This window comes from Meleagris gallopavo, chromosome 1, assembly GCF_905368555.1.
Source record: "Meleagris gallopavo chromosome 1, MGAL_WU_HG_1.1, whole genome shotgun sequence".
Taxonomy (NCBI): Eukaryota; Metazoa; Chordata; class Aves; order Galliformes; family Phasianidae; genus Meleagris; species Meleagris gallopavo.
Window position 1 is genome coordinate 151,106,235 of NC_139404.1, and position 71,436 is coordinate 151,177,670.

Genomic DNA, 71,436 nt, shown 5'->3' on the forward strand with positions numbered 1-71,436 from the left:
TTTTTAATTTAGGCACCACAATCCCAAGCTTAAATCCCTTCTTTACTCTTGCTTTTGGGAAACTTCACTCTACAATCCCCTAAATCAGATAAAATCACCTGAGTAGTCCTTCTTAAGAGCTAAGGATCCAACTTTGTTTCTTGAACAGCAAACTCTAGAAATTTCAAACTCTAGCAGACTTCACTGTTGCAGAAGAAGATACTGAGAGTGGATATTCTGGCTTGGCACGACCTGGCAGCTTCTGGAAATTTCTACATTTCACAAAGTCACACATCCAAAGATACATCCTAATAATTTATCAGAACCGGTACAGATGCACAAGTTACCTCTTGTTTACCATTCGAGGTAATCAACTGAGACCACACATCCTCAGTTGGGTTCCTAGCTATCTCTGCTCAACATGCTGGTGGAAAACATACACTGAGCTAAAATATAGGTAACTCACACACTTTAAGCCAAAAATACAATGGTTTTATTCAGCTTCATGTGTCAAAAAAATACATAAATGAGTCTCAAGTTGAGAAGAGTTGAGAAGAGTTAGTGACCTCAGTTTAGTACTCTGACCTGTTTATCTTGTTCAAAGTTAGTTTCCTCAAAGTTCTCATCATAAAACTTTTCTGTGATAAGTAATGTCTTATATTTTTGCCATTTGTAGTCCCAAGGTTTCTGAGATTTCTGGAGCACATGGATAAGCTATTTCACAAAGAAAGCCTGGAGATCACTAGTGGTTAGGATCTTGGCTTTTAACCTGCCCTCTTCCATCCTCTCTGTGCAGATTTATTAGCAGCGGTGTCCAGATACCGATCTCCTACCCATGTGTTTGATCCTTATGCCCAAGTGCCCCAGCAGACATACCAGATATCCCAGGAAGATTTTTATCTTTTGTATTCTATTTCCAACTCTGCTGCAAAAGCACTGTCCTCACCATGATGCACATAACTGTGTTATGTGGCTTGGACCCTTTACATGTTTGTCACCTCCTGTAGTCACGTTACATTTCTCAGCTCCCCTTAGCTGCAGCAGATCTTTACTCCTCCAGCTCCCGTCTTCTCGCTCTCTGTGGTCTCTCTCAGTACTACAGAAGTATTTTCCATGCCCCTAAAGAGTTGGTAACATCATCCCATAAATTTCAACTAAACCTCAGGCACTACTAGATCACAAACAATTTCTGAAGTATTTGTTCACTGAGTAGGCATCCAACTTCAGCAGAAATCTGCTAAACAAATAAGTTTAACATCCTTAAACAGAAAATATATTCCTTTTAGCAGCTTATTCAGAGAAATAAGCTCCTTTATGAGCTATTTTTGGTTAGGAGAAAATATATACATTTCAATAGATCTTGTCCTCTAACAGGTCACTTGCTAGTTACATAGAATGTTTTGAAGCAGTGGAAGATATGCAGTTGAAAAGTTTCCTGCTTCATTCCAGATTCATTTTAAAGGGTTTTTGTATGTCAGCTATGTTTCCTTGTGTTTCCTCATTTTTTATTTCTCTTTTATGTATTTACCCTTTCTGCTTTTCAAAGTTTCAATTTCAATAAAAATCAATATGTAGATAAAACTAAGTAAGACAAATAACAGGTTCAGTGCCTCCCATATGTTTTGCTTGCTGCACGATAAATTCACCAAATGTATGTCATATTCCAGTGGTGCTCTTTAAAGCTCAAAAGCCAGTGATTTTAGATTTCGCTTGTAAAAATCCTCAGAGTGCTTTCTCATCTTATCAACAGGTAGATCATTCCAGGTCTAAAAGCGTGTCCTCACAGCTGATGTCCCCTCACTCCAGCCTAAAAAAAATCACAGTATACCTTCCGTGTCATTAATTAGTCCTTTCTCTAACTGACAACAAGTCACTTTTCTCTGATACTTACTAAAAAGTGATGTGTTTTAGCACGTGAATATTCAATTATTATCAAGCACACTTTATTCTGAACTGTTCTTTCCCACCCAGGAATATGTTACCATCAAAGCTGCTGAGTGCCATCAGCACTGCTATGTCAGTACGGATTAGTTTGCTCACTTTATTTGCAGTTACTCACCTATATCAAATTGAAATGCACCCGTACAACTCAGCTGTGTCAGTCTAAGATACTTTCCTTGTTAATCATTGCATCCACAACTTTATGCTTGTTTGAATTAGCTGCTCAGCATTCCCAGCATTTATCATGTGGTGCAATGTTAAATCACTCAGGTCTGTAATTTTCAGCATGCTGTGGCACGTTTACAAGAAACTACAGGGATCCCGGGACTGAGGTCAAGCTAACAGACTCCTATGAGTCCTGTCCCACCAGCACTGCTGTCAGCAGTCTGCATAGCACAAATCCTGCATTTGGAGATGTGCTGGTGGAAGCAAGGCAGCATACAAGTTTACACCCATGGTTTTGTTTCCATGGATGACAGCAGGAGCCTCCACTGGGCTTCATTAGGCAAATGTTGCTGCACTTGCAGGGCTTTCAGTCACAATTTCCCTTTTGCCCTCACAGCTGTATGGGCTGTGAAAATCCCACCAACAGGCAACACCTTGAGACAAAGAGCAAAGGTTTTGGCTTGTGGGAGCTGCCAGCCAATGCTAGGCATGAAGACCCTTAGAGCACGGGGGGAAATGGCCACCACCAGCCAGTGCTTTGGGTGGTGGGGAAAGTGGTTTACAACCTGGGGAATTCTTGGCGATGTCAGAAGGGTGACTAGCAAAACTGCTATCTTGAACTTCAAGAGGGCGGACTTTGACCTGTTCAGGACACTTGTTGCAGGGGTCCCTTGGGAGTTGCTGCTAAAAGGATAAAGGAGTCCAGGAAGCCTGGACACTCCTCAAGATGGAAATCTGGAAATCTCAAAGGTGCAAGAACAGGCTGTTCCTGAATGCTGTAAGGACAGCCATAGGGGAAGAAGATCGTTGTGGATGAACTGGGAACTATTGTTGAGACTCCGGAAGAAAAAGAGCCCTCTGAAAGCTGGGATGGGCTACTTGGGGAGATTACAAGGAAGTCGCTGAGGTATGCAGGGAGGAAGTTAGGAGGGCAAAAGCCCAACTTGAACTCAGACTGGCCACTGCAGTAAAAGAGAATAAGAAATCCTTTTCTAAATATGTATCAACGGTAAGAGAAGAACCAGGGACAATTTCCATCCTTTACTTGATGCAGCAGAGAATGTGACCACTGAGGATAAGGAGAACGTTGAGGTCCTCAACACTTTCCTTACATCTGTCTTTAATAGGCAGATCAGTTAACCTCAGGGCACTTTATGCCCTAATCTGGAAGTCTGAGATGCTACACAGAATACACTGCCGGTGATTCAGGTGGAGACGGTTAGAGAGCTTCTCCTCCATCGGGGCTGTCACAAGACCATGGGACCAGACGGGCTTCATCCTAGGGTGCTGAGGGAGCTGTCGGGGGTGATTCCCGAGCCCCTCTCTGCCATCTACCAGCACTCCTGGTTATCTGGAGAGGTCCCAGAGGATTGGAGGCTTTCTGATGTGACTCTCATCTACAAGAAGGGCCATAAGGAGGAATTGGAGATCTATAAGCCTGTCAGCCTGACCTCAGTACCAGGGAAAGTTAAGGAGCAAATAATTTTGGGTAAGATCACACAACATGTGCGTGGCATCCAGGAGATCAGGCCCAGCCAGCACAAGTTCATGAAAGGCAGGTCATGCTTGACCAACCTCATCTCCTTCTACAACTGGGTGACCATCCTGATAGATGAGGGTAAGGCTGTTGATGTAGTCTATCTAGACTTCAGCAAAGCCTTTGACACAGTCTCTCACAGTATTCTTCTGGGGAAACTGACTGCCCTTGGCCTGGACAGGTATACCCTTCTTTGGGTAAGGAACTGGCTAGAGGGCCGTGCCCAACGGGTAGTGGTTAATGGAGCTAAGTCCAGCTGGCGACCTGGTACAAGTGGTGTCCCCCAGGAGTCGGTTCTGGGGCCCATCTTGTTTAATATCTTGATTGATAACCTAAGTGAGGGGATTGAGTGTACCCTCAGTAAGTTTGCAGATGACACCAAGTTGGGAGATAGTGTCCATCTGCCTAAGGGTAGGGAGGTCCTTCAGAAGGATCTAGATAAGCTGGATCACTGGGCTGAAGTGAATGGGATGAGGTTCAGCAAGGCCAAGTGCCAGGTCCTGCACTTTGGCCACAATAACCCCATGCAGCACTATAGGCTTGGGGCTGAGTGGCTGGATGATTGTGAAGAGGAAAGGGACTTGGGGGTGTTGGTTGATGCTTGGCTGAACATGAGCCAACAGTGTGCCCAGGTGGCCAAGGGCATCCCGGTCTGCATTAGAAATAGTGTGGCCAGCAGGAGCAGGGAGCTCCTGGTGTAGCACTGGTGAGGCTGCACCTCAAGTACTGTGTTCAGTTTTGGGCTCCTCACTACAAGACAGACATCGAGGCCCTGGAACGTGTCCAGAGAAGGGCAATGAAACTGGTGAGGGGTCTGGAGCAGAAGTCTTATGAGGAGCAGCTGAGGGAGCTGGGATTGTTTAGTCCGGAAAAGAGGAGGCTCAGAGGAGACTTTATTGCACTCTATAACTTCCTGAAGGGAGGTTGAGGTGAGGAGGAATTTGGCCTCTTCTCCCAGGCAACAAAAAGGACCCGAGGAAATGGTCTCAAGTTACATTAGAGGAGATTTAGGTTAGACATAAGGAAGAACTTTTTCTCTCAGAGAGTGATCAGACACTGGAACAGCCTGCCCAGGAAGGTGGTGGAGTAGCCATCCCTGGCAGTGTTTAAGAGGTGTCTGGATGAGGAGCTATAAGATATGGTTTAGAGGCTTGTGGTAGCAATGTTTATGGAAGGATGGTTGGACTAGATGATCTTGCAGGTCGTTTCCAACCTTGTGATTCTGTGATTCTATAATTCTATGATTCTATGATTCTATTAATTTAGTATCATTGAATTGTTTAGGTTGGAAAAGACCTTCCAGATTAACAAGTCCAACCATCAACTTGATCTGCCAAGTCTCATCACTAAACCACATCCCTTAGTGCCATACTCACATGTCTCTTAAAAACCTTGAGGGATGGGGATTCCACCACCCTTGGCAGTCCATTCCAATGCTTGATTACCCTTTCCATGTTGGTCAGCAGTCAGCTCAACATGAGCCAGCAGTGTGCGCAGGTGGCCAAGAAGGCCATCGAATCCTGGCTTGTACCAGAAATAGTGTGGCCAGCAGGAGCAGGGAGGCAGTTGTCTCCCTGTACTCAGCTATGGTGATGCCACACCTCAAGCAGTGTGTTCAATTTTGGGCCCCTCACTACAAGAAGGATATTGTGATGTTAGAGCACTTGGAGAGAAGAGCGATGATGCTGGTGAAGGACCTGGACACAAGGGTTGTGAAGAACAGCTGAGGCTGTTCATTCTGGAGAAAAGAAGGCTGAGGAGAGACATTAATGCTCTCTACAAATACCTGGAAGAGGTTCTGGCGAGGTGGGGGTCAGTTTCTTCTCTCAGGTGACAAGTGATAGGACACAAGCAAACTGTCTCAATTCTGACAGAGGAGTTTCAGATTGGACATTAAGAAGAATTTTCTGATGGAAAAAGTCATGCACTAGAATGGCTGCTCGGAGGAGTGGTGGAGTCCCCAGCCCTGGAGCTGTTGTCCACACAGAATCATAGAATCACCAAGGTTGGAAAAGCCTCCAAGATCATCCAGTCCAACCATCCACCTACCAGCAATATTTCCCACTAAACCATGTCCCTTGATACAACATCTACACATTTCTTGAGCACCTCCAGGGTTGATGACTCCACCACTTCCTTAGGCAGCCCGTTCCAGAGCTTGATCACTTGTGGGGAAGTTTTTCCTAATGTCCAACCTGAACCTCCACATTGTGGACTTGGCGTTAAAGGGCCATGGTTTAGTGATAGGACTCAGTAGGTCAGGCTGATGGTCGGACATGATATTCTGCAAGGTCTTTTCCAGCCTAGATGATTCCATGATTCAAACCTCTTTGGTCACCAGTGCTGAGTACAGAGGGACGATCACTTTCTTGTTCCTGCTGGCCACACTATTTCTGACACAAACCAGGATGCCATTGGTCTTCTTGTCCACCTGGGCACACTGCTGGCTCATGTTCAGCATGTATCAGCTGACATCTCCCATTTAATCTACATTGCAGTCTCATTTGTGATGTTTTTGAAGAGAAGTTGGAAAAAACACAGGCAGGCCGAGCGAGTCTCGGCCCTGCCTCGGGGTACGGCCTCGGGGAGCCAAGGGGGGCCACGAGGGCAGCCGTTATGGCGGCGTTAGGGCTTCCCGCTGCTCCTGCCCGCCCCCCAGGGGAGCGCTTCAAAAGCGCGCGCGCCGCGCTCCACTCCCCTTCCCCAGCGCCGGGCGGCACTTGGCCTCGCTGGCTTGCCGTAGCGGGGCCGCCGGCGCGCTGCCTCCCGCTCGCTCTTCCGTGACTTCCGTGCAGGCGGCGCGGCGATGGCGCAGCACGGCCCGAGCGTCACGCTGTCCCTCACGCTGCCCATCACCTGCCACATCTGCCTGGGGAAGGTAACGGCCCCGTGGCGGCCGCTGCCCGGCCCTCTTCGCCTGCACGCTTCTGGGGTGGGGGGAGGAAGGCGGCCGGCTGCGCCTGCTCGGAGGTTTCGCCGTGCCCTCTGCGAACAGAGGGGCGATCCCGTCTGGAGGTGGGAAGTATCGTGGCCGAGGGGCTGCTGGCACCGAGCGGGTGGGGGGAAATCCCGCAGGACGTCTCTGGGAGCCGTGAGGGCCGCGAGCCACGAGACGCCGTCGGTCCGTCCCCGTCCCGTTCCCCCCCGCACACACACACTCGAAACTCGGACTGCGGGCGTAGTGCTTTCGGAGTGAAGATTTTGAGGTTTTTGTCTTATAGTTGTGGGAGGTGGAGCAGCTTAGCATGCACGGCAGGTTTGTGTCTGAGGGCGGTGTGAGGCCAGGTGGAACAAAGAAGAGGTGTAGAACCCGATTTGGTGAAAGCATTCAGCAGAATTACAGACTTCAGAGAAAATGTTGTGATTTTCTGGCCTGAGAGGGTCTCCGTCACATTTTCATCTCTTTTGGGTGGCAGAGAGCTGTTTGGCTCTGAAAGCCCCCAGAGCCAGCTGCCATCACTGCCTGCTTTGCGTGTTCCTTTCTCGCTCCCCATTTCTCTTTCATGTTTTCTTGCATCCCAGAGCAAACCTCTTAAAACACATCAGCGATCACAAGTGAAGAAATATCCTTTATGTTTGTACTGTGGTATTTACCATTTACCACCCGCTTTCTTCCTGCCCCATGTTGGCGTGCCTCTGAGGCCTGTTCTGCTTGCCCAGTAACCAAAGAAGAGGTGCATTTCGTGCATGCAGCAGGTATGGCACTGGTAGTGGCAGTAGTTGGACACCTTCCTTTATTCAGCTGTCCTACCTCCACAGTGCTGCTTCTGTCAACCACGTGTACTGATTTCTTGGCTTTTCATTGGCGGCCAAGCAAGGCAGGAATGGAGTCTTCTTATCTCTCCTTTTGTGTTTTTAATATAGAGGGAGGAGAACATAAGTTTGCTGTGTATGTAATGCAGAGTGGATGCTCTTTGGAAAGGATTTTAAGTTTGTGGTGATTGTGCTGATTTCCAACATAATCTAAACATGGATGTCCCATCCCTGGAGGCATTCAAGGCCAGGCTGGATGTGGCTCTGTGCAGCCTGGTCTGGTGGCTGCATATAGCCCCCTGCATATAGCAGGGGGGTTGAAAATATGATCATTATGGTCTTTTTCAACCCAGGCCATTCTATATTCATTATGTTCTGGTATAAGCCTGCTTGCTCTTTTTAAACAATTGCTTCATTCTTCCTCATTACTTCTGGAATTAGCCGGGAATGGAGGTAGCTGAGTTTGTACTGGAAGAGATTTCCATGTTTTTCTTTCTTGATATCTTGCACTGAAATAATGTATTAAAATTATGTAAGTGAAACCAGTGAGTACATCTGTATAGAAGACTTTCAGATGCTTCCTTTATCAGATGCATTAGATTTTGCCAAAGTTGTCTACTGTGGCTGTTCTTTTAATATAAATCTTTATCTCCAGCTTGAAACGTGATGGAAAAACATCAGAAAAAACTCTTTTCAGGAGTATTTTTAGGGGGGAATAAAGGACTATTAGCACAAATAAGAGGCAAATCTTACTCATTTTATAGAGTAGAGTAGAGCAGAAGGCAGTGCTGGGGGTTGACAGGTTCTAGTACTTCTGTATTTTGTAACATGGGCTTCAGATGGGATGGTGGTAAAGCCCACCCTGCAGTCAGAACGTACCTATTGCAGAACTTGTAGGGGATTAGTGGCAAAACAGGGATTTCATTGTACATTGTGATAAGTGTATAAAAAGAGAAGTTAAGTAGAAACTCCTTCAGTATTGTCATCCAGTGTTGTATTTAAGGAAGCTGAGTTCTTTGCAGGGTGAGAACATTAGAGGATTTTATTAACGCAGAGTATATTTGCAAGATGAGTGAATAAACATAGCAAGAACTAACTGCTCTTTTGTGATCAATGTTCTTTTAAGGTAGTCTGGGCTAACTTCTAATATTCGTAATTGGCGAGTTGATCAGAAGCTGCATGAGGTCTTCAGGCGTACTTGTTGCAGATTGACTGAAGGTCTCATCGGATTGATTTCAGCAGTAATTTGCTTGGGCTCAGGCATGAGGTTCTGTGTGTACTGAAATCTCTGCTGATGTCCAGGGCTTCATTCTCTGATATCAGTATGCTTGTTTTCCATATGCCTGCTCCTCAGTTCATACTGCTTGCAGGTCCAGTAGAGCCTTCAGCATGGTGTAAATGTAATTACGGGATTTGATTTTGATCCATGGAAGAATCACATTGCGTGGGGAAGGAAAACTAGGACGATGCTCAAATTTTCCTTAGCTAATCAAGCCTTTGCAAATAAGGTCTAGCCTCTCCAGTCACTGTGTTCAATTAAGGAACTGAAACTGTGCTGTAATTCAAGTAAAATGCTTTTTAGTAACATGTGTTGTGATCCCCCACCCCCAGGCTTGTCACAGGCTCAGGGACTTGGTGAAGGGAAGTGACGCCCCCAGCCTTTGTGTTTCCTGATGACACTTCAGCAGCAGCTCCTTCTGCTGTTGCATGAATTGCTTTGTGTTAGTTCTGAGCTAACACAAGTATAAACCTCAGCCCTGAAATGAAACATGTGAATGTATAAATCAGGAGCAGTGTCCTCTAGAGAGTAATAATTGTGACTTACAGTTGTAGAGTCAACATTCACTTGCAAGAAGAATACATCCATGTCATGTTTGGGGTAACTGAGGGTCTCTTGCTCCCCTGGGTGAAGACCTACACTCTTGAAATGTGTTCTCCTGTTTGGGCTACTGTATGTTATTCTTCTGCGTATCAGAACCATTCGTGTAACTATGCTCATATAATGGCTGCTTCTGGATGAAAAAGAAGAGCAACCAGAAAAAAAGGTTTTTGTTTTTGTTTTTTTTTTCTTCTAGCTGCAGGGGGAAAGCTGCAGAAAGCTCTTTATCTGGTAAAGAAAGCAGTAAATAACAAGAGTGTATTTTTTATGTATCTATATTATTGAAATATTTAAATGTTTACAAAGCATTGCTATGCTAATGCTTGCATTAATCACAAAAAAAGTCTCCTTAATTAGAGGTGAAAATGTGCAGATGCTTGCAGAAATAATTTAGTCTCTCTATTTACACCTTCCATTACTTGACATTCTGCTTGTGTATGGACAGTCCTGAGGTTCCTAGGCTGTCATATCAGAAGTTTTTAAACTACTAGTAATCCTATAATGTGTTAGAGGCATAGAAAGCAAATTGGAGAAGGAGCCGACAGATCTGGCTCTTAATTCAGATCTGTTGTATGTGAGTGGTAAAACAGTTAGTTTATAGCTTGTGCAACACTGATTGTGAAGGTATGATTACTTCATGACATTTCTTTCCTGTTTTCCAAAGTGGTTATTAGCTGCGCTTTCCACTTCCTTGATTTTCCCTGCCAACATTTCATTTCTCCATCTTAGCTGGACAGCTTTTCTAGTAGAACGAATGAGGAAAACTTTGAGGCTGATGAAGACTTCCTTTGCAACTGAAAGAATTCTCCTGAACTTGGGCTTCTAAGTGCTTAACAGATGCAGTGCAAGCAGATGGAAGTAGTAGGCGCTGCTACCTCTGTGTATCAGAAGATGTTTATTGGGCAAAGATAGAGATGAAGTAATAGCAAATATTTCTTTTACAGAAACTTAACATAGATATGAATGTCAAATCTTACGGGATTTGAGAGTTTAAGTTACAGTAAGTTTTAACACATGCCTCAGTAAAGCATGGGTATAAAGAAAAGTAATTTTCTTCTGTATCGTAGTTAGTCTCTTTGTCCCATACTTACTTTTAAACTGGATTTATAGTTCACAGAATCACAGAATTGTAGGGGTTGGAAGGGACCTCTAGAGATCATCGATACCAACCCCCCTGCCAAAGCAGGTTCCCTACACCAGGTTGCACAAGTAGGTGTCCAGGTGGGTTTTGAATAACTCCAGAGAAGGAGACTCCACAACCTCCCTGGGCAGCCTGTTCTAGTGCTCCGTCACCCTCACCATAAAGAAGTTCTTACACACATTCGTGCGAAACTTCCTATGCTGTAGCTTATGTCCTTTTCCCCTCGTCCTGTCTCCACGTACCACTGAAAAGAGACTGGCCTCACCACAATGGCCGCCACACCTCAGATATTTATAAACCTGGATCAGGCCCCCTCTCAGTCATCTTTTCTCAAGGCTAAACAGACCCAGTTCACTTAGCCTTTCTTCATAGGGGAGATGCTCCAGGCCCTTCACCATTTTTGTGGCCCTCCACTGGACTCTTTCCAAAAGAGATCCCTGTCTTTTTTGTACTGGGGAGCCCAGAACTGGCCACAGTACTCCAGATGAGGCCTTACCAGGGCAGAGTAGAGGGGGAGGATCACCTCCCTCGACCTGCTGGACACGCTCTTCTTAATGCACCCCAGAATGCCATTGGCCTTTTTGGCCACGAGGGCACACTGCTGGCTCATGGCCAACCTGTTGTCCACCAGGACACCCAGGTCACTCTCTGCGGAGCTCCTCTCCAGCAGCTCATCCCCCAGCCTGTATTGGTGCATGCAATTATTCCTCCCTAGGTGTAAGACCCTACACTTGCTTTTGTTGAACCTCATCCGGTTTCTTACTGCCCAGCTCTCCAGCCTGTCCAGGTCTCGCTGAATGGCAGCACAGCCTTCAGGCGTGTCAGCCAATCCTCCCAACTTAGTAGCATCAGCAAACTTGCTGAGGGTGGCCACTATCCCCTCATCAAGGTCATTGATGAAGATGTTGAACAAGACCGGACCCAGCACAGACCCCTGGGGGACACCACTGGTTACAGGTCTCTAGCCAGACTCTGCACCACCAACGACGACTCTCTGCGCTCTGCCAGTCAGCCAGTTCTCAACCCACCTCACTGTCCACTCGTCTATCCCACACTTCCTCAGCTTTGTTATAAGGATGTCGTGGGAGACAGTATCAAATGCCTTCCTAAAATCAAGGTAGACTACATCTACCGCTCTTCCCCCATCCACCCAGCATGTGACAGCATCCTAGAAGGCCACCAAGTTGGTCGAGCACGACCTCCCCTTGGTGAACCCATGCTGACTACTCCTGATAACCTCCTTTTCTCCCAGTTGTCTGGAGATGGTATCCAGCACAAGCTGTTCCATCACCTTTCCAGGGACAGAGGTGAGGCTGACAGGCCTATAATTACCCGGATCTTCCTTCTTGCCCTTTTTGAAGACCAGAGTGACATTGGCTATCCTCCAGTCTTCAGGGACCTCCCCTGTTATCCAAGACCTCTCAAAACTGATGGAGAACGGTTCGGCAATTACCTCTACCAGCTCCCTCAGCACCCGTGGATGCACCCCATCAGGTCCCATGGACTTGTGGACCTTAGTACTGCCTAGGCGCTCACGCACGTCCTCTTTTCTGACTAAAGGGAAGTCTCCCATTCCCCAGACCCTCTCACTAACTTCCAGGGTGTGGGATTCCTGCGGGAGAGCCTTTTCACTGAAGACGGAAGTAAAGAAGGCATTCAGTATCTCTGCCTTCTCAGCATCCCCCGTTACCAGAACCCCCCCCTCACTTAGTAAGGGGCCCACATTCTCTCTAGTTTTCCTTTTGCTGTTAACATACTTGAAGAAGCCTTTTTTATTATTCTTTATCACTTTAGCCAGATTCAATTCCAGACGGGCTTTAGCCTTCCTCGTTGCATTCCTGCAGGCCCTGACTACATTCCTATATTCTTCCCAAGTGGTCAGACCCTTTTTCCACATTTCATGGACCTTCTTCTTTCCTTTGAGCTTGCGCATGAGCTCCTTGCTCATCCACACAGGTCTCCTGCCACCTTTTCCCAATTTCTTGCTCACAGGGACGCACCGATCCTGAGCTTGGAAGAAGAGCTGTTTAAATGCTGACCAGTTTTCGGAGGCCCCCTTACCTTCTAACACCCGAGCCCACAGGATAGCTCCAAGTAGGTCCCGGAAGAGATTGAAGTTGGCTCTCCTAAAGTCCAGGGTAGCAATCCTACTTATTGCTTTGCTTCTTCCACTCAGGATCTTGAACTCCACCATCTCATGATCACTACAACCCAAGCTGCCCCCAACCTTTACTTCCTTAACAAGTCCATCCCTGTTGGTGAGAATAAGGTCCAGTAACACCCCTCCCCGCGTCGGTTCCTCCACCACCTGCATCAGAAAGTTGTCTTCAACGCACTGCAAGAACCGTCTGGACCGTGCGTGCCTGGCCATGTTGGTCATCCAGCAAATATCTGGATAATTGAAGTCCCCCATAAGCACCAGTGCCTGGGAACATGACGCTAGTTAATCATAGAATCATTAAGGTTGGAAAAGGCTTCTAAGATTGTCTAGTCCAACTGTCCACCTACCCCCGATACTGCCTCCTAAACCATGTCTCTGACTTCTGCATTTACCCTTTCCTTAAACACCTCCAGTGACAGTGACTGCCACTTCCCTAGGCAACCTGTTCCAATACTTAACTACTCTTTTGGAGAATAAATTACTTTTAATATCAAATTTGAACCTCCCCTGGTGTAACTTGAGGCCATTCCCTCACATCCTGTTGCTAGTTACATGGGAGAAGAGGCCTACCCTCACCACAACCTCCTTTCAGGTAGCTGTAGAGTGTTAAGGTGTCCCCTGAGTCTCCTCCAGACTAAGCAATCCCAGTTCCCTTGGTCGCATCTCATAAGACCTGTGCTCCAGACCCTTCACCAGTGTTGTTGCCCTTCTCTGCACATTCTCCAGGGTCTCGATGTCCTTCTTGTAGTGAGCAGCCCCAAACTGAACACAGTACTTGAGGTGCAGCCTTACAAGAGCTGAGTAGAGGGGGTTGATCACCTCCCCAGTCCTGGTGGTCGCACTATTTCTGATGCAGGCCAGAATGATGTTGGCTTTCTTGGCCGCCTGAGCACACTGATGGCTTATGTTCAGCTGAGCTTCAACCAACACTCCCAGATCCTTTTCCACTATGCAGCTTTTCAGCCCCTCCATCCCAAGCTTGTAGTTCAGGACCTGACACTTCATATTGTTGAATTCATCCTATTGGCTTCAGCCCATCAATCCAACCTGTCTGAGTCCCTCTGTAGGCTTTCCTCAGGCAGATGAACACATCCCTTGAGCTTGGTGTCATTTGCATGTTTACTGAGGGTGCACTCAATTTCCTGCATCCAAATTATCAGTAAAGGTATTAAACAGGATAGGCCCCAGTATCGACCCTTAGGGAACACCATTCGTGACTGGTCACTAGTTGGATTTAACTCTATTCACTGCCACTCTCTGGGCCTAGACATACATACAGATTTTTTTTACCCGACAGCATGTACCTGTCCAAGCCATGGGCTGCCATCTTCTCCAGGGAAATACTATGGAAGGCAGTGTTGAAGGTTTTAATGGAGTCTAGGCAGGCCACATCAACAGCCTTTCCCTCATCCACCTGGTAGGTCATCTGGTCATAGAAGAAGGTGTCAGATTGGTAAAGCAGAAACTACCATTTGTGAACCCTTGCTGGCTGGGCCTGATCTCCTCCCAGTTGTCCCACACCTGCTGTCTGATCACACTCAAGATGATCTGTTTTATAACTTACCCCAGAGCCTAGGTCAGGCCTGTAGTTCCCCAGATTCTGATTACGAATCTTCTTAACGATAGGCATCATGTTCACAAGTCTCCAGTCCCTGGAACTTCCCTGCCGGACCAGGACCACTGAGAGACAGTGGAAAGCAGCTTAGCAGTCACCTCTGCTAGCTCCCTCAGCACCTCAGTTGGATCCCATCTGGCCCCAAATAACATTCTGCAATAATGCAAAAGTTTTACTCTGTTGTTTTGACAGGGAGGAGGGATGTTTCTTGAAAGTAACTGTGTCCAATCTTCAAGCTGTCCCATTCTGTTCTAATGATGGGTAGCAATACATATCTTGCAGAAGGCTTCTTGAATGATTGTTGGTTCATATTTCTGGTTTGTATTTTTGGCCCATATCATTTTAAAAAGTGTATTTCCATAAAGCTGGTTATATACAGACTAGGGATAATTTGTAATGCTGCTCATTTCATTGATAGCTCTGCAGGCAAATTCTGTTGCTAGGAGCTCTCTCTCATTCCCTTCCTTTGAAAATGAGTGAATGTATATGTTTTAGTCTCCCTCTGTGTAAGAATGTGATCTCATTTTGTTGATGTGGTTGGCTTCTCTTCTTGGAGATGGCGTTCACAATGTGTATTAATGAGAACACAGAATTGAGGATCTCTAATTTTGCAGAGACAGTTGTAGCTGTAATACCACCAATAATAGGGAAATTTGGTGCTTTAAGTCAGGAGACCACACCTAGTCAGAAACAGCAGTGTCACTTTCCTCTTGAAGTCTAGTCTTGCTTTGAGAGATTGGGATAGTATATTTTTATATTGTATTATCTGAAAGTGTTTTTAAGTATTCATAGCATCTTTGTGTTTGTTTTTTTTTGTCTTTTTCTTTTCCCCCTCTTCTCCTCCTTGTTGATGCTCAAAGGTCCGCCACCCAGTAATCTGTGTCAACAACCATGTCTTCTGTTCCATTTGTATTGAAGTCTGGTTGAAGAATAATAATCAGTGCCCAGCTTGCAGGATTCCCATCACACCTGAAAATCCTTGCAAGGAAATTATAGGTAAGGACAACTTGAGGCTTTGAAATAACATTTACTGCTGGAGGAGATTCTTTCGGGTCCAAAGATGTTTGGGCATTTTTTCCATCAAAACATGATCTGACTGGAAGCATGCATAATAACTGTAAGATAAAAATTCCAAAGACTGTGCACAATAATGACTTGATTATTCAAAGACAGAAAGCACCCCACCACTGCAATTATTTTTTCTTTTGTAATCTTGGGTTGGACAATGACTTTAACTGGATAAAATGAATCTCACTTCAAGTATCTTACCTGTGTTGCAGTTTGACCTAAGAGGATAGCATCTACCCGAGAAATTGTGAGAAATACGCTTAAAAGCATATACTTTTTTTTTTTTAATATTGGTTGTTTTTGTGTTTTTGTTTACCATGTCTTTTTTGCTTTATTTTTAAGAAAATGTCGAAGGTACTTAAGAAAGACAAAGCTACGAAAATTGAGTGAGAATACAAACTTCCTCAGGGCTGAGAAAAACTGGAATCTTGACTTGACATGAAATACCAACACTGCTATATATAAATATATAAAATATATATATCTGAACAGCCTTTAGAAAAATATGCTGTCGTGTGCTAAATAAATGTATGTGTGTTGGTTTTTATTGTGAACTTTTTTTTCCTTTCTGTACTGTTTTTGGCCAGGATACAGCTCACCTTCTTCCTAGGAACTGATGTAGTGCAGTGCTGTTGATTTAGGAAGAGAATGGTATTGGTAACATACTGATATGTTAGTTGTTGCTGAATAGTACTTATACTAAATCAAAGACTTTTCAGCTTCTTGTGCTGCTTCAGCTTTGAGAAGCTGGGAGTGCACAGGGAGCTGAGAGGGAACAGAGCCAGGACAGCTGACCTAAGCTGGCCAAAGGGATATCGCATACAATATGACATCATACTGAACAATAAAACTAGGGTTGCCCTGGCAGGGGTTTCCTCTGGGAACTGGCTGGACAGCAGTCGATGGATGGTGAGCAGTTGTGTTGTGCATCATTTGTTTTATATAGTCTTATTATATATTTATTACTGCTGTTATTATTATTTTCTCTTCCTTTTCTGTCCTGTATAACAGTCTTTATTTCAATCCACAGGTTGCTTTTTTTTTTTTTTTCCTCATTCTCTCTCCCATCCCTCTGAGAATTGGAGAGTGAGTGAACAACTGCATGGTGCTGAGCTGCCTGCTGGGTTAAACTACAACAGTCCTTTCGGTGCCCAACATAGGGCTCAAAGGGCTGAGATAATGACAGATCTGACTGGAACATGTAAACACAAATTTGTCGCAATATTGATTTTTCCTAATCGTCAAGTTCTGTTGTGTAGCACCTTAATTGTTGTATATTAAAGTTATCATTTTGTTGTACTATATAATACTGGCCTGTGTTCTGATAGATTAGTCTCACAACTGGTAATCTTTTTTTTTGTAGTCAGCATTGCTGTCATTTCCATATTTCAGGAGCCATCTTTAGGAAACTATTAATAATTAACACGTTTTACTCCTCAGGGAGCCAGTCTATAGTGGAGGTAAGAGGGACACTTTCCTCTGTTCCTTCAGCCCTTTCTCCTTCTGTTCTAGGTCAGTTAAGGAGATCTTGAGAATATAGAATATTCTTGGAATGTTCAGCGTGTTCCTATTACTTTGTCTCCTGATTGTGTTCCGGGTTTTGTTTAAGGTTAAACAACTATTTACAAATATCTCCCAGGGATCTGTTCCTGGGCTGGATGGTTGTGAGTGTAGGATGGTATGGGCAGGCACCTGGAATGGTGGGCACCCCCAGTGTTTGAAACTTCTTCCCTGAACAAATGCAGGGTCCTTAAAAACTGGTAAAATGTTTGAAAAAGGTGTGCTGTCACCCTGGCAATTCCAAAGAGACACAAATCACTGCAATATACAGGGGCTAAGTCTATGCCTATCAAGCTGCACTTAACACTGCTCTAACCCCTGCAGCAGGTCATGCAGCTGAACTGGAAAACTGACCCATGTAGATATCAGTTGTGCTTGTAGACAAGGCAAAACAGTGGATGCTAAAATCAGCTCGTTTAGTAAGGAAAGAAACTCCCATGAAGAAGAGAAAGGAGGATGAAGTGGATAAGACAGGCTACTGTGAAGCAGAGCCATCATAAGAACAGGAGGAGGAAGAGGCAGAGGTTATAAATGAGACAAGAACCACCCAATGCCTATCCCTACGTGAGTTATGTGAAAAGATTTCAGCTGTCATCAAGGTGAGAGCATTGGCACCTGTCTGCTCTGAGGCTGGGATAATGGGGCCAGGAGTCTAGATTTAGTGGGCTGCAAAACCAGGTATTTGGGATGCTTCTCTAGGGAAGGGGACATTGACAAAACAATTGGAAAAGGGGATCAAACACTCATCCTCTGGAAGTGACTCCTGTCAGCACTTTAAAAAAGATTATTCCAAGATTCCCATTTATCAGCTGATTAATCAACAGGAGAGCCAAGCAGTCAAGAGCCAGACTCGCTTGCCCTTCGGTAATCCCATATGGCCATTGCAGAAGTCCAGTGGAGTGTGGAAGTTGACAGTGGATTATCGTGGCCTGAGTGAAGTCATGCCACCGCTGAGTGCTGATGTGCCAGACATGCTAGAGCTACTGTATGAACTGGAGTCAAATGCAGTCAAGTGGTATGCCACAACCTGACATCACCAGTGTTTTTCTCAATCCCTTTGGCAGCAGAGTGCAGGCCCCAATTTGCTTTTGCTTGGAGAGGCATCCAGTACACCTGGAATCAACTGCCCCTGGGGTGGAAGTGCAGCCCTACCATTCGTCATGGGCTGATCCAGGCTGCACTGGAACAGGGGGAACCCTGTTCAGGGTGTGGCTGGGCATCAGTCAAGAGGTGGTGAGCAATTGCATTGTGCATCATTTGCTTTCTTTGTTCTTTTATCACTGTTACTACCTTCCTTTTCTGTCATATTAAACTCTTTATCTCAAATCATGAGTTTTACCTTTTTTTTGGATTCTCCATCCCAGTGGGAGAAGTAAACAAGCACCAGTGTGTGGTGCTTAAGATGCCTTCTGGTTAAACCACAGTGCCCTCCATTATATTTGTTTTAACAGTGTGGTCTAAAATAAGGCATGAATCTGTCAAGGGTAATACAAAGTTGAAAAAATTCAAATATTGTCTTCCTGCTGTGAGACAGGATTTTGTCTTCTAAACATCACTAATAGATTCCGTCTTAAGCTGTTTTGAAAATGTAAGATTGTAGTTTCCCATGGTAGTAGATTGGTCCAATATTAGCTGTATTTGTAGCTGATAATATGAAAAACACTGCAAGGTGGATTGCTAGTGAGAATAATAATAGTGGGTTTTCTTCTTCTGTGCTGCTTTAGGAGGAACGAGTGAAAATGATCCTACATTTAGTCCAACAGTTAGAAAGCACCTACGTAAAACGAGGCTTGAATTGCTCCACAAAGAATATGAGGTAAGCACATGGAGTGTTGTGACTTTCCAGATGAACTGCAACTGTTAAATTACTGCATGCAACTGGTCTTCCTGCTTTTGAGTCCTGGTGTTTTTAATTTGAGCAATGCTATATACTGAATCTACATGGAACTCAGTTGCATTAAAGCTACACTTTCTAGCTGAGGCTAGGGGAGAGCATTTGCTGGTGGCTGGATAGATCCTGGAGTGTTACAATAATATTATGTCTAAGCTAGAGGTAGCCAACTACAGCCAAAGGCTGTGGAAATCTAACCACATGATAGTATGCATTTTTTTAATGCATATTGAATGTTGGGTACAAACGTCTTCTGAATGATTACCTGTTGCTTATGGAGTCTAAACTTCTTTTTAAAGAATAAATGCCCCTGGAATATTCTGGTGTAGGTGAACTTCATTATTGTTGCTTTATTGTGTTTTGTGAGGATGGATGAATGCTTGGAAGTTTTTCAACTCTCTGGCTGGAAAAATATTCTAGGAACAAGGTTAAAAGGCATATAAGGAATAGTATACATATATAAGGAATATGCTTAGTTTATCTTCTCAGTTATTGTTTCCTTAGTAGCAGCAGTGTGAAGACATTGCACGTTTTTCAAGGAAACCTGTCTCATAGCAAGGAGAATGGGAGAAAGGAAACAGACACTGTATGTATCCTTAATGCAGGGGAAGTCTTTCTGAAAAGTTGTCCTGGCGCTCAGCTTCTTTTGTAGAGGAGTCACAAGAAGGGAGTTTCCTTTGTTTCTTTTAAGTCAACTCCAAAGTCACACAGATGGGCATACAATAACGTAAATATTTTCCAAAAGAAGAGAGAATCTATTTTAAAATAGTTGTGAGGTTTTTATTGTTTTTTGGGATTTGTTTATCAGGGTTTTTTTGTTATTTTCTAGGGGGAGAGGATGGTAGAGGCTGATTATTTGTGAGGATACATCTTGGATTTATGTAAATGCCATAATGTGGCCTCCTTTAGTAATCTTAACATGAGCAATGCAAGTATTAAGTTGGAGAAGACTAAAGAAGATGTTTTCAGGATAAATTACGTATTTTCTTTATCCCATTAACAGTGGGCTTTTGCTTCTCTGTGACTCCAGATTGATACAGCGAATAGCTTTGTTCTTTGTTTTTCAGCCACTCCTTAAATATTTCTACTCCTGTGCAGCTGGAGCAGCCTCTTCCAGGCAGTGTTCTGTCCATTTTAAATCTTGAGACTTTCAGCATCTGAACATGTAATGTTTCAGAGTGGCTCTCTCTTCTTGTTCTCAAATAACAGCAAATGAGTCAGCAGAGGATGACCTTAAGAACTCTCTTTGTACAGGAAATCCTCCCACAGAGCACCCTAATAATAGATTAATGTTGCTGAATGCTTCGAAGCTTTTGGACTGCCCACCAGTTCATTCAGGGTCCTTTATATAGTCAAGAGGTTCCCATCACTAAAACCTCTCTATGCCTGAGTGTGCAAATTGATTAAAATCCTACCTGGAGCACCATACTTCAGCATACTTATTTTCATGAGTGAAAGGCATGCATCTGGGCTTGCTAAAGAACCAATGGATCTTTAGTGCTGTGGAAACTTACCAGCATTATTTAATTAATCTCACACATTTTAATTCCTGTGAATTTCTGACACCTTTAGGATGAAATAGAATCCCTGCAGAAAGAAGTGGAAGAGCTGAGAGACAGGAATCTCAATTTACAGACACAACTGAAATCTCTTCTGGATCCCACAGTACCAGCTTTGTGTTGCCAAAATGAAGAAACTAGCCAATCAGCAGATGAAGCAAGTACCAGTGGCCCAGAAACCCCAGAAGAATGGAGCAAAAAGCTGAAAGCTGCCAATGATATATGTGAAAAAGTGATAGATAATGTAGAAAAGTTAAAGGAGGTAAAAAATACATTTCTTCATCCATCTTGAAGTACAGTTTTTGTGTTAGTTGAAGGGTTGAGAGCTGGTATGACCTCTGGATACTTCATAGATCCAGGAAAAAAACAGGGAAAAAATTGAATTCCAGTGGCTGTTGATGTATCATAGTATTTCCATACAGTATTTGCAAGTGTCAGATATTATTGCTTGTTTTAGTGAGCCTTACATGTGGCTCTTCCTCAACTCTTCTGTCACTCTGTGACTGGGTAATTGGATTATAGTAATGCTTGTCACCAGTATTGACGGCCAGATTTTTCAGGCTTGCAATAATCTATATAATATATCTATTTTACAACATTCAATGGCCGAACATAGTACAGTTGGCTGAGACAGATTTTGCACTATTGCCCTCCTTACTAGCCAATATTTTTGGTGCAATTTGCTGAGACAGAGTAACTTGACCTGTTGACCGAAAATAGGCAAGCTTCAGCATTTTATAACCAGAGCATCCTTTACTGGAATCCTGCAGCTTTTTCATGTAAAACTGAAGTTTTATGTTCAAGAACAGTTTATTTTTCTTCTCTAAGAATTAGTAGCGTTCACACTTTTCCTCCGCTTCAAGCTCAAAGGTGCACATTACACCATTCTGTCACTGTTATGTTAGTTGTTAGTGTTAATGGAACACTTCTAGATCTGTATCTTTGTAATCTAAAGGAAATTCTGGTCCTGACTAAACTAGATAAAATCTTTGCATATCAAACACTAAAAATGTGACCAAAAAGTAAACTCCAGTTTTCAAGATGAGCTTTTCCAATAGTTTGGCTAGGCTTAGATTTCAGCTTTACAGGCAGAGACACAGCTGGCCTTCTGAGAGGATACTTCAGAAGCTTCAGAGTAATTTCTAATGGACTAAAGGGTGTTGCCTGAAAAGAGTTCTCTATTTTTCTTCCTTAGCATTAAAATGTAATGTCTCTTTTCTGTGGTGAGAGAGGTTTATAACTCCTTTTCATAGATAAGATAAAACTGGAATATAGCAGAGACTGGGGGAGGAAGGATGGTTTGTTTTGGTTTGTTTTTTTTTTCACCCAATATAACTTCAGCCTTAGTAACGAAAGATTTTTAAGGAATTTCTGATTTTAGTTAAGGATTAAGATACAAATAGTGGCTTAGATGGGTTTTAGGGACTAAGTCCAAACCTCTGATGCAGATGCTTTCTTTCAGTCTGTTGCTGCTCAATTCTGGAAATACATAAAATCACTTGGCTCTTTTTAGGCCTCATTTGACTTCTGAAATATGAGTGCGCTGACCAAACCCGGTCTGAACAACAGAGAATTCTTTCCCATGTAAAATCAGTCTGGAGCCAGAAACTTCCTTATTCCCTAGAGTACCTGACACAGAAGCTTCAAATGTGCATCTCTTCTCAAGTGAGACAGTGTCCCTCAGAGCATATTGCTGCTGTCATTCTCTAAACCAGACTGGGGGTGGAAATGAGTCACTGTTATCCTTCATTGTCCTAGGACAGAGACTCCCAGAGTAGGCATTGTAACTTTGAGGAGAGTCATAGGAAATCTGAAAGTACTGGTACCAACACTGTGATAGAAATATTAGATGAAGCACACTCACTAATGGCAAGGTTATGTGAAATCATAAATCTAGATGCTACTGCATGGGAATATTACCTTGCAGGTTATAGGCTTGGAGGTTAGAGCACTCTCTAGAAGGACACCAGGGGGATTGAGTTTTACCCTGCCATGTGCCAGCTGGATCCCTATGTAGCAACTCCACACAAGTTGTTCACCTTCTATTTCATTGTGTGAGTGAGAGAACTGTCTCTCTGGAAAGAGAGAAAGGTCTTGGCCTTGTTATAAAATGGTTTGATGCTCCTGGATTCTTATTCATTTCCTTCAGGATGGCTTTTTGTTTCCTTATTTTTTTAATACACACTAGAGGGGTTGACATGCTAATACCAAAGCTCTGGGCTCACCCTTCCTTTTCCTATGTACAATAAATCTCTGCTTTTTTTGTTGTTTTTTCTTCGGGGAATATCATAGGATTTTTTTGAGTTTTGTTTATTTATTCCCCCTCCATTTCTGCTCCAACATCCCGCACTATCCTAGCCTTACCTGGGAAAGTTTCTGGGAATATTTGTACAAGCATTTAGAGTTTTTTGTCTCTCTTGTGCTGTTTGATGCTTCCAACAAAGGACATTTCATTCATGAGCCTATTTTCTTAGATCCTTCTTCAGGTCTAACTTGAGATTGTACTTCAAGTATTCACCGGAAGCATTCTCTAAGTGAGGCCATGAATTACAAGTCCTGGATTGGTGCGGTTATCTACATACAGAGATTGAGTAGGCTATTAAGTACAAAGAATTTTTTCTGCTTGTTAGGATGGTGGCATTCATTGTTCTGAAACACGGCAGCAGGAAAGCTTCTCTTTATATGAAGTACCTTGTTAACAAGAGCGTCTGCTGAACTGAGAAGAAGGAATTGACCTCAATTCAAGGAGTGAGAAGAGTTGTGAATCCGGAGGTCTTGGAAGAAAGTAAAGAAAGACTGCAAATAGCTTGTCATAATGGATTTACATTATAGGATAACTACTTTAAAAACAAGAAGCCAAAAGAAAAAAAAAAAAAGCCTAAAGTAATCTTAATCTAATTTGGGATGGAGGAAACTGTTCAACATTAGTTTTGCTGATACCTGCACATTGTAATGTTAATGTACTTAACGTATTTAGTCATGGGGAAAAAAAACATGGAATTGCCATTAGTACATCTCCTTAATGACTTTCTGTACTAACTAACATAGCTGTGTTTATTTCCCTAGATAGGACACTTGCAGTGTATTTTGGGAATATAAATTAAAAATGTCTGTTCGCTATTCAGTTTTGCAAGCCATTTCCCATGACGATTTTTAAGTGGTGTCCCTGTCTGAAAGTTGTTTCCTGCTTTCACATTTCTAGTTCTGTTTCTTTAAAAAAGCAGAAACAGCTTGTCCTATAAATATTAGAAGTCATTTCTGTTTTATTGTATACTTATTTTTTTCCTTTTCTTTTCCTTAGGCAAATAAGAAACTGAGCATGGAGAACAATAGCCTTTTAAGAGAGAATTTGCGACTAAAAGCTGAAGTCGATAGTAGATCACCCCAAAAGTATGTGAATTTTTTAAAAGCTGCTATATTTTATTTATAGACTCTTTAACTGTTGTAGGGCTTGAACCTAAAACTCTGGTGGTGTACACATCATTACATATGTGTCACAAGGTAGACTTTGGAGTTTTCATCCTCATAGACTTGGGTGACAAATGCGACTTAGAGAGCAGCAGCAAGTCTACAGTAAAGAAATACGTGCCGACCACAAATGCTTTTGTTCTGTCTTGTACTGGAGAACCAGATCTATTACTTGAATTCTGCAGTTAACTTATTTTTCGTTACTAAGAAATTTCATTTAAATCTGACATCTTTTTGTTAAAGTAGGTTTGGTACTGTGAGCCAAGATACTGTTTGTTTGTATTTGGTTGGTTTGGGTTGTTTTTTCTTCTTTTTATTGCCTTCAAAATTTGTTGTATGAACTTAGGCTGCTCATTCAAGGAATGTTCCTGACAGCCATTATCTGAGTAAGATGCATAGATAGAATCAGGCTTCTGCAGCATAAGGATATCATTCCCAGAGCTGATGTCTGCTTGATACTTCTAAGCAATTCAACATCAATGATGACCTCAAACAGCAGAAACTGTTTCATACCAATTACAGCTGTGTGCGAAGTCTGTCTCCTTGGAAGCACTTTGTGAAGCAAAGCAATCATATTTTTTAAGGTTGTGTCTTTGAAAGCTAAGAGCAGCATTAGTCAAAGGTTTATATAGTGCTTTTGGGAAAGGGGGCTAGGGGACCTAAGTAATGTCAGAGAAGAGCTCTCTGGATTTTGTTCTAGCTCAAATAACTTGCTGCAAGATGAATTATTCCTTGATAGAGAGCTTCCTTGCTAAGCTATTAGTTGTTCAAGGTCCCAAGAAGGCAGATGCATGATCCTTATGCTGTAAATGTATAAAGGTACACTTTACTCTCATGTCCACTAATAAAGGAGATGGAGTTCTGTTAAAGATCTTGGCAATGAAAAGGGATTTAATGGCAAGAAATAACTTTTTCCTGTAAGATTTGAGAGGAGGTTGGTGAGATAGCAAACTTAAAAACAGATGCAATTAAAGTAATCCTAGAAAAGATGAGTTAAAAGAGACCAGATCATTTAGCTTTATTCTTTTTTACTAAGGTAAAACTTAGTAAAAAACTCCCAGTAGTAAACTCCCAGTGGAAAGAATTTTTGTTGTTCTAACTTGTTCATGTTTTACCATCCTATTTGTCAGAGAGATGAGATATCAAGGAAGGAAGAACAAGACTGTTGCAGATTTTACCATCTTTTGTCCGTGCAACCTAAAAGAATAGCTGATGACTTTCCTCTTTGGAAGTGTAATTAATAGCCAAATGTTACTAGAAACTGGACAGAGCAGGCCTCTTTCACAACCCAGACGCCAGCTGGGTTTACCTGTTCATTTCTCTGTTAGAACTCTTTTTAGCCTCTGTAACAAATACTCACATCCTTCCTGTATTTTAGGAGTGATTTTCTGCCCATACTAAGCATGGAGGTTAGAATCAGTCTTAAACTGACTGAGAAACAGCTCAAACACTTTAAAAAGTGTAAACAGTTTCAAGTCTGTACCCTACATCTGTTATCTTCAAATTTGGTTTCTTTTTGACTTACATGGTTTACTACAAGTAATTAAGTATATTCAAGGAAAAAAAAATGGGCTGGAAGAAATCTTACAGCATATTGAATGTAATGTTTTTTATGTGCCCTGTCCGTACCTTTTCAGTCCTTATTTTCTAGACTGAATTCATCCAGCTCTTCTAAATGTGTGACTTAAGAGGAAAAGTGAGCATCTGATTTAGATGGTGTTGCTCTACTCTATTGTCAACGTTTTTCAGAAGCATAGAGCTGGATACAAAACTCTAAATGAGGCCTCAGTAGCACTGAGTGGAGCAGAACTCTTGCCTTGACACAACATTCCTTTATCTTGCAGTACTGGTTTATTGCTTCATTTTGTCTGACACTCCTAGCATGAGTGGCTAGTACTTGTTCTGCTAAACAGCTACTGAAAAAGTTACACTGCTTCCTCATTTTGTATTTCTACTGCAGAGTGTGGAACTTGACCCACTTACTGGCTTTCCTCAGGTGGATGTTTTGATGTTTATGTCAAACTTTAAGTAATCACTTTGAATTCCAGTCCCATGGCAGGAAATCTCTACCATCTTTGTGTTGCTAGCAGATTTTATAAGTGAGCTCTCTTTGATCCTTGTGGTCGTTGGTGTAGTCAATATTGAGACCAGACCTAAGGGCGAACTTTGATACCCAATATTGAGGTCTTTAAGCTTTACAGGCTGAACAGCGGTTGTAATAACTTACCTTGCTTACAAAATCAGAATTCAAAGCATTAACACAAGAACCCAACAACATAACTGTAACTAAACTGTTTTTTGCAGGTACATGTTTTGCTAATGCAGCTGGGTTTGGTGTACTTTATTCAGAAGTATTCAGGTGTAAGTTTTGGGACAAGTTCCTGAATGATACTCTAGTACAATTCAAAACTTCTACAAAGTTAGATAATTATAATTTACTGTCATGGCCATTCTTTTGTTTGTCATATTTCTTAGTGAGCTTTGAATTGCTAGATATGGATTCATGCTTAAACAACTAGCTAACTTTCTAACAAAAATTTGAATCTAATTGTTTGGGAAAGACTCTGTCATTATTCAGTCCCCTTGACCAAGATGTAATAAGCTTAATAGTGCTGATGCTAAATATTGTCACTAAAATCATTTGATTAGGCTTTGCTTTATAGCAAAGGAAGCACTGATAGCAAATGAATGATCCCTTTGTAATGTAGGCTGAATCACAGGGAAAAAATACAGTTTAGCCTTTTTCAGTAATCAGTAGAGATCTTTTATCATAATCTTGAGTTGTTTTTCTTTGATCATATCCATTATAACGTACTGAAAAATGCAGCAATGGCAGATTTTTACAAAATTTTTGATTATGTTTGTTGATTCAGTTTGTTTTTTGTTTTGTTTTCTGTTTCTGAAACAGTTTTGCTAATAGATTCTCAGACCCAGAATTTAATTTTTGAGCAAAACAGTTGAGAAGGCTGAAACTTTCACCAAGCCATTACATAGCTGGAATATAAACCTGAAAAGCAATAGAGATAAGTTTCTTGATCTGATTCTTATCAGGGACCTTTGTTAGTCGCCCGTTTCTCAAGCAAGTCAGAATGTTTGGTGGTTGCTTGCTTGCTCTTTACTTGTTCTTTCTCTCAAGGATTTTTTGTCACTTGTTTTTCTGGTGCAAAGTGGTACAGTATGAAAACTAAACCTTAAGTTTGCAGGATGATGAAGCCCTGCTGCTTCCAACTCTGCTTAAAATAGAGGACTCTTAGGTCAATTGGCAAAGCACAGTGGATTTTAAAAGCATTTTTGGCAAAGGAATGTTTGCTTTTTACCCGAAGGAAAATAGCAAGTCCATCTGCTCTAGGGTACAGAGCATTTTATGAATGGTTAGATTCAAATTAGCTTGTATCAGACTCTTAGACTAGGATTCTTTTTTCCTAAATATTTAATTTCTTCTGCCAGTTAAAATCCCAGTATGAAAAACATGCTGAAAATTGTTGCATTATCCGTTGGGAGTTTTGTTTTATTTTGTTTATTTAGGTTGATTTTTTTTTTTTTTTTAACTTTTACCCAGATTTATTGTTTATCTTGTCTAGGTTTGTGACTTTGGGTATCTACATACTGAAATCTAAGATCATTCTGTGTAACATTTACTTTTTATTCAGTTCAAATATTTTCACTCATGCCAAGCTATTCAATTCAGGTTGTATGTAACTGAGCCTGCCTGTTGGCTTCTAGTAATCTGCTTCCAGGGTGCTATCTTCTTTAATAGAAAGCAGGGTTACTTTCTCAATTTCCCAGCAAGCTGGCTGTCCCAGAGGAGTGGCTATTTTCAAAAAACTTGTTCCTCTATAAGCTTAGGAAATAAGCTGTAGCAAGTGTTCCTCATGCTTCCTTAAAGATGATGTTGCATACCTTCTTTTGTGAGCCAATCTTTCCAGCAAAATGAAAGCAATAGTAGACAATACCCAGGGCTTTTTATTCAGTTGAACCAAATTCTATTGTTGCTGCATTTTTCTAGTTTAAGTTGTGAAACAGAGAAAAATACTTGAGGTCTCTCTCCTTTCTTACTGTTTGCTTGCTAGGAAAAAAAAAAACTGCCTTCTAACAGTAACTGTTTCATACTTGCCTGTATAAATATTACACACTGCTTTAAGGAGATTGCATATAACCTGGGATATTGTCAAGGTGTTGCTGCAATTGGCCTTTCGTAGTTGGTGTAGAGAGTGACTGCAGAACTCATTCTTGTCCAGCTGTATCTGATACATGAAAAGAAAGACTGTAAAACATGATACTGCTTACAGATGTTTTGTTGTCAGATTTCCTAGCTCTTACTTCCCTCCTAACTGCAAAATCCAAATGAAACTTGTATGTAAATGATAGAACTAGGTATGGATGTGCGCTCTGATATTGCCCTAATGTCAGTCTGTGACAAGCCTTGACTGCATGTTGTCACTACCCACTTCCCAGCCTTTGTTTCTCTTGGAGGATGACTGATGCTTATGTTTCCGAGCCTCAGAGCGTTCCCTACTTTGGACCATCAAGTGATTAGAGCAGAAGAGTCATCTGCCATGATATCTTTGCAGACCTAGTCTTTTGTATATGATTATATAGGAAAACCGTGTTTGCTGCAGGTGTTTACGAAAAAAAGTTAATGGGAAGCTGTGTAGGTTTGAAGCTGATTCATACGGAGTTAAGGGCTAAACTGAACAGGCAGTTAGTAGTCAATGATATGTGAAAATAAAACTTTGAATTCACAAAACTTACGGATATTGGGAGAAGAAACAACTGTGAAAATTTTATCTTTTATGAGGAGAGACTACTAAGGCTTTCAAACTGTTCCTAAATTGGTGTCTTCGGGAGCATTCAAACATAATGAAGAGAGAAGCTTTGAGATAATGGAAGACAGTCGCTCAAATATTATAATTATGTTAGTTCTTGTTCACTGTAGATGAGCAAACTGCTAACTTTCTTATTGATGGTGTCAAGTTAAGTTAAAACGCTTCTAGGAGAAGACTGACTGAGGAAAAGTCCTGAAATACAGGGTTTAGTTGCTCATCTAGGCATCCAGTGTTACTTCAAACACTAAACATCTCCAGTACATCTGTCCATGGCTGGCAGTTGTGATACAGGACCTATAGAAATTTCTCTGTCCTTCAGAGAGATAACTGGAAGCCAGCAGTTACTTAAAAGACCTTTGGCCATTTAAAATATGACTAGATGCCGTTTGGGGAGATCTAAATTCTTACTGAAATGTTTTTATTTACATTGAATGTCCATTAACTACTTTGGTCTTTAAGCTTTTTATAGAAAGGGTGTGCTTAAAACAAATGTAGTGAGATAGAAGTGGACTGTTTAAGAGAGATTACTAAAGAACAAGCCCTCAGTACTGAAAATACTTGGTCAGTGCAGGAGAAAATGGAAAGGGCTCATTGTCATGTGTGTTGAATACCTGAACTTCTACTGATGGATGTCTTATCTTGTTCCCAAGTGTGAGCATGATTCTGATACTTTCGGGGAAAATAATTTATCAAAAGTGTCAGGCCAAATTTTCATTTATTTTCATATAACTGTTCTGTATTTTGTTATCATCACCAAGGTACCGCTTGGGCTGTGGCACAGCTCAGTGTATATCTGAGAAGAAAAGAAGAGGAAATTGCTTAAAATGGTTTCATTAAGGAGATGGAGAGGGTTCTGGCTTCTTCAGGCAAAATATGACTTCTGAGCTGTGAGCCAACCTGCCAAATCAGTTACTAGAATACCTCTGTCATCCTTTGGTCTGGAGTGGTTGGTTTAAATATGTGCATTGTAATGTGGCTCTTAAAAATCCATGTCCTTGAAAAATTTGGGAAACAAATGCATTCAAGTCTCTAAGCAGGAGCAAGAAGGCATCTACTACTTTGGTGTTTAACTGCAACGGTTGTATTCAGTATGTCTGATGCTCCATTTCTTAAAACTAAAATTCCCAAGCACATCCCTCTACAACAATTAACATATTAGTGATGCTATTTGGCTTTGAACAGCATACTGTATTTTTTTTAACCTGAAGACACTTGTTATAAAAGTTGCACTTGAGAATAAGAGCTTCCTCTTCATAAGCAAATCTGAGGCTGTCACTAATGCTGTTTGCATTAAATAAACATATTACACCATTCTTCCATTAAAAAGGAATTGCCAGGTATGCATATAAGTGTAAACATGTTTAATTTTTATGTCAAAGTATGTGTTACAGCAGATCCCAGAAAATCCTGCTTATTCTGCATGATAATTTTTTCCCATCTCTCACTTGGCTCTTAAACTAATGATGTATTGTTGTATCCTTTATTAAGCAGCATATAGAGTTGATTTCTGTAAGGCTGCATGAGAAAGTCTGTTAAAGAAAGGCAAAATAAGTATTTCTGAATGTTGCTCGGACTCTGTCATGCTGTAGAGGCTATCACAATACTTTCAACCAAAATCTGAGTTCTTTTTACTGAAGGGGGAAATAAACCAAAGTGTGTTGCATGTGAGGATGCTTATTTCATTATAACCTCCTCTTCACCTGAGAATATAAGTATAACATTGCTGAACTCTCTATGATTCTGTTTTATCTGGTTTCATATGGAAGAAGGAGGAAGTCTTCTACCATTTTTCTCCCATTTCCCTGTTGAATGAAACTGGAAATAGAAAAACTGTTACAGTTAAATCAGAAAACTTGTTACACATAGATTGAGCAGAAGAGAGATGGGCTACTTTCATTTTTGTGAAGACAGTGGTAATTGACCAGAGCTAATTTGTGGTAACTTGCCTTGATACAAGTTCCCATCAAGTGAGTTGTTTTGGCAGAAAAATTCTTGCCACTTCAGCGCTCTTATTCCAAACAGTGAACTGCTACCTTGCGCTTTTGTATCTACACAGTAGTGAGTAATACCAAACCTACGTGGAATTTAGACTGCTTTGATTATAAAAGTGGACTACTAGCAGTTCTGTGAAAGAAATTATGTAGACTGTGGTGCAATCTTTACTACCATTAAGTCCTTTAAATATGCAGAAGTAACTGAACGGTGAAATACATCAATAGATCTGGTTGCTCATGCCCAACTTGTTCAGGGCTTGTGATGCTCCTATTCCTTTCTCTCACTTTTGGTGTGACCACATTGCAGTTGTCAACACAGAGCAGTCTCCTGCTGCTTTATACTGAGTTTAGTTCCTTGCTGGAAGTGCATGCTAGGATTTACGGATATTTCACCAGCATAATCATTGGCCACACATATGCTTCCTTCATACCTTGATGGTATATAGTGAGAACATTTAATGAAAGTGTACAAAAGTAGAATTAGGAAGTTTGTGGGAAAATGGAGTGGGAATTCCCTGTTACTGAATGATTCCTAAGGAAGTACAGACAGACAAAGAAATGGGGTGGAAACAGTCTTTGTGCTGGAAGAGTGAATGTAAAGCTCTGCAGTGACGTGGATCTGCAAGGCAGAAAGTGAATAATAAGCCAAAATCGAGAATTGTCATTTACTTGTGATATAAAACCATGTGTGGCAGAGTTTTAGGGTGGCTGCAGGTCCTTTCCACCTTCCTAATAATACCAGAACTTTAATTGTTTTACCTTTCGGTAGATTGAAAGCCTTGGATGGAGCAGGAAATTCCCTGGTGCCCACCTGTCAGTGACAGGTTAGAATTAGTCAGGGCATATAGCTGAAACCTTCACCTGCCCTCTGGGGAAGGTCAGGCTTGAAAGCTGGTGGAGGATGGGGATGAAGATAGGTCTGTATCCTTGCAGTTCAAAATGTGCTCAAGCTGGAAGCCCCACAAACATACAATTTTAACAAACCACAAGTGGCACTTCTTTTGTACTGGAGTTGAGGAAGAAATTAGATCGTTTCAGCTGTAAAATCTGAAGAAAAAGCGAAATAGCTCTGATGTAAGCACAAGTACCATCCATGCGGTGGCTGAAGAGAAGCTGTATATGTAATAAGAATATAATTGAAATGTTCTGCATAAGTATTTAAACCACCTCAAATGACTAGTTCTATTCCTGAATTTTATATTGGCATTTTGTATTTGACAAGGTGACATTGTGTAGGAATTGTATTGTAAAACACTGCTGTACTGCAGGAAAATGATTGAATGTAAATATTTCAAGATGTGGACCACTGTTCAAATGTTATCATAAATCTTTGCCATTGTTTTAGGGGATAATTCTTCATGCATATTTGAGTTGAATTGATGGAACCAGCCCCTGGAAGGGTAATCTGCTTGTTATTACCTTACTACTACTAATAGTTTAATTCTGGCTTCTCAGGTATTCACTGCAACCTATACATTACATATGCTGATTTATTTATTTTGTTTTGTGATTAGCTGAGAACTGAAACTGTCGCTTTTGTTTTCAAATTAACACAATAGAAAAGCACCACGTCTTTTTCCAACTTAATGCTTTTTTTTTCCCTTCTTTTTCTTACAGGTTTGGTAGGTTTACCATAGCTGCGCTTCAGTCCAAAGTAGAACAAAGCGAACGTGAAATGAACCGTCTAAAAAAGGCACTGGAAAGAAGTGATAAGTATATAGAGGAAATGGAGTGTCAGCTTTTACAGCTGAAAAGTGCAGGTGAAGGAACTCAGACCATAAGTGCTGTTAGTGAACAAGCACTTTCTGTAGATGCTAAAGGAACTGAGAGCAGTGAAGATACTACATGTTTGAAAACCCAGGTTGAGGAGAAGAAAGCTGTGACTACCAGCCAGAGTCCTGACAGTCTTGAACAGCTAGCAGATAGTGGAACATGTTCAAGCTCTTTGAGTCAGGATGGTTCAAATGGCTCAAACACCCAGAGTATCCCAAAGAAAGAATTATTTCCAGGATGTCAGGGAGTCCATTTGGATGAAAATAGTACAAGTATGGATACTTGCTTAGAACAGCAGTGGAATAAAATTGAGGAATGTATCCCATATAAGGATGAGGAACTTTATGATCTTCCAGCACCATGCACTCCTTTTCTGTCCCTTAGTCGCCTTCACTTGAACACTCCCGATGGAAAAGAAAACATGGAAAAAACGTCAACATTCTTGAGAAAGCTGAAATTTGAAGAGTTTTGTGACACTTCAGATGACTGCAGCAAAGATTCTCGAGAACACAGCACAAGCAGTGAAAAGAAGCTAAATTGCTTTTCTGTGGGAAAATCAGGTTTTTGGGGCACTGGCCCAACTAGGTTCACAGAGAACTTAGATTTTGATGAATCAGCTCAAAATTCAGCAGCTGGTCAGTCAGATGAATCATCAGCAAAGTCCAGTGATAAAACAAGTTCATGCTTGCCTAAAAGGTTACATACTCTCTGCTCTTCAGAAATGAACCGCACAAGAACCTCCAGTGAGGCATCTATGGATGCTGCCTACCTTGATAAAATTTCTGAGTTGGACTCGATGATGTCTGAATCAGACAATAGCAAGAGTCCATGCTATAATTTTAAGTCCTCTGATCTTGATAATTCTTCGAAGTCAGCAGAGGGCTCTAAGCTTCTGGATGAAGCTGAGAAGAAATTGGAAGGGATGAATGAAGAACAGAGTATGAAGTGCTCAGAAACAAGCGATCTATCAGTTGACAGAACTGGATGGAAACCTGCCATGTTTTCCGTCCTATCCCCATCTAGACTAGATGTGAATGACCACTTTCCATTATTTACAGGCCAAAATGTAGTAGCTAGTGAAATCAAACCTCCAAACTATTTGTTTCAAAGAGAGTTTTCCCAGAGCCTGCTATTCAGTAACTCACAGAGGCTGTTTGAGGAACAAAAGTTTGGATCATGCTTTTTAAAGATGTCATCTGACCTACACAATCAACTTAATCCTCCTTGGGTGCCTTCCTTTATTGCTGAAAAGAAAAATAAAAATGCCAGTCAGTCGACCAAGAGGAAAATTCAGAGCAGCCTTTCCAGTGCTAGTCCATCAAAAACTACCAAAAACTGATTCTGTGTGGAAATCCAACGTGGCTCAAAGTCATCAATCTGCAAATGTTTAATATTTACCAAGTGAACTTGCTTTTTTTAATGATTTCCCTGGAGTCTGATCCTGCTTTCTTCTGACTGAATGAAAACCGAACATTCCATTGCCCATTACAAACTCTTTCCTAGGGAAGAACCATTCCAGTTTCTCTTCTTTGGCTGGAACATTTTGTTTATTTGGAATTTTTGTGGTGTGTTTTTTTTCTTCTGAATTCTCAAGTTTCATGATCTTCCAGTTGCTAGCACAGTGTATGGCTCCCTTGAGCAGGACAGTTTTAAGTGATCCTGTCAAATCAGTCATTTATGTAAGAACTTGCTTTAAAGGTTACATTTTCCTTTCCTGAAGATTACATTTTGTGTGTGCAAGGCAGCTACTGGCTATATATCCTATGGATTCATGAAATTGCTATAAAACAATGTCAGTTTTGCCATAAAACTTACCTCAAAGAGGAAATCTCGCTGCTTAGATTGTTTCATGGCACTGTACTGTACCAGAACTCTTGTTTTACCTTTGTAAGTATAAGGTAGTAGCCTTTTTCGTTTCAGGGTTACACTAGTTCAGTGAGAAAACATCGCTTCTTTAACACTGCAAATATGGCTTGTGTTTTTTGAAGTTAAGCACAATTTTTAATTTAGTTCCCAAAAAGGGTTGTTATTCTAAATGTGTTCAGTATGCCTGCGTAGACCATAAAAATGGGTTTGTATGCTAATGACTTGTTTATCTAATGTGCACTGAACATTTTACATTAATACTGTACCATTTTACATTAATACTGCATGCTTTTCTATGTGAATTGAATAAAACATGTTATAAGCACTGTAATCCTTGATGTTGTCTCTCAAATGTAGGATTAGCAAAAAGGAAAAAAAGGAATTGGAAAACTTTTTTTTTTTTTTTTTTCCCTTGGAAGATACCTGAGTTTTATTAAATATAAGTATAAGCTTGTTCACAAAAAATAAAATCTCTCTTTTTCCTCCTTTTTAGATGTATTACCATTCTAGTGTCAACATCAATACAGTTGATGGAAATGGCTTTCAGCCTCTCTGGAGGTGACTCTTCCATAAAGTATTGCATAGGTCAACATAATGTGATGGCCTACTACAGGCAGGAGACCTAATTAAGCAGCAGAGCAAAATTGGTTTTTTTGCATTATTGTGTTTTAAGGGGTTTTTGTCATTTTGTTTGGTGGGTTTTTGTTTTTTTTTTTTTTTTTTTTTTTGTGGTTATTTTGTTGTTGTTGGTTTGTTTTTTTGTGGGGAGGTGGTGGTGGACTTTTTAAATTTTTTTCAAGGGCATATTTAAGATTCCATTTTTCTTTTTGTGTAGGCCTCTGATGGCATTTTTTTACAAGTAAAAATCCTTGATTCGTCAATACACGTGATATGAAAAATCCATACGCTGTCTTTTGTCCCCTTGAAGAGAGTGATAGTCAACTGGAGAATTTCAATAGACTCTGTCTGGCTCAGTTTTTGCAAAGTTAAGCAGTTTGAACAAGAATTACATTTCACACTGTAATGTGTGCATGGGTTTATGCAACTGGTATGTTCATTCTAGATGGGTTGGATTGTGTTGTTTTTGTTTTTTTTTAAACTAACAAAAAATCATTGTTTGGGCCATACTTATGAGTCTCCTGTCATGGTAACGTAATATGGCACTGTGCTTCCCTATGCTATTTTCAGTAAGCCACCTGAAGTTTCATCTTCAAAGATTAAAGTTTAGTCATTCATTTTTCACTTAGGCTTTCATTTTTGGTTTTTTTTGGAAGTAGGAGAGCTACTGTAGTAGACTATCTGAACATGAGCTGCTGCTTGCTTTGAGTAGTTTTACTAAGTCAAAAAATGCAGCCTTGGTTTAACCCTTCCAGAGAAGAGATGAGAGTGTCTCAAATACCTTTTTAAAATATCCTCATATTGCTAAGTAATCAAATTACATATTAAGGCCACTGTATTGGTGTATTGGTTCATTGGTTAGTGGAGATGTATTTGTGTGGCTTACTCCAGTACACGTCTGATACACAAGTAGTTTTCAGTGATAAGAACGTGAATACAACTGATGTTTTGTACATTAAATCAAGTTTCAGTAAAGGTTTTCTAGTGCTCTCTCTTAGCTCTTTGGAAAGGAACACATCTTACAGGCTTGCCCTTCATTATGAACTTTGCCTGAATAAAAGGGAAAAAAAGAGGGCCTAAGGCTGAAGAAAAAATGCTGAAGATCAAGATCATAAACTTTTATCTCATTCTCAAGCATGATTAAAAAGAGATGTTTCAAGGCAAGTGCTGGGGCTGGTAACCTACATTGTGACAAGAGATGGTATATTTGGGTGTAGTAGCCCTTTACAAGCTTTGTCTTAGTCTTAAGTCTCAACCACAAATGCACTCAGTAGGCTGTGACTGCATCCAGTGCTGTAAGTAGGAGTTCATGTTTTATGACTTTGAAAGCTGGAACAGTGTGAATTAATGTATTTTAGTTTTGCCTTGATCAATTGTTCAATGCTTTTGTGTGTCATCAAAACAGCCACTCAGCTGTAGATTCATAGAATCATGGAATGGCTAGGTTGGAAGGGACCCCAAGGACCATCAAGTTCCAATCCCGTGCGACAGGCAGGGCCGCCAACCTCCAGTACTGGTACTAGACCAGGCTGCTCATGGCCCCATCCAACTTTGTCTTCAACATCTCCAGGAACTGAGCATCCACACCCTCACTGGACAGCCTGTTCCAGTACCTCACCACTCCCTCTATAAAGAACTTCCCCTTGACATCCTATCTAAACCTTCCCTCCCTGAGTTTAAAACCATTCACTCTTGTCCTATCACTGTCAACCCTTCTAAAAAGTTGATTCCCCCTTTAAATACTGGAAGACTGCAATGGAGTTACTCTACAGCCTTCTCTTCTCTCGGCTGAACAAGCCCAGCTCCCTCAGCCTGTCTTCGTGGAGGAGGTACTCCAGCCCTCTGATTCCTAGATTCTGCATTTATTTAGTTAATGTAGGTTGTATTCCTTTTGGCTTAAAGTTTGGAGAAGTAAATTATGCCATAACAACTTTAAAAAATTATTTATATGTAATTATAGCGTGAGTTGGGTTGAATTGGAGGAGATCCTTGAAAACCATCCAGTTTGATCTCCCTTGCCATGAGCAGGGGCACCTTTCACTAGATCAGATTTCTTAGAGCCTCCTCCAATCTGACCTTGATGGGGCATCCACTACTTCTCTGGGCAACCCTCAACGTGAAACATTTCTTCTTTGCACCCAGTCTAAATCTACCCTCTTTCAGTTTAAAAATTTAATAGGGTTTCTTCAGTTACAAATTTGTTAGCCATATGTGGGGTTAAACTTATCTAGGTTGCATTCTGTCAGTGCTGTACTTCCTTAATTTCTTGCTGTACTTACCATGTTCTCTGAATAAAAGAGTTCATCGCTGTTAATTTTTTATGGCAGTTATGTAGTTATGTAGTTATCTAGTAATGTAGACTTGGAATATACAAGATCTAAAACTTAACTATTACAATTTTGATTTAGACAGTAGATTTTTCAAAAGTGATGATGTCTAATGATATTAAATAGCTTGTAAAATTTTTTACTTGATCTAGTTATACTTCCTGTACTAAATACCAAGCAACTTGCAGGCCTTAAAATAGAAGAACGCTCTCCAAGGTACTGATAGTACAGGAGAGTGAGATTGCTACCAGGCTCAGTTCATTGCCAGTGAAATCAGTTGGGTTACACCCAACAGCAGGAACGCAAGCGTCGAATTTTCACTTCTTGGCAGGCAGATTTACCTACAGGCTGTCTGGCAGGTGACCTGTTCCCCCACGATTCCCTGAAGGCCTTGTGAGAGCCCCTGTCTGCTTGCCCTTGCCTCCTTCTATGAAAGGCTGCTACAGTGATTCTACCCATCAGCACTAAATACTGATTGATTCTGTGTATGGTTTTTTTCTATGTTTTGTTGGCACTTTTAAAAATATCTCCTAAAAAATGGGGGAGGAGAGGGATGTGTATCTTGTATACACAATACAAGGTGAGCTCACTTGCATCCCACTTCTTCATTTTATAGTTGTCTCTCTCACCAAATTTAATTTAAAGGCAATTTGAGTCAACTAGATCATATAAACTCTTGGGCAGCCTTTAAGTGTGTTGCTGCTGCTATAAAATAATTCTGCCTCTCATCAGCCATAGGCTTGGAAAAACCTTTGCACACCTCCTCCGTACTGTGGCTTAGATAAATGTGATGCAAAATGTAAAGTCGACACTCCCTCCTTGCTGCTTGTGGTGTAGAATGGCACCACGTGAGTATACTCAAGCTTCTCCCTTATCCAGGTTTGGAAGACAAGAGAAGTGGCACTAAGGTAACTATTTATGGGCACTCAGAGTTATTCTGAAGAACACCTGCAGCCAAAGGTGATCACAGAATCACAGAATTGCTTTGGTTGGACAGGACTTTAAAGATCATTGAGCTCCAACTAGTGGCTGCCACCCATCGGATCAAACTACCCAGGGCCCCATCCAGGCTGGTCTTGAACGCTTCCAGGGATGGGGCATCCACAGCTTCTCTGGGCAACATGATGATGAGTGATTCCCTCCAGCTGTTCATCCAGGTCTTGTCCTTAGTCCCTTGCATCCTGATATCTCTGTGGCAAGCTGCAGGCTGGGATCCAGGAAAGGACACTCCCGTGCCTGTGGGACCTGATCTGAAGAGTGCCACGTCTCCCATCTTTGCAGCCCAAGATCAAGACATTATCTAGCCACCTCCATCAGTTGAAGGACAGAAAACCAAAAAGAGAAGGTGGAGGGGACAGTATGCCTGAGCCTCATGGTTGCCATCATGGTTGTAGTAGTTGAGGATGAAGCTGGGCTGAAAAGAAAAGTTTACTACGTTTTCGGCTTTTCTTGCTAGGGAGTGCTGTCTCTAATACTCATACAGGTTAGGGAGTTGCTGTCTGCGTTGTGCTTTTCAAGGAAGCCAAATCGGTGCCGTCAAAACCTCGGACAGCACCCGCTGTTCCTCAGCCCAGCCATCAGGTGCCAAAGGGGATCCAGGAGACCCGGCTCGGGTAAGAATGATCCCTGTCCCTTTCTTGGGCCTGCCTCCTGGAAGCACCATTGGGTCACTCACCCCACCGCAAATGATGAGAGGCATTTCGGGAGGGGAGCGCTGCCGCCGGAACCGGGCCGGCCGCCTCCGGCTCCGCCGGGCTCCTTCGCACCCGGCGGACGACGCCCGGGCTCGGCGGGTCCCTCCCCGCTCTGGGTCCTGCCCTGCCCGGGCTCCTCCGCCCCGCAGGCATCATCCCCCCCTCCGCCATACGTTTTCCCCCGTCTCTGTTAACAAACCCCGGTGATTAAGACGCGAAACCAACAAAGAGTTTTTCTCCCACCTTAACCTTGCACACAATCCTTTAACAAATTAATTAATCCTAATGAATTAACACTTCATTTATTTAAACGCGCTACAGTTCATGAATTAAATTTTCATGCAGTGATTAAAGGCTGTTAAAATATGCATGATTTCGTTAAAATTTTATAATAAATCAGGGCAATGTGTTACATGACAAGGCAACCGCTTCCCAGCCCCTCGCTACGTGCTTGGATTCGAGTCGGGGGGGTTGGGAGGACGGGGAGAGGAGACTCCGTGCCCGCTCCGAGCACAGCGGGACGGGGCCTCCCGAAGCCCCCGGCGTCCCCCAGGGGCCGAGAGCGGCTGTGGGCTGCGGAGTGCGATGCCGGGGGCGCTTCTCGCCTGCAAGAAGCGCCGAGAAGAAACTTTGTCATCAGAGCGCTGCTTTCCTGCGGACCCCTCCGCAACTTTCCGAACAGAGATGCGGCGGACCGCCCCGGGACGCCCAGCAGCTCGGTGCGTTTCAATTTTTCATAGGACACCGTTCTACACTTTGGCTGCGGCCGCGGTGATTGCAGCGCGCACCGCGGTAATTAGCGGCTCTTTGCTGATGTAGGGAAAGTCTTCATTAGGACATGGAAATACTTTTTGCGCATTCACCCAAAGGGTTATTTTTTTTTTTCCTTCTGAAGGTTTTTTTTTTCTTTTTTTTTTTTTTCTTTTTCTTTTTCCCATCTAAAGGGAAAACAGCTGAGTTTTTTCCCCTTTAGAAAGGAAAAACTCAGCTGGTGCTGAGTGGGATATTGACTTTCTGTGGACTGTGCTGAGGCATTCTGTCCATGCTCCCTCTGATACACGGGGCAGGAAAACACTGCCACAAAGCAATGCTGGGTGGAATAAAGCGCCAGGGAGGGTCAGAGCAGGGTCCTATGAGCCTCATGGCGACTCCGTGGAAAAGCCGGGATGTATGGCAATCAGTGGTCAGGTGCAGATACTTCGTCGGGCGCAGTATACTTATACTGATAGAATCATGTAATCATTAAGGTTGGAAAAGACTGCTAATTCTATCTAGACCATCCGTCTACCCATCTTCAGGGAATCCTGAAAAGGAAACCCAAACGCAATGCATTACAGTGATTAATTTACAAATGGTTTCACTGTGGCCATAAGGGACTGCTTTGGTGCCTTCTCGAGGTGGGCAGCACAGTCCATTGGGGAAATGCACCCATTTCCTGCATCTGAAGCAAGAGAAAACTGTGGGAGGCACATAACTACATTATGTGTATATACGTGTGTATACATTTTGTGTACATGTATGAGTGTATATATGTATGTATATGTGTGTATATGTATACATGTGTCTATATAGATCTGCACGTATGTGTGTGCATGTATGTGGGTATATATGTACATGTATATGTGAGTATGTATGTGTCTCTTTATGTGTCTCTGTGCCCTCACCCCTCCGACCCACCGTGTCAGGGCCGCAGTGCTTCCATCCCCCCAGCTTGGCGCTCGGGCTATGCCCATCAGCACGGGGCTGGGTGGGGCCCCCGGAGAACGGACACGAAGAGGATCTAGGGAAGGATATATAAAGCGTTGCTCCACGTTAGCGCTTCGGTGATAGTAATAATAACAGATGTGTCCCAAGGAAAGTTTTTCCTCTAGGGTTTGGAGTGCCGAGAAAGCAGAGTAAGCGCTGTCTGAACTCATAACATAGAGTAATCCCCTCCATCCCCCTCTTCCCCTTGCCCTCTGCCTTTTCCTCCCGCGCTGTTTAAGATCTGTCAGGGAAGAAGCTGACACCAAGTCCCCAACGCTGCGGCAGCGGCCGGCCCCAACCCCGAAGCCCGAGGGAGTGAACAGGGAGGGATCCCGCTGCGACCCGAGGGGTGGAGGGCGTCTGTAAATCGAGAGAGCCCACCTCCGCCACAGCGGTGTCTCGATGCCACGTCGTTCATCCCCGAGCATCATCGGAGCAGCAGCAATGCCGGAGCCCCCCTGCAGCTTGTGCTCGTTCCTCCTGGCTGCGGGGGGGCTGCGGAAGGACACACCGGGACGGCTGCGGGCTCCTCTCGGGTTGCGCCGTGCCCCCCGTCACCGCGTTCCGGAGAGGCAGAGCCGTCCCCGGATGCTCCGAAGACCATCCTCAGCTTTGCCTCCGAGGATCTTCGGGTCCATAAGGAAGCTAGAAGGGAAAAACCGCTCTAAAGCAGGGCAATGGCCCCAAAGAGCGCTCACAGAACAGCCGCGGGTTCCTAACTCCACTGTCCTTCCTGAAGCGTTTCATTTGGGTGCAAAAGTATTCGATGAGCCACGGAGAGAGAGAGGAGCAAGGGAAGGAGGGAAGGATTCGTTCCCCAAAGCACTTCTCCTTTTTATTCAGTTTGGAACTGTGTGAGAGGGAATCAACATCCCTGTGGCAAATGGGAGAGGAAGAGATGGGAAGAGAGGGGAAGAGGGGAGGGAAGAGGAAGAGAGAAAGAAAGGAAATAAAAGGGAAAAGGGAAAGGGGAAAAAGGAAAAAAAGAAAAGGAGAAAAAAGAGAAAAAGGAAGGGAGGAAAGGAGGGAAGGAGGGAGGGAGGGAGAGGGGGAGAGAGGAAGGAAGGAAAGAAGGAAGGAAGGAAGGAAAGAAGGAAGGAAGGAAGGAAGGAAGGAAGGAAGGAAGGAAGGAAGGAAGGAAGGAAGGAAGGAAGGAAGGAAGGAAGGAAGGAAGGAAGGAAGGAAGGAAGAGGGGGAGGGAGGAAGAAAGAAAAAGAGTTGGAAAAATGGAGGGAAAGGAAAAAAAAAAAAAGAAAAAAAAAAGGAAGAAGGGCAGAGGACAAAAAGAAGGAAAGGAAGAATTAGCAATTTCGTTGGTGACTGCCACGCAGAGCAAACTTTCCTCGCACGGGAGCGGAAGGGAAATGCACAATTCCAGTAGACTGTGGGGGGGAGATGAGGGGGAGGAACTGTGTGGGAACCGATAGCCCCTGAGTGCCTCAAACCAGTGTCCGTCACCGGGGTTATTCTGGAAGAAGCCGCTAACAATGGGGAGGTAACGGGGCAAGGCCGAAAGTGGGGGGGGGTCTCAGCACGGACATCGGCCACGGACGGGGGAACATTGGCGAGGCTGCGCGGGGCCGGGACAGCCACAGGTGCGGCCGCTCTGAGAGCCGCCCCGCGCCTGCCCCGGCGATCTGTGCGCGCTGCGAGAGGTGCGGAGAGGGGAGGCGGGAGAGGAGGAGGAGGAGAAGGAGAAGGAGGAGGAGGAGGAGGAGGAGGAGGAAGGGGGGGAGACAGCTGATGCCTGTCAAAGCCGCAGCCGCCGCGCTCTCGCGAGAGCCCGCCCGGCTGTAGCCACGGGATGCGGGGCTCAGGTGCGCGCAGAGCGCAGCGCAGCGCGCCCGGCGCCGGGCAGCGGCAGGCAGCGGAGTGAGCGGCGGGGGCCGGAGGGAGCCTCACCGCCCGCCCAGCCCAGCGCAGCCCGGCCCGGCCCCGGGCGGCTGCCTCCGGCGGGAGGGAGAGGGCAGAGCGCCGGAGAGCACTTTTCGCCCTACTTGAGGAGTGTTTGTGGATTTACATGCCAAGCCTTCAAGATGATGTCGATGAACAGCAAGCAGCCGCATTTTGCCATGCATCCCACCCTACCTGAGCACAAGTACCCCTCGCTGCACTCCAGCTCGGAAGCGATCCGGAGAGCGTGTTTGCCAACGCCGCCGGTAAGGGACGGGCGGCTCCGGCTCCCCTTGCCTCCTTCTCTCCTCTCCTCTTTTTCTCCTCTCCTCTTTCTCTCCTTCCTTCTTTCTCTCCTTCCTTCTTTCTCTCCTTCCTTCTTTCTCTCCTTCCTTCCTTCTCTCTCTTTCTGTCTCTCTCTCCCCCCCCCACCCCCCGTTCCCCTCTCTCTCCTGGTTGCTGCATGTCTGTGTATGTGCATTAATAAAAAAACCGCTGCGAGGCACATTCTGACAAGCGGCGCTTAATGTTTTTTTCATGTCTTCCCCTGCAATCATCGGAGCGCTGTGATCTTTTTTGAAAGCGGCGTTCGCGCGGCGCTCCGACTTCAGCCGCTCTCCGCGTTCTTTTCTATCACTCGGCCTCTGCGAGGGAGTGCGCGGTGCGTGCGTGGCACCGTTCCTGGCTGAGAGTTACAGATCCGTTTCTTCTCCTTTCTCTCCTTCCTTTCCCCCTTTTATTTCTTACATTTATTTCTTCCCCTTCCCCTGTCCATCCCGCTCCCCTCACTGCTCCGTCCTCGGCTCCCCCCTCGCCGCATTCCTCCAACCATTCCGCCCTCTGTCCCCTCTCTGTCGCCCCTTATCTCTTTCCCCGCCGCCTCTTCCCGGCCCCCTGCCGCCCCCGCTCTGTTCTGTGTCCCCGCAGCTGCAGAGCAACCTCTTCGCCAGCCTCGATGAGACACTGCTGGCTCGGGCCGAGGCTTTGGCCGCCGTCGACATCGCCGTGTCGCAGGGCAAGAGCCACCCCTTCAAGCCGGACGCCACGTATCACACCATGAACAGCGTCCCCTGCACCTCCACCTCCACTGTGCCCCTGGCGCACCACCACCACCACCACCACCATCACCACCAGGCGCTGGAGCCCGGCGACCTCCTGGAGCACATCACCTCGCCCTCCCTGGCGCTCATGCCCGGCGGCGCCGGCGGAGGAGGCGGCGGCGGCGGCCACGACGGGGCGGGCGGCGGAGGCGGCGGGGGAGGCGGCGGAGGGGGCGGCGGCGGAGGGGGCGGCGGAGGCGGCGGCCTCATCTCCAGCTCGGCGCACCCGCACCCGCACATGCACGGCCTCGGCCACCTCTCGCACCCGGCCGCCATGAACATGCCGTCGGGGCTGCCGCACCCGGGGCTGGTGGCCGCGCACCACGGCGCGGCGGGGCAGGTTGCCTCGGCGGCGGCCGTGGTGGGAGCGGCGGGGCTGGCCTCCATCTGCGACTCGGACACGGACCCGCGGGAGCTGGAGGCCTTCGCCGAGCGCTTCAAGCAGCGCCGCATCAAGCTTGGGGTGACTCAGGCCGACGTGGGCTCGGCGCTGGCCAACCTGAAGATCCCGGGCGTGGGCTCGCTCAGCCAGAGCACCATCTGCCGCTTCGAGTCGCTGACGCTGTCGCACAACAACATGATCGCCCTCAAGCCCATCCTGCAGGCCTGGCTGGAGGAGGCCGAGGGGGCCCAGCGGGAAAAAATGAACAAGCCCGAGCTCTTCAACGGGGGCGAGAAGAAGCGCAAGCGGACTTCCATCGCCGCCCCGGAGAAGCGCTCCCTGGAGGCGTACTTCGCCGTCCAGCCCCGGCCCTCCTCCGAGAAGATCGCTGCCATCGCCGAGAAATTGGACCTCAAAAAGAACGTGGTGCGGGTTTGGTTTTGCAACCAGAGACAGAAGCAGAAACGGATGAAATTTTCCGCCACTTATTAGGGGGAGGGGTCGGGGGAGGGCGCGGGGGGACCGAGGGACGGTGTCGGAGTGACTGCGGGGAGCAGAGGGGGGGAGCGGGGCAGCGCCGTCGACGATTCGCACCGAGAGGCGCCAGGACAGCCCCAGAGGAAGGAGGGGGGTGGCTGAGACTGCCGTGGGGCCGCAGCCCCTTCCCCTCTGCCCCCTTCCCTACTCCCCCCCCTTCCCCGCCCCGGCAGAAGGAACAGCACCGCCGCGCACCGACGGTACCGCAGCAACCACGAACCCGGCACTGAGTCCCAGCTTTCAGCAGGAAAACAAAACCGAGCCACGACCCGAGGGTGGAACTGTCGGTGACGATGCTACGTTTGCTTTGGTTTGGGCCTCTTTTCATTACTTTGGTTTCTTTCCCTTTTCCCTTTGCTTGAGAGATGAGGACGGCGGTGCTTTGGTGGGGAGGGGAGGGCCGGTTGGGTCGGGGGTGGATTTAGTGGGTTTGGATTTATTTTTATTTTTATTTTTGTTTATTTATTTATTTATTTATTTATTTATTTTCCTTGAATGCGCTTTTTCGCGAGGCTTTTCCCACGGCTCTGTCTGTGCTGAGAGCTGAGAGCCGCCGCGCCCCTTTGTGCAGTTCCCCCCTCTGTGCGGTTCCTCTCTCCCTGCACCGCCCGCCCCCGGCTCCGGTCCCTATGGGATAGGGCTGCGAGGGTGGGATTGAAGGGGAGCGGGTCGGAGGTCCATTCGCGGGTTGAGCGCAGCTCCGTGCGGCCGTGGTTCTGTCGGCCCCCTCCCTCTGCTCCCATTCGGTCCCACTGCGTTGGGTCAGGGACGGCCCTGGAATGCTGTAGGGGTTTGGGGGCAATCGCATCGGATGGGTGAGACGGGGGGAAAAGAGGGGGCAGAGTGGCACTTGTTTCCGAGGGGCTGCGGGCAAAAGAAACAGCAGAATTTGGGCTGAAAAGTCCAAAATGAGAGTAACAACCGTTGGGTAGGGGATGGGCTTTGGGTGTGTGTGTGCCGGGGAGGGGGGAGGGGAGGGGGGTCGGTTTGCACTGTGACAGCCTCCCGGATTGCAGGCCGTAGTATTCTGCAATCCCGATGCTGACACTAATAGTCAGGGTGCAGGGTTACGCGATTGAAAAAGTAAAATAAAACGAAACGGTCAGACCTCGTTAGGTAGAACTGAGCGCAGGAACCGGGACAGGGGCTGGTTGCTTGCATCTGAGTAGGCAAGAATCCCTGAAAACAACCCCCTCCTCTCCCTCCGCCACACACATGCACGCACCCCGTCCCTCCCCATTTAAAACAAAACAAACAATAGCCTGAAATCGTGCATGCCCCCGAACGAGGAAAAGAGGAAACAAGGCACAGAGAGAGCCGTGACGGAGCTTCGGCGTTATTTATTTATTTATTTAACTATTTATTTTATTATGATGATGATTAATATTAATATAATTATTATGATTTGGTGTATCATTGTTTGCAGCGCAAACATTCTATGCATTCTGAAACTGAGCACTAACTAGAATAGCGTCTGGTAGAACCTTTGTGGATGGTGTGATCTCACAGTCTGACTGCCTGTTTTCACCGGGGACACCAACATTCTTGTCACGTTCTTGTATTTAGATTTAAAAGAGGGGGAAAAAAAAAAAATAGAAAAAAAAAAAAGAGAGAGAGAGAGAGAGAGAGGGAGAGAAGAAAGACGATTGTAAATATTTTCTTTAATGCACAGAAAACAAACAAACAAACAAAAAGGTTACAAACTGCAACCACGTGTGGATCCTGAGATGTCTCACGAATACGCTGTCCATGTGCGTCTGCTGAGCTTTCTCCTTGGTTGTGTCCTTACTCTGTTTCTTTCATTTCTATCAGAAGTACTTCCGTATGCCAAAATACAACGGGGAGATGCGTCCCAGCATACTTACACATAGAACAAACGTGGAAACAGAATAGTTGTTATTATTGGGTGCATTGAAAAAATAATCATAATAATAGTATTTCTGAGACACGGCTGCTAAATTGAAGGTACGGCCGTGGGCCGATGGGAGTAATTCTACCAAAAAGAAAATAGTGAGAGATGTATTTTTCTGCTAAATCCAGAAATCCTTACTTTGAGATAGCTCTTATGTGAAAATCGGTGCTCCGAATAAAATGAACTATATATTAATTAGCTGCGTGTGTTTCTTGGAGTTTATTCTATAACTGCAGAATATAAATCGAAGTTAAAAAAAAAAAAGAAAAATTTAAGAGGGACTTCTGAACTATTTCTTTTCGGTTCACTGGAAAGGATTATGCACCTGCAAAAAAAAAAAAAGAAAGAAAAAGAAAAAAGAAAAAAAAAGAAAAAGAAAAAAGAAAAAAAAAAATGTATAGAGAAGGGAAGCGTGGGTGGTTTCAGGCGACGCGTTGTTCCGACGGGCCTAATTGCACTGAACGATGTAACGAAATGCTTTATTTTTGTTTGGGGTTAATAAAGGCGAGAATCCCGAGCTGATCTCGCGCTGTACGCGCCTACGGGGCCGCCCGCCCGCCGGGAGCGCGCAGGACGATGCCACCTACCGCCCCGCGCCCACAGCGCTGCGCTGCGCCCGAGCGGACCCGACGGCAACGCCGCGCAACGGCCGGGATGGAGGGGTGCCCGCAGAAGGCACGTTTTAGCCAAATCTTTTTTTTTTTTTTTTTCATTTCGCCGGTAAATCTGTGAATGGAGACACGTGATGTTCGGAACAGAATGATAAAGAAAAATAAATAAAAGAGCTGTGATTTTGGACAACTGTTGATGTTATAATATTGAGCACTGAGGGTATTTTTAAAAAGCATAGATCTCGTCCACCGGAATCGACCTCTTTCTGTTGTTGTTAATTCGAAATGTCATCGGGATTTTTAATAAACGCATTTGTAAAAATATTATTTTATAGAAAAGTACTACCGGGTATCATTTTTTTGGAGAGTCAGGAATGAACAAATAAAATTAATTACAAACCTTGCTTTTTTTTTTTTTTTCCCTTTTGTTTTATTTTTTCCATCTGCCCCAGAGAATTACACTGTTACGAGCGATGCCACATTTGTATACACGGTGCTGAGCAATGTACGTACCGAAAAGTGAAGGAGTTTTGTTTTGTTTTGTTTTGTTTTGTAATTGCTACAGTCCTTATCCGGTACAAAGGAGAAATAATATGTGAATAAAACAGATCGTGAAAATAAAAGCTTTGCAGAGTTTCCTATTTCTCACAGTAGGAAACTGTGCAAAACCAGAATGCTCTGCTTTTGTCGGATCAATCTGAATGTTTCATTAAATAAGAAAGAAAAGAAAGAAAGAAAGAAAGAAAGAAAGAAAGAAAGAAAGAAAGAAAGAAAGAAAGAAAGAAAGAAAAGAAAGAAAGAAAGAAAGAAAGAAAGAAAGAAAAGAAAAGAAAGAAAGAAAGAAAGAAAGAAGAAAGAAAGAAAGAAAGAAAGAAAGAAAGAAGAAAAACCCACGAAATACTGATGAGACCTTTAAAAAAAACGCCTCGCTGCAAATATTTCAGGAAATAAAATTCCAAAAAGAAAATGGCGTATAGGCATGTTCGTAGGGACGGGGCTTGTGGTGGCTAAAACTTTGGCTCCCGGGAAACAAAATTAAGGCCGAGCTCTGCACGGGTGCTGCTGCTCAACCCCCGCAGGCGCAGCCGCCGCTTTGCGGAGCGCTGCGCTCCCAGAGCCGCGGGTTCGAATCCTCCTCACGCCGCGGATGATCCCGCCGCCCCTCGCCCCGCCGCGATGCCTTAAGAGCCGGCCCGGCTTCCGGAATGCCTCCTCCGCTACGCTTTCAACTTAGATTAGGCCGTCATAAGTGAGTAAAAGACACCCACTGCCACGGCCGTATTGATTTTTGTTCTCCTGCGGTACTAAGGCTAATTCGGCCCCGCTTCAACAAGTCCGGAGCTCCCCAGAAAGGAGTGGAGCCTCCGCAGCACGGCCCGACGCGTGCCCCTTCCTCCGAGCCAGGGATAGGTCTGTCCAGAGCTAATTGCTGTAACTCGGACGGACCCGATGGCACAGAACTCGGTACACCGCCGCTGCCCCGCGCTGCGCTGGTGTTTCCCAAACGATTCTCAGTCCCTCCAGTTATTTATGCCTCAGTATTCGGCAGCGCTGTTTTTTAAAGCCTTATTGTATTTACCTGCTGACTACAAAGAGGAGAGCAGCCTAATTTATTCTAACAGATCGGCGGCAGAATTCCAACCCGCATGGGAACCAGCTCCCACCTGCGAGACAGCCCGATTATTAGCGGCAATGACGTTATTTCGGAGCTGATGGAACACCCAGGTCCGGACCGGCCCTGCACTGCCGGCTCTGCACTGCCCGCACCCACTGCGGCCGCGCTGTAGCAAACACCATTACGGAGCCGCCCTGAATAATTCATGCACTGAGATTTGGAAAATTAATAAAATGAATTATAACAAGAAGCTAATTAAAAACTTTAGTAATTGTTGTCAAGACAGCTTGATGGGAGGCATGCTGCACGACCCCCCTCCCTTCCCCTTCTTCCTCCTCCCCTATCTGCTTTTGGGAAACATTTCTTTTCCTTCTTTACAACCCCCTCCTCCAAATCCGGACGAGGCTTAGTTTGGAAGGAAAATTGGAATGGAGGTGGGTGCATATATAGGTCAGCAGAGATGGGGCCAAAGTAAAAGAACTGCGAACAGAGCTCTTGGCATCATAATACAACGGGGGGGGGGGGGGGGGTGGGGAATGGGGATGGATGGATGGATGGATGGATGGATGGATCCCATGTCTCAAAAGTTCATTTCAAATAGAATGTAACGTCCATATATTTGAAGGAATCGAGAAAACAGCAGCCGCAGAAAGAGGTTTCTGCACCGAGAGCCCATCGCCAGGAGGAGAAACACCGGCCGGGGACAGGCGGGGCAGCACTCCGGAGCAGCAGAGCGCATTTTGAGCCTTTGCCTCTTCAGCTCCATTTGCGCGGCCGCGGGGTGCTCACCGCCCTCCCTGCCCCCAGCACTGCTTTTCTTCCGTTCGCCTGAAGGCAGAACTTCCACCGGCCCCTGCGCGGTGTTTCCCCTTCCAGAACATAACTGACTGAGGAGAAAGTTCTGAAACACTTATTTTTAAAAACAGGGGAGGAGTGGGAGGATTGTTTTAAAAATCTGGTATCATAAAAAGCTAATCTCTCTAAGAACCAAAGTATTGAAAAGGCTTTATATCAAAATTAAACTCTAGAACTGACGCTGCTGCTTTGCAGATAAATGGTAACTTCGCATTGATTCGTGCCAGTTCCCAAAAATTACCCTCCAACGGAAGATTTGCCCGACCCTCCTGCTCGCACAGATCCGTTTCCGCGCGGAGACAAAACGCCCTAAAACGGGGTTCAGAGATGGGAACGGGCTTCGTGCTGCTGAGCGCTGGATCCGGGGAGGGATGGAGACATGCGCGCATCCCTCGGCCGGATGAAAGGGAGCAACTTAAAAGTGGAAGGCAGAGCTAAAATATGTAAAAGCTGTGGGCTTTTTTTTAACTCCTTCTTTTTTTTATTTTAAATAGACGTTCCTTGACGAGAGGACAGCATGTCAACATGAGCGCGTCTTTGTACAGGCTGCGCCGGGAGAAGACAAGGCGCCGATATACACAGCTTAGTCCTTGATTATGGTCATTATGCAAAGCGAATTACTAACAAAAGTTTGTTTGGTAACTAATTATAGCGCACTAAATCTCTGCCTCTCTTCACTTCAGCATAATGTATACAAACTTTTGTACACGCGGATCAGAATAAAACAAAGTGTTGACAGCATCCAGCAGTGGAAATTCACTTACACGAGACTTTTTTTCACTGAAGTGTTGACAATAAACATTTAATGAAGGCAGAGACTTGGATGTCTCCAGACAGTGTCAGAATACTTTAAACAGACCATTAGCATGGCTTCTTCTACTTCAAACAGAGCACACTATACCATAACATTATAAAAATACAAACTACGAAACAAATAATCTGTTTATACAGATATTTTAAGCTGTTTTCACGAGCTCTGACATCCCCTGTATTTAGTAACAGAAACTTACTCATTTCAGATTACTCGCGCTTAAAAAATGTTAAATACAGTTAATGCAATATTAATCGCCCTTTGGTGATATAAAATGCAATATTTTCAGGCAGCGATCGAGCTTTTCTAGAGGAAGAGCTGATGAAAACAGTCACAGCTGAATAGTGGAGAGAAAAAAGCTCGGTATTTATTGCTTTTGTTTGGCTTTTGGCTACAGAGACAGGAACATTCTAATGGGGTAAGGACATTTATTTTATCTGCAATCTATTGCCGCTAGAGCAGGAGTGGCAGATGGGGTTTGGTGTTATATTCAAGGAGTAATTTAGAGCAAATCCTAATAACTAATAATGATTTATGTTAATTTCAATCACTTATGTGACTTTATTAAAGCGCTTCTCTACGAGGAACAGAAAGAGAGCGAGAGGAGAGGGGGGAAATAGAGGAGAGATGGGAGAGGAGGCGAAAGCTGTGTGTCTGAAAGCGAACTGCGTGCTCGAGACCGCTGTGCTGGGCTCCAGCGAGATTTCTGCCCGAGGAAGCAGCGACTATCGCCGTACACGGCTTTCTTTTGAGCCTGTGTCTCGGCACCGCTAATTTCTTACAGAAATGCCCCGTGTAGAAACCCCATCCACCTACGAGAGACAAACAAAAGTAGAGAAAGAGAGAGAGTGCAAGGCAGATTGAGCGTGCGGGAGAGACTAGTGTTATGCAAAATGTATTGATTGTACGCGAGGAGGCTGCTGTGCTGGTGTGCTGGGCTCCTGAAAGCAGAGCAGCGAGCTGCTGGCAGAATACTAGAAAGACCCCGAATGTGCACTGGGCACAACTTTTATTCCGGACTACCTCAGCTTAGTGGAGGTCTGTATCTCTCTGCTTACACTGCATCGGCTTTACTCCTCACCGCAAATCCCCGGGATTTTCCTCCCCATGGGATTGTGTATTATTAGGGGGGAGGGGGAAAAAAAAAAAAAGAAAAAGAAAAAGAAAAAAAAGAAAAAAGAAAAGGAAGAAAAAAAATGGAGCACTGAGTCTCTCGTATTTTTCCCGATATTCTTCACTTCCATTAACAACTTTTCACTAACAACTACATGCACTAGAGTGCACACGTACACACGGGTGTGCACACTGTTGTGTGTGCATTGAAAACAGAGATGTTTGCAAAAGCGAGAGAACCTCTACCCAGCGACTGATGCTCTGCATAGGATCGGTTTGATGTGGGAGAGTAGAGTACTTACAGGATTTTGAAAGCGAGGGTGTTCTTCGCTTCTGGCAGTTTACTTTTCCATCTACCTTTATGCGTTTTTCTGCCTTAAGGCATACAGTCTGAAAGTAAAGCAACATCAAAGCTCCTTATTAACACTATTTTCCTGAAATCAGAAGATGCAGCTACCTGAAACGTTTAATCTGGTGTTAACATTTATTTCCCAACAAAACAGCCAGAACAAAGTTCAAAAGAGAGAGGGCAGTTATCTATGGGAGACTAAAAGGCAAGGTGCAGGGAGTGATTTACACTTCTGTCAAAAGGCTTGAAAAGAATTAAATAAAACTTATGTTTTGCCTCATTCTCATCCACTGCATTGTGCGCCATCATTCCTGTCTCCAGACAAGGTAGGGGTCATCTTCCCTCACCCTCTACCAGTTACTACTAAAGCCACTTTACTGCAGAAGTGCTTCCTAACTTTTTTCAGAACCCCTGCTTTTTCTTTTTTTTCTGTTTTTTAATTTTTTTTTCCTGCTTTTCAGTCTCGCACTGTATTTCAAATGTGACTATACAAGGCAATTTTTGTGTTTTCTGTAGTAAAGTATTAATTTGTTTGTTTTCTAGATGGTGAGGGAGGGGGGAATCCCTATTTTATGGTCGAGAGACGATTTTGATGCCATTAGTTCCACACCTCCAGCAGAAAAAGACTTCCGAGTGTGTATTTCTTGGAGAGGGGCGCAGGAACCGGCATGCTCGGGCGGCGAGGCAAATGTGGCCCCGCTTCAGACCACGGACAGCTAGGGGCAACCCAGCTTCAACACTATGGACAGCTCAGACCAGCCCCGCTTCAGTACCACGGACAGCTCCGGGCCGGGCGGCGGCGCGCTGAGCGCCGGCTGAGCGCGCGGGGGCCTCTAATATGGTAATGGCCGCAGGGCACGCCTAAGGTGCCATCTCAAGCTGCTTCGCACACCATATGTCAGGCCGTTAGCCACATGGATCTATTAATCAAAGGAGGAGAAAGAGAAAAGGAGAGAGAGGGGAGGGGGAGAGAAAAGAGAGCTTTTAATACCCCACCCTGTTTTGCCGTATCCTTTCTCCTTTCATTTCTCGCTGCTGTAAAACTTAAAGCACCTCGAACACGCAGCTGTAACTCTCGTTTGATCCACTCCTTTATACCCCCGTGTAGCTCAGGCCAGCCGATGGCGAGATCTGTGGGAGGAGGGGGAAACGTATCACTTTTCCCCTTGCAGAGGGTTCAGTTTGAAGATGCTACTCAACTTCTGAGACAACGGGGACCCTCTGCCTCTCCCTTGTCTCCAACGGCAACGCTTCTGATAAGTATCCCCTCTTACAGGACATCATTTATTCTCCAGAGGTTTGCTTCATGGTGGCTAAACCTGTGGGACTCCTGGAAATAATCCCAAAAGTTCCAGGAATAGTGGCAGTAGCAGTGGCAATAGCAGTGGCAATAGCAGGGAGAGATGTGTCAGAGCCACTGTGTGCCTTAGCTTTTCTGCTCTTTGATGCAGCTCTCAAAACAGAACTGCCTAAACTTCTGCGGTGCAGGAAAATAGAGATGCCCTGATGTGTTCAGTGTATCTCAGAAGTTGCACATGCTCCCAGGGCTGCTTTCTGCCCCTTGCTCGGAAGACAGGGCATTTCAGGAGGCTTTCTCTGCAAGGTTGGCTCACACAGGCTTGCAGGTGACAGGTCGGGACACAACCCGGGCAAAAAAATACCCCAAAAGCAGTTCTAAGACTGCTGCGTTGTTTGGCTCTTCTTTCACGATGCATAAAGGTCCTCAAACAGACTGATCTCTCACTTAGAAACAAGCCGCATAAAGTTTTGAAATTCTTTATTAGCTTTTAAAAAAGTGCTAGAGCTGATGAAGAAAGTTATGTATGGGGGAAGGGGAAGGGCAGGACGACGGCGGCAGAACAATGAGGCACTGTGGGGAAGAAGAAAGGGACTTAATCAGGGACGTGGAGAACTATGCTCTTTGTAGGTCTGCCTAAAGAACAGTGTCATCTATACCGTTAAAATCACCTCTTGGTATAGTGCATCACAAAGAATCAAGTTCAGGCGAGGAAGGGTTTGAGAAAATTTCTCTGATTGAGGGTACACGGTAGTGAGCTTACGAGTTGGGCAGTACTGGCTTGTGTTGAAGTCAGTCTTTAAAACAGACTTATTTGCTGACATTTTCTCCCCTTTCAGCGGATGGAAAAATAATGAGTGCATCCATGCTTAGATCTAAATCCTGCACTCGTTTTCTGGAATGTTTTCTTTAATAAAAATCACATTTAACCTGAAAAAAAAAAAATACAACAACATAAACCTTTCTGGGTAATACTTTGCATCAAGACAAGAGGGAAATGTGCAGGCTGTCAGTTTATTCTGCATGTCCACCAAGCGAGAGAAAGCCTCTTATTACCTTTAAATTTTGCTGCATACATCACCCATCATTTTCTTCCTCTATTTAAAAGGTAACCCATATATCTGTCGTTTTAGGTTTCCAAAGACTCGTAACTTAATTCCTTCAGGCTATTCATCAGCACAGTAATTAAACTAGCAAATGGATGTAAATAAAGTGAAATTGGTTTCATGACAGATGAGCCGAAGAGGCCTCTGACATGAAACAAGCCAGGACAATAATTATTTCTGCACCGGGCTATATGAGGAACTCCATCTGGATTTATTAGGTGCTGCAAGTTATTTGCTGGGAGCAGGCAAGACAGGAGGACTCACTTTAATTTGACAGGATTTTTTTTTTTTTTTTTTCATCCTAAGTAGGTTACAGAAATATAAATGTGGAATTAACTTTGGCAATACTCCGAGAAGTCTCTTCCCAGTGTAAAAACTCGTCAGGGAAAATAGGTAACAAGAGAAAGCCTTATGAAATAATTTCTTCCCCACTGTTGAACTGGAGAGAATGTACGTTAAAATCCTGCTCTCGAGATCTCCCCTGTTAAATTTCAATTCAGATCACTGTAGCAGACAAGGCGTTTCTCTTTTCTACAAATTTATACGAGATACAATAGATCTGAAGAGCCTGGGAATTCTGAAGAGCTTCTCTTCAATAAAATAATTACAACCTCATCTAAACGGTGCCTGGCAAGATTCCTCCACTCCCTCTTCTCCGTACAGGAAAAGTTTATATCTGCGGAGAAGAGGGGAACGGAAAAAGGGTCTGGGAAAGGGAGGATGTGGAGACCGCGAGGCTCTGCTTTAATTGGAGCCATCAGGTCCAGCTTGGAGTGGAAGTAACATACAGAATAAATAATAAAAAAAAGGACTCTCACAGCAGGTGCAGATTAGTCCCTTTTCCTCTGAAAAGATTAGAAACTGACTGCTTTATGCTTAAACGTATTCTCAATTATTTAAGCGCCCTTCGTGATTAGCAAGTAAAAGTAACGCTCCAAAGCGCTGAAGAAATGAAGCAAGAATAACACAGCTTTCCCACAGCTCACCTAGGCTTTCCAGCCCATGCCTAGCTCCCTGCCGGCCAGCATCGCTCATCCCTAACCTGTTAGGGGCACACATCTGTGTGTGGGTGAGAGGGTGGGCGCGGAGAGGACAGGTTCACGCGACCAACTCCACTGCCTTTGCTGTACAGGGCTGGGAGAGATCCGCTGGGATCTGTGGAGAGATTTTCCCAGGGATGCTGCATCCCTGAACCCTTCCACTGGGAACGGAGAGAAAAATCCCTTAAAAATCCCAAATGAAAACAAAACAAAACAAAACAAAGCAAAACAAAACAAAAAGCCGCCAAGCACCCTCTTTGAATGGGCTGGAAACGAGCCGAGATGCCCGTGTTTGCATACGGCGGTGAGAGCAGAGTTCATCTCCGTCTGCAGTCTCATCAGAGGCGTTTTCCACCCTTTCTCAAGGAAGCGACTGCGATGACTGCAAAGCCGGGGATACATTCTAAAGGGACTGAAATCCCCTCATGTCTGAAGCCTTCCCTTTTAACACCCACCAGACTAATTATTTAAAAGTTCTTGTAAAATCAGAAGAGGTAGCCAGGTCCTTTAATTAGAATACAGTATGAATAGGGATGGCATATGGAGGGGAATGTCAAGAAGAGGGTGCCAGGGGCAGATCCTAGGAAATCTGTATTCATTTCTGCCTCCTATTTGTTCAGTAATCTCTTCCATCCTAACTAAATCTCGGAGCACTGATGTAGTTCGAGTTGTTGTTGACTCAACGTCAAAATTCAATCACTGGGGGTTTTGCATCAGCCGGGCTACTTATTTGTCTAATAAATCCGTCATTTTGTAAGAAAAATATTTGAGCAGCCGTACTTGACCTCTTGGTATCCAGAAGCCACATTTATTCCTACCAGTTTACAAATGCAAAATGGAGATGATCATCTTAATGCCTCGAGGTGCCGTGTTGATTTCTGATTGGATTTTAGATGGAAATGTCTATTTTAAATACCCCGTGATTAAATTGTACATATAATAGAATTCATGCCTCTCCAATCCAATCCTGCATTCATTTTAAAAGAAATATTATCCAAGGGTAAATTGTTTTCTGAAATCATTTGATCACCCCCAGCGCTGAGGGATTTTATCATAGCGGGGATCTTTCTCTTTGAACAAAAAAAGTCTTTTGGGCCCCGGACCGCCCGCTCACGGCTGAGAGGTGCCAGGCAGCGACGGGACAAGTTCCAGAGGAGCACTGCGGCCGGGCCCCTCCTCCGCGCTGCCAGCCGCCTGGAGCCGCTTTTTTGGGGGTTGTTCTTGGTTAACAAACACCCCACTTCTCTTCCCCGGCTTCTCTGAAGCCCTGAGCTTCCCTCTGGGCGTCTCCGAGGAAAGGAGAGCGGGCTCCGCAGGGAGGGCAAACCGTAGCCTTGGGTCCGGGCCCGCGCCAGCGGAACCCCGCGATGAAGCGCCGGGCGGGGGGTGGGGGGAAGCGGGTGTGTTACAGAGCATCGAAAACATTAATGTTGGCTTGTAGGAATTAATGTAATGGCCTATCGTTATTAACAACTTATACAGGCTTAAATCAATATAAATTAATTTAATTATGATTTCTAATTGCATTATGCATGATCAATTTGAAACACTGCATTAAAGATAATTAGAGCAGGGTGCTAGTCGCTAATCACTTCCCTAATCACTTAATGAAAAGGAATGTCGTGTATTACCTATGGGGTGGACCCATCAAGTCACACCTATTTTCCCGTAGGAAACCACAGTCCCTTCCAGTAACCATTTTGGTCACTTTGTTGTATATACAAAACGGAGTTGTCATTTTTCACATGACTTGGCTTAAGTTTTATTGGCATGGATGGAAATGCTGATGCCTTACGAGTCTGCCTATTGATGACCCGAAGGAAGAGTAACTTTTATGTAAAAGGATCACGCTGTCCTCAGAAAGCAGTGCCAAGAGGTCGTGGGAGATGGAGGTCCTAGCTTAGCATAATGGCTTTAACATTTCCATGACATCATCAGGGAAACTGAAAAGGAGTCTAAGGATAATCAGAGTGGTCATTCAGCAGCAGAGTAAATATTTTATGAGGATATATAGAAGACAGGAAAGAAGGTGGTTAGAAAGGTGAATCTCTACTTCTTCATGCTCTGTGAAGAAGGTTTTTCACTTGGTACCAGTTTTGATTGAAACCTTGTGTATTGTTAACACACAAAAAAAGACAGAGTGTGACTTTTGGGGAGGTGAATTCTGATTTGTTTTTAGCGGCAATATAAATATATTGTATTTGTATTCATAGTCGCCTCTGCAGGTCATTCCTCTAGAGCAGTTAGCTTACTTTTTAGATACAAGGTCTTTAACAATCTTTAATTCGCACTGCACATTGTCACTCAGCAGTCTGTTTCTGGTTTAATAGCAAAAGTTCATTTAACACTGGAAGCAAGCAAAATAAATGTTTACATTGTAAATAGACGGTGCGAGGCGGATCAATTGAAAATATTTTCCCTATGACTATCTTTATTTTCATCTCTCCACCCAATAACTGAAGGGGAATTTTCATACATCTTGGTTAGACTCATTGTGTAATTCAGAATTCTCAGAGAACTAGTGTGTAATTATGAAAACACAGATTTGAGAAGAGTAGTGTGTAAAACCCACATTTGTCACAGCAAGACCTGGTTGAAGAGCTTTCCTTCCTTTATGGCCTGACAGAGACCCACAGGCTTTTGGGTTCCATGGGATAACATCATCTGGATAAAAAGTGACCAAAAATGTCAACCGAGTATAACCTTTTAAGGCTAAATAACTAGAAATGTACTGATTTTGCTAGATGCTTTGATGGATGGATCAGTCCCAGGCAGACAAAGTTATTCTGTTTTGTTTTTTCAAAGACTTATTTAGAAGTGCAGAGTAGAATAATTAATATTTCCCCATGTCCCTCAGAAGGAAGGTAGTAAGCAGAAATAAGCTTACTTTGAGTAACAATTTCTAGCTATTCTAGTAAAGTGAGACAAATTGCAAGATCAGCCTGGTCATTCCCTCTGCTTTTCACAGCTTGAAATGATGTGGCCTCATGCTGTCAAGATCCAGTGATAAGATCTGAAAGAAACCCATGGAAAGATTTGAAAAATTGCAGGGATCCCAACTTCTATCTTGCTATTTTTCCTAAGAAAAAATCCACTACAGAAGACTTCGGATTCTGCAAGAAAAGTTGTGACAAATAGTTTGGCATAGAAATACATGTGTTTGGAGTCTCTGACACCTTGAACAAAGATATCAATATAACTTGAAATATCCAGGCGACTGGTGGAGACTAACTCATGAGGCTCCTCTGACTTTCCAGCCATTTTGATCCACTATTCCATGACCTCTGCCCTAAATGAAACGGTTTCCACAACTATTTTTGAATCATTTCTAAGAACAAGAAGTCCTCCTGCATGACTCTTCCACAGCCAAATTGTGCACAAGGAGAAAAGCAGTCCACTGGATTTCATAGATTAGCTCAAGGATGGAAGCTTCTCTATAAATACACCTGACGTTATGGTTTCTTTTTCTCTCCTATAAGTAGAATATTGCACCTGTAGAAAACCTTAAAACCCAAGCTCTTCAGCCCACACGAGATTTGGAGAAACTTCTCCTAGAGAGAGGCACAAGTGGGGTGTAGTAGTAGTCATGCTAACATGACAGCTTTTGAGAATATTATTTATTTATTTATTTATTTATTTATTTATTTATTTATTTATTTATTTTTAAGTACAAGCACAAAGAAATTCCTTATTTGTTCAGGAGACCTCTCATTATAAAAGCATTTCTAGTTTCAGTGGTTGGATTGAGGACAATACAGCCTATATTTTATGCTTTTCTTTCATATAGCAATTGATTTTAGCGTTCTGAAGGTAGGAAGGAGCAGGAGCACTGTTCATATGCCAGGGAGAGGAATATAACTAGTTGAAGGAAAGGCAGTGACAACTGAAGCATACAGCCTTATAGCTATGGAGCTCTCCTACACTTCTTTTCCAACAAAATCCAGCAATTAATTAAGGAAATGGAGTTGTGGTTCAAATGCATCTTTCCATCCTTATTGGGAGCTTCTGAATAATTTGCTTGTTTGTAATCTTGGCAATCCACTACATTGTTAAGAACCATTTAAAAGAAATTTTGCCTAAGTGATTTTGGGAATATAAAATCAATATTTCTCCTCACCTAAAACTGAAAAAAAAAAAAAAAAATCCTTTAAATAGTTTATTTACTAAATTTGCATTCGCTGTCTCACATCTCAAGGCTTCCCCTCTTCTGACTGATTTCTGCACAGCACTGACAGCTGCAGGCAAATGTGCTAGCAGAAACTTTAATAAAGTCTTCGGTTTTCATAGCTTCAAAACTTAACTGACAGTTTGGGTTCTTAATGATAGAACTAAGTATATTTTGACCAGTGCTTGTTTTAGTGCTATGCTGATGGTATAATCATGCCCGACCATGCTGTCACTGCGATCTCGGTGGTGAGCTTCTCTGCCCTGAATGGTGTGGTGGATTGCATTGCTATGTTTCTTCAAATTAAAACTGCTCAAAGACTGTGCCGTAACAGTAGCTAATTGGACACTGGGCATCATGATTTTTTGAAAATGAACAGCTGTGTTAGGGAAGTTTTTAAGTAATATGAAGCAGTAACCAGGAAAGTTTTTTCAGCATCCATAGTAGTCTGAAGAGGATGATGCTCTTAGCATGCAATTAAATATTAATAATAGAAAGAGGCTGGGCTTATTTTTATTCTCTAAAACATTGTTAATAGGTCTCAGTCTGGCAGAGAAAACACTAGGCACATTGCTCCATGTCTCACCTTTTTAACCCTGTTTGCATGTTTAAGTAAACACCTCTTAAGAGCTTTTGTGTTAGTGATTGGTGACAAAAACATGCTGTATGTTAAATCATCACTGGCGGAGCTCAGGAGAGGAGCATATTCTGGTTCAAATTCATCCCTCTGCAAACTGAATAAAGAATGATAGCCACCAACTGTTCTGCCTTGTTTGTGAAATGCACATAGTTTGGATGTTCAAAACAAAGGGCAAAAACACAGAGCTTACACATTTCCACAGAAAAAAAATGTAGAAACATTAAAAAAATGGGATTAGGAAACAGATGAATATAATGACCTTCCTTACTCTCAATCATATGCTGCCAGCTAAGTGTTCGAGTCTGAAAAATTGCACTAATGAAGCTATTTGAAGGCTTTTGTGGACAACTGCTTCCTCTTTGAAGATTAAATGAATGATGTTGATGTGATTAATCTTAGTACAGGGAGTGATGCAGCAGCCAGAAAATACCTTGGTGATTTTCATAATTAAACTGAATCAACATTTCAAAGAAATGCCAGTGTTATCACTTGTATATTAGAATTACATTCATTAGACGGAAGAAACAAATAATTTGAGCAAACAAGATTTTCCTTTTGGTGTATTGAGACTTCTGTCATGTCTCAGAGTATCTTGCTATAAATCATCATTACTGTTTAATTTTATCACTGATTTTTCACTTGCTTGTTTTCTGTTTATTTTTTCTTAAATACCCTAATGATTCAAGGTTGGTTACTTCCTACTTATTTCTGTTTTAAATAGCCTTTCCCAGCTTTCTAGTTAAAATTGTCTGCCCAGTTAGGATTTCAGATTATTGTCATTGAAAAATGATGTGAATAGTTGCTTGTTTAAGTGGCTAACAGTGTTGAACACTTCAGTGAGTTTTGTCTGGTGCATCTATAAAGGATAGAACAAGCCACAGAGTATATAGCAGGCAGGAGTGACAACAGCCTCTGCACAAGACCAAAAATGTACATAACAGCTCACAGGGATCTGTGGAGATAACAGTTTTCATCAGATTCTGAGTGTTTTAAGTCCTTCCCTGAGAGTTTATAAGATTGTGATAGGACTGCTTAAAGTGATAGTCCTTAGCTGCTAAAGTAACAGAGTCTGGATTCACATAATAGAATAAACCTAAGTAGTCTTTTATAGCATATAGTTAAAATATTTGAATGGCACATACACTGTTTTCTAATACAAGGAACTTAAAATATTCAGTGTATTTACCAACATTCTTGCTTAAACACACTCATGCACACATGTGCACATATACTCATAGACGTAAACTTGCCATCCCGCCAAACAGTTTCAGTAGAGCAAGGACAAACAATACCACAAAACTGTGGTCAGCTGCTTCTTTAATGCAAATGAAAGTGAGGATACGGGATTAATGATTGTTCTATCAATACAAATTCACCGTATTACTCTTTCTATCACCATTTCTTATTATTTGAAAGGTTTCCCTGTGACTTCTGCTAACCCCAATATTTACAGTATACTTCTAGTCACTATACAATCTTTCTTTTCTTAGTTGGTTAATAGGAAAAAAAAAAAAAAAAAAGAAATGACTCCTTTAGTGGATAAAAAATTAGCCTTTCACCTCGAGGACCTCGATTTTAACTCATTCTACATTCTGAAGGGAAGTGAGCCCAGTGTTCTCCACACAGTCTCTAATGGATGATAACTAACACTGCCAAGATGCAGTTTACCTTCAAGTTCAGTTGAAGGCAGCACATGGATTTTGAATGCCTAATGATCCAGAGGAAAAGGTTTTTGTGATACTGTCTAGTTGCTACAGAACACACAACATTCATCTGTCTTACTTTCAATCCCTTCACCTGATCTTGTCTTTTCAAACAGCTTATATCATTTACCTCATCTCATTCCACTCAAACCATCTCTCACTTCTACTATAATCATATATATTTATTCATCTTCATATTTTACTGTTTCTCCTGTGTTTTGACCCTTAAATTGCACACTATTCTGTACAGTGCTTTGTCTGTGACTGTTTCTTACCATCATCATGTTGTGGTTACCACCAGTAAGTTACCTTGGTGTGTGAGACCCTAAGGTACATGTTGTAATTAATAGCCCAAATGTGACTTCAGATGTATGTCTGCTGCTCTGAGTAGTAGCACTATATTTATAGGTCGCTATTGTAGGAACCTTGTGACCAAAGAAAACAGTCAATGAGTTATACATCCATTTCTCCTTGCTTTAACCATAAAAGTTGTTTAGGCTAAGCTAAGCTAACTGTTGACTTCTGCTTCTGGCCATGAATACAAAGGCAGATGTTTCTGAATAGTGATTTATTTCATCTGAAGACAGATGGCTATGGTAGTTGACTTGAATAGCAATCTGGAGGTGCCTGTCCTTGTCACTGGCTTCAGCACAACCAGGCTTGAAGAGTCATACAACCACATCTTTTGTGTCCCAAGTCTGCATCGTTTTCAGGAATGATCTCAAAAGATCTGTTCATTCAGGAATTTGTTTTAGACGCAGATGTTTGAACATAACAATTCACATATGATCTTACTGGCATTCATTGGAAAGAAACAACAGATTAGTGGATTGTTTGATGTCTTAGAAGTTTTCATTGCCTTTTCAAAGATCTAGATTGATTTCTGTGTCTTGTCAGAGGAGAGATAATAAAGATGGATAAAAATATGAAGTATCTTGTTTCCCCTGTAGTCAGTAGCAAATTGTATTTTGTAGAAAGATAGCTAGTTTTCTTTTAGTGTTATTACTTCTAAAAATTACTCTGATGGATATCCCTGATATTATTTCAAATCTGCCTTCTCCTTCTCTCTCCATTCTAACTGCAGAATTTGACTTAAGGTTACATGAATATTGCAGATATCCTAGACAAGAGTAGGAGGCAAGTGCTATGTAGTGTGGACAGTGCCAGTATGAAGATGCTAGTCCTGATCAGGATGATAATGTGCCATTGGGTCTGAGAGTTAGAGGTGATTTCCTGATGTGACATCTAATCCTAACAAAGTTGGAGCAGCTTGAGATAGCCACAACACGTAGATCTTGCTCAGCACTAGTGAGGAAGCAACAACAAGCAATTTGTGGACGAGCAGTATTACTCCCCAAACTTACACTGCACTGACTACACTGGTATCACCAATATCTATCTGTTTATTTATTCTGGTGCAGATACAGGCATAAAGATTTAAAAAGCAGGTACTGAATCAGAGTTGGTTGTAAAGATTCTCTCTGAAGATAGTCTATCTGTGGTGAATGTAATCCATCCATAGACAAGTATTTCATGTAGGTGGGATGAATCACTCCTTGGAGGTGCTTATTTTTCTCAATTTTTAGAGCGTAAAACTTAGAAGAATGAATCCTGACCTCTTTGTAAAACTTTCACATGGTTTCATTAGTCATCTGATACTAAAAAATGTAAGAAGAAGGATAATTTACAACACATAGCATAGTCTACGCATAGACACATAATGTGTATTTATATAGTTTCAGGAGCTAGAAGTATAAAAGGAGCTCTAACTGGTTCATTTGGGAAAGCAAATGTATCAACAGAGTTTCAGTGGGAAATATTTAAATTAAAAATTTTCTTTCTCTTTTGGAGATTTCCAGTTATGTAGCCATAGTGCAAACTGCAAAGCCTATCTACTGTTTAAGACTCTCAAACAACATTCAGATTGGAGAGAGGAGTTCTAGGTGGGCATTTACCCCCAACAGATTATTGCACAGAAGAATTATGACTACTGGTTCACTTGCACTATTTATAAGAAATGTCTAGTGTGTATGAGTAGAAAGGATATGAAGAATTTTAACAACACAGTAACAGTATCTTCAGAAACAAACACTTTAAAAGGAGTTAAGATTTAAATACAAGAATGTTGGTATTAATTGCAGTTTATAAACACAATACTCTTAAAAAAAGGGAAAGGAGTAATAAGGGATAACTTTTTTTTCTTACTTTGACCATATAATGTAACAAACATTCTTACTAAATAAGAAAGAAATATCACTGCAATGTAAGCCTTAACTTTGATCTATTTACTGCTAGTTTTTTAATGTACTACTTTTGTGTATAACAAATATTTTTATTTCTGCACCTATTTTAAAAGTATAAAAAATAATATACCTAAAATATTATATTATAACTGGTTTTTGTTAAAATATTTATAGTAGTTGTTTATTCATAATAATGTTGTATATTTAACACAAAAATGAAAAAGGTATAACATTATTGGCTTAAGGTAAAACTATGCATTTATATGGTTTATATTTCAGTATTAATTCTTAATGAGTATACAGATGATTTTGTTTCTCTTTTAAAAGATCTTTCTAAGATGCTTGTATTTCAAAATGACTGAAGTGCTAGATTTTAGATTTAAACTATCAAACAGTTTGTGATGAATTACATATGGCTTTACATTTCATAGCAATAGTCCTTCCTTAGGTGATACTCACTCCGGGTGGTATTAGTAAAAATGTTGCCATTCCAGACCTTCAAATATGTTTCATAAGTGGTGATGTAGAGGACACAGCAGTGATAGTTTTTTTTTTTGTTTGGTAGATTCGGAGACTAAAAGAGCTTGATTACATTTTTTACAAAATTGCCAACTGCCCCTGGAGAGGCTGTAAGACAACCAACATACCTACGTGATGCATTACACTGGCACATACAAAATAAGTTGTATGTAACTTGACTTTTCAACTTAGAGTTAAGCCCAGGTCTAATATCCCCTGTTATCTGGAATTCACTAGATTTTATATTTAGAAAAACAAGTCCCTAGCTGACCTGCTCTGGACATTGATTTCACAAAGAAATAACTTGTACACCCGAAGAGTATTTTTGTCTGTCATAGAATCATAGACTGGCTTGGGTTGGAAGGGATCTTAAGGATCATTTAATTCCAACCCCTTGCCATAGGCAGGGCTGCTAACCACTAAATCAGGCACTAGATCAGGTTGCTCAGGGCCCCGTTCAACCTGGTCTTGAACATGTCCAGGGATGGAGCAACCACAACTTCATTGGGTAAACTGTTCCAGCATCTCGCAACCTTCAGAGTGAAATATTTCCCTCTAACATCTAGTCGACTACAAAGGAAATCTGTAAAGAAAGACCATCATGCTATTTGTTCAAGACTGGTGTTCAGGTTGAAACAACTTGAACCTTATCTCCTACATACCAAGGAATATCCTGTTTATGACACCATTAGATCAGAGACAATTGAAATTCTTGCATTGTCTCCTGCTAGAGATAAATAAAGATGAGACAGTCATCAATTACTGGTCACTGGGAGAGCAAAGAAATGCTAGTGTAAGTGGGCTGCTCCTTGGTAATTCCTTAGAGTCCAACCTATTCTCTTCGTATTTTTTTGAATTTTACTCAATATATGCCTAAATTAATATAAATGCACTTCTTCAGAAAAATATTGGCCTATTCTTGTTCTCGGTTTTCTTCTGTCCAGCAGGGAACACTAGGCTCCTCAGGCCTACCTTTCCTCTGATCCCACAAATCTTTTGTTGTGCAATGTCATTCCACTGTAACTGCAATCTTCACTGTCCCATGAAGCCTGCTTTCTCAGATTTTTCCCAACTAAGTGCAGTGTGGTTAACTCTTACTCGGCTCTCTAGACCAGCTGTCTACACTGGCTCTTCTTTTGGGTTCCAAGTGCTGTCTCAGATACTTTAATACTCAAGATACAAGCTCTTTGGATACGTAACAGAGATCCAAAGGAACACTAATATTTCATGAAAAGATCACACTTATGATCTCCATTCACTTAGACAACTAACCTACTGGTAGAAAACTATATACAGATGCCTACATTTGCATTGCTCCAGCTTGATGTTGAATCTGACTCGAAGTTTGATTCAGTTGTCCACACAGAAGTTTCTAGGTTTAACTGAATGTGGAGATGGTAGACAAGACACAGAATTTACGTGAAATCCTTTTTCCTCTAAAGTGGCAGCTAGAGGGCAGCTGGAGGGCTACCCTGCAATATCACGTATGGCTTTAAATGCCTGTGTACAGGGTTAAACTCCTAATGTCAATGCCTAAATTTCAGAGAGAGGCAATGACACAGCTATATTCTGTGGCTAGTGTTTCATAACAGCTAGCTTTAAGTGAATCCGCTCCCAGCAGGTAAACTCTCTGGACTGCTCTTTAGTACCTAGCTCACTCCACTAATCAATTTGGAAGCCTAAGTACCTAATTTAGGCACTCAGTGAGCCTAATTAATGTTCTTAATTTTCCTGGCTTCTAAAAGGGAATTAGGAAATGATATACACATTTGAGTCTGTGCCCAAGCAACCAGCGTATCTTTATTAAAATTATCCAAGAGTCTAAAACCTGCTTCTGGACAGTATGATGATTTACTAAATCCTGATTTGCTAGATGTCTAGCACATGCCTATGCAACTTTTGAATTTTAAGTTATTCTATCCAACCCTTCTATTTTATATGCAATATTATATGAACATACTAACTCCTGATAAACCTTGCAACATTTTGTGGCCCTGTAGATGGATGAGGGATGCCAAGTCCTTCAGGGTTTGTTGCATAAAAGAACATATATATTAAGTCTGTGAACTTTTTTCATTTAAGGTAGAAAATTTTGATTCAATTCCCTATTTTGTTAGGGATTTGAAACTGCATCTTTCACTAAAATGTTCCAAGCATCAGGCTAGTAGATTTTCTGGGGTTGGCTGCTCACTGTCTCTCCTTGCGAGATGTGATGTTCCACTTCAGAGGGAGTGATTAAATATTCATTAAGTCAGTGAAAGAACAAGCTTTTCAGAAGACAGAAAGAGTCTGGTACTTAAGGCAGTCACCTGGGAAAAAGGGAGATCTGGATTCCAGTCACTGCTGTAGTGATTACTCAGTATTAAACACATACACTATTTCATGAACTGGAACCCAGCTTCTTCCTCAGTATGGGGGAGTACCTATCAAGTACTTCTCACATATGACTCTCACATATGACTCTCCCAGTGATTACTTAATTATCCAGGAAAGCTCTTGCTGGGAAGAATGGAACACTCCTCTGGGCGGTGGGAGACTGTAGTGCCATGTGACAAAGAAAACTCAGGTCCTTTGTTATCCAAAAGCTAGAAAAGGAAAGCACTTTTATTAGGAAGTAAAATGTTGTAACTCAGGGTTTTAGACCTGTGAATTCCAGGTGGAAGAAGGCATCTCCTACAGTCCAAAATAAATTGTAAAGTAAAGCGAAAGCTTAAAAGTATATCCTTAACCTCAATATTTCCTGAAGTGCTTCTTTGCAAAATGTGTCTTCGTGGATTCCATCTCTCCTATACATTTTATATAGAAACAGACATCTAACTCAGGGTTGCAGACTCTACTGCAAAGGTATATCTTTTGGAGAGATGCAGTGACATTTCACTAAAATCCATTGCAGATTTGTCCTTTCAAGTTAAACTCTCAAAGAGATTTTTTATTTCCTTCATATCACCTGTTGAAATCAGGGTGAATTTTACCATGGATTTAAGAGACAGGACTATACAAGCAAGGATATCTTTCATACTCCACTTTTACCATGTAGGTTCAAATAAGACATATTAGAATACATATTCTAATGCATTTATCTGGGGTCACCTGCCTTCTTGATGCAAAGTTAGAGATTTTTTTTCTTTTTCTATTTTTTTTTTTTTAAGCAGGCTTGTTTTTATGGTGACAAGTACAAAATAATATACATTGATGAGAATCATTTGAATTTCTCATTGATACGTATGGCTCTGATTCAGCAGTGGATGACCTTGGGAATTTCAGGGGTATGCTGTATAGGATGAATCTGAGCATATATGTTAAATCCATGAACTTGCTGATTTAGGATATAAATTACCCTCATCTGCTCAAGAAAAGACCTTCTGTTTGCTGAAAACCTTTGAGATCCTGCAGTGAGAGGAAGAAAAGCAAATCAAATATTTACTGGTTTACAAAACGCATTGAAAAATAATTTAAAAGAAGAAAATAGACAAATATTTTTAATGCCGTAGTATGAACTAGAGGTAATCTTTTTCTAGAAAAATGAGTAAATGTTTTTTTTCTTGTTTCAGTAAGATGCTGAATGTAGTGGTTAAGGAAAAAGAGGGGACTAGATTTACATGTAAAAGAAGATAAAGTAGACATGAACAATCTACTAATTTTTATCTTCTTTCCATCCTTGTTTCCTTTCTCTTTCTCCACCTCTCTCTCTTTCCTACTGCTATTCATTTAGTATCTCCTTTTCTCTTTGATCCCTTCTGTCTTCTTTCTTCTTTCCTTTACTATTTTCCCTCTGACCTACTACATCCATTCCAGAGTCATTCGCACAAAAACAGCATCAAAATCAGCCTTAACTGAGGACTTAAGCAAACTCACAACTAATTTTTCTGTCTCAAAAGTACAAAATATTTATCTTAAAAGTCATGATAGGATTGCCGTGATTCTCTGCATCTGAAAACACAGTCTTTGAAGTTTTCAGCCAGAGGAAGTTTTCTGTTGGCTACCACTTATAAAAAATATGTTGACTTTCTTCATTTTTTTTGTTCTTATTCACTAAAGTTCAACAACCTAAAAGAAATAACTAGGCCTTGATCCTTGAGTCTACTGAAAGCACAGGGGAGAAGAGAGGAACATAGAAAGGAAAACTACTAAGCCTGCAGTAAGCTAGTATGTGCACTTCCAGACTGAATGGGAGATTAAGGCTGAGAAGTGAGTGGAATAGGCTAAGAGAGACCAAAATTCTCCTTACAGCCTCTGCACTTTGCTGCTGCTAACAAATGACATTTTTAGCTCCAGCAGCTTTCTGCTCTACTTGCATTTCTGAAAAATAAAAGTATAGAAGAAATTTCAATCAATTCCAAGTTTAGCCTTGTTAAGAAAAGAGGGAAATGGTGAAAAAATGAACCAGCAAGCAAGCTGCTACCTTGTTGTGGATTAGAAGCATAGTAGCAGACCAAGGCAGGTGACTTACTCTGAAGGGACAGCTGGCACATTTTTTCTTATGTTCCACTACTGCCTGAGAATCTCATATTCATGTTCTCATTAACTCATAAACTGGGAAGTTTTCTGGATTGCTGTGAGGTCACATTTTAATTAAAAGTAAGAAGATCGTTGGAACACATGGGGAAGATGCTGAAATAATTTTACTCGTAACTATTTTACTATTGTCTTCATTTGCTTTTTTTTTTTTTTTTCCTAAGACTTCCTTCTCTTACCAAGCAAAGATAGGTTTCCTATCTGGCGGTGGAAAGCCTGGCCCTCACCCTATGATATGCTGCTATTCATTTTGAAGTCATGCCTCTGAAGCAATTTATGAATGCCAGGTGGTTCTCATATGCCTGTGGCCAAAGCAAATTATAGAAGAAAAATGCATCAAGAGCTTTAAAGCACCCAAAATAGCCCTTCTTACTCAAGAAGTTCTGGATTCACAGGTTACTACTGTATGCAGATTTTCCCTCAAAAACTCTACTATGACCCATGGTTCTGCTCTGTGTTTTTTTTCCTGAGCTTTCTCTGCTGACGGCGTTGGCCAACACATGAGATGCTGGGCTAGGTGTTTCTTTCATTTGATGCAGTTGAATGTCCTTACGTTTTCATGCCTATAAATCTGATGCTTTACTGTGCTTTGAATCTCTTGTCATGATTAAATAAATAAATATTAAGGGAAACTTTTATCAGAATACAGACAAACCATTGTCATTAACATGTTGAAACTCGGCATATTTGATACAAAAAATAAGAAAGCAGTAAAACAGGGGGAGAAGAGATATTTAGCAGCTAAAACAGAGCTTAAATGCAGGGAAAAAATCCAGTGTGTGCAGGTGCAAGAAAAGTCATCAGAACCAGATAAATGACAATACTGAAAAATCACAAGGCAACTGACATGCAACAACCTTGAGAGAAAATGAGAGAGACTAGATGTCCAGTATGCCTTTCTGTGCCATTCCAGCACTTTTAAGACATATCACACTGCTGTCCACTGGGAGGAAAGATTAGGATAGACATTTGTAGTGAAGTTTCTGAAATTCTGTTTCAATCTCTGGTCATTAGCGTACTGGAGATATTCTTTCCAGATATGAAAAGTGTAACACTGTAAGAACAGAAGTGTCAAAAGAAGAGCTACTGATCTTCCTTATCACTAGGACGGATATTCAGTAACACCATTTTTTTGTCAAGGCAAGGTAGGATAGAGTCATAGAATCATAGAATCCTTAGAGTTGGAAGGAATCTCTGAAGACCATCTAGTCTAATTCCCCTGTATTGAACAGGGACACCAAAGATAGATCAGGTTTCCCAAGGCCGTATCCAGTCTCTCCTTGAAAGTCTCCTGGGATGGGGCACCAACCGCAACACTAGGCAATCTGTTCCAGTGCCTCCCCACTCCCACAGTAAAAGATTTTCTCCTTATGTCTAACCTAAATCTACCTTCTTTGAGCTTGAAACCATTTACCCTTGTTCTATCACCAAGGATAACCTATTTTGTCATGGAAATGGTCAAAGGAAGAGAATTACTCACCTCTTCAGGAATTCATGAGAGATTGCATGCTGATTACTGTGACATCAATGGCAGTCACTAAGAAATAACAAGGGTAACATGCATATCTGAATTATCTTATCTTTGTATCAGAACTTCAATTGGTCACAAACTGTTTTTTAGCTCTTAATTAAGAAGAAGATATTCCAGATATAACTCAGTCTTCCCTGTCTGAGGTTATTAATTCATCGGTACATGTTCTAATTGTGCCCTTCAGATCCACTTCAGAAGGAAAGGTGAGAACACAGAATCATAGAATCACAGAATTGTAGGGGTTGGAAGGGACCTCCAGAGATCATCGAGACCAACCCCCCTGCCAAAGCAGGTTCCCTACACCAGGTCGCACAGGTAGGTGTCCAGGCGAGACTTGAATATCTCCAGAGAAGGAGACTCCACAACCTCCCTGGGCAGCCTGTTCCAATGCTCCGTCACCCTCACCGTAAAGAAGTTCTTAGGCACATTCGTGCGAAACTTCCTATGCTGCAGCTTATGTCCGTTTCCCCTCGTCCTGTCTCTACGTACCACTGAAAAGAGACTGGCCTCACCACTATGGCCGCCACACTTCAGATATTTATAAACCTCAGATATTTATAAATCAGGTCCCCTCTCAGTCGTCTTTTCTCAAGGCTAAATAGACCCAGTTCACTTAGCCTTTCTTCACAGGGGAGATGCACCAGGCCCTGGCACATGCACTGGATGTACACCAAGAGAAAAGATGATCATGTCAGGGTGACAGTGCAGGATAAGATTAACCCAGAGTTTGGCTGCTTCATGCTTGAGCACATACTTTAAGACCAGGGTTATTGTATAATGTGGTTACAAGCTTTAGTCACTAGATGATTATATAACAACTGGGAGTCATGGCAGTATCACAGTCAACTGAGTCCTACTGAATAAGAGACAGTTCCAAGTGATCTCACAAATCAGGCTCTCCTGGGATACCCATCTCTTACTGACATTCTGAAATGTTG

The 71,436-nt window shown here is 42.8% G+C and overlaps 2 protein-coding genes across 9 annotated transcripts; both read left to right on the top strand.

Moving 5' to 3' along the window:
- Window positions 1-6,339: 6,339 nt before the first annotated feature.
- On the top strand, window positions 6,340-34,507 carry OBI1 (ORC ubiquitin ligase 1). Of its 8 annotated transcripts, none has more exons than XM_085215670.1 (8): window positions 6,481-6,500; window positions 15,032-15,486; window positions 15,582-18,032; window positions 18,524-18,615; window positions 19,195-19,276; window positions 20,263-20,511; window positions 23,551-23,639; window positions 32,155-34,507. In XM_085215670.1, the coding sequence occupies exons 3-8, from the start codon at window positions 17,787-17,789 to the stop codon at window positions 33,647-33,649; spliced, it is 2,253 nt and encodes a 750-aa protein (XP_085071796.1). In that variant the 5' UTR covers window positions 6,481-6,500; window positions 15,032-15,486; window positions 15,582-17,786; the 3' UTR covers window positions 33,650-34,507. The 8 variants fall into 8 exon arrangements, with proteins under 8 accessions (XP_085071800.1, XP_085071796.1, XP_085071795.1 ...); XM_085215672.1 differs by lacking the exon at window positions 6,481-6,500 and having other exon boundaries at window positions 15,029-15,167; window positions 15,452-15,486; XM_085215669.1 differs by having other exon boundaries at window positions 15,032-18,032.
- Window positions 34,508-42,291: 7,784 nt separating this feature from the next.
- On the top strand, window positions 42,292-44,529 carry POU4F1 (POU class 4 homeobox 1). Its single transcript, XM_085215677.1, has 2 exons — window positions 42,292-42,720; window positions 43,382-44,529. The coding sequence occupies exons 1-2, from the start codon at window positions 42,598-42,600 to the stop codon at window positions 44,426-44,428; spliced, it is 1,170 nt and encodes a 389-aa protein (XP_085071803.1). The 5' UTR covers window positions 42,292-42,597; the 3' UTR covers window positions 44,429-44,529.
- The last annotated feature ends 26,907 nt before the right edge of the window (window positions 44,530-71,436 follow it).

What these genes read in the sequence shown, in the direction of transcription:
- POU4F1 (XM_085215677.1), top strand. Translation starts at nt 42,598, where the DNA reads ATGATGTCGATGAACAGCAAGCAGCCGCATTTTGCCATGCATCCCACC. An exon ending in CGTGTTTGCCAACGCCGCCG is followed by an intron (nt 42,721 to 43,381) that starts GTAAGGGACGGG and finishes GTGTCCCCGCAG; the next exon opens with CTGCAGAGCAACCTCTTCGC.
- OBI1 (XM_085215669.1), top strand. Translation starts at nt 17,787, where the DNA reads ATGAACTGGAGTCAAATGCAGTCAAGTGGTATGCCACAACCTGACATC. An exon ending in TGGGCATCAGTCAAGAGGTG is followed by an intron (nt 18,033 to 18,523) that starts GTGAGCAATTGC and finishes GTGCTGCTTTAG; the next exon opens with GAGGAACGAGTGAAAATGAT. An exon ending in GGAGAAAGGAAACAGACACT is followed by an intron (nt 19,277 to 20,262) that starts GTATGTATCCTT and finishes TGACACCTTTAG; the next exon opens with GATGAAATAGAATCCCTGCA.